At 37.0% G+C, this 72,089-nt stretch overlaps 1 protein-coding gene and 1 long non-coding RNA gene across 9 annotated transcripts; both read left to right on the plus strand.

Moving 5' to 3' along the window:
* The first annotated feature begins 1,097 nt into the window (after positions 1 to 1,097).
* Positions 1,098 to 28,282, plus strand: LOC148780042 (uncharacterized). Of its 2 annotated transcripts, XR_016041988.1 has the most exons (3): positions 1,098 to 1,289; positions 21,842 to 21,896; positions 28,074 to 28,282. It is a non-coding gene; the product is annotated as an uncharacterized LOC148780042 (long non-coding RNA). The 2 variants fall into 2 exon arrangements; XR_016041987.1 differs by lacking the exons at positions 21,842 to 21,896; positions 28,074 to 28,282 and adding an exon at positions 25,600 to 26,338.
* Positions 28,283 to 39,328: 11,046 nt separating this feature from the next.
* CRC (Plant-specific transcription factor YABBY family protein) lies at positions 39,329 to 46,204 on the plus strand. 7 transcript variants are annotated; one of them, XR_016041832.1, is made up of 9 exons: positions 39,329 to 39,452; positions 39,885 to 40,010; positions 40,862 to 40,961; positions 41,067 to 41,115; positions 41,212 to 41,287; positions 43,253 to 43,339; positions 43,923 to 43,972; positions 44,899 to 44,975; positions 45,925 to 46,204. XR_016041832.1 is itself a non-coding variant. In XM_088848569.1 (8 exons), coding segments are annotated over exons 1-8 (561 nt in total). In that variant the 5' UTR covers positions 39,329 to 39,380; the 3' UTR covers positions 45,910 to 46,204.
* Positions 46,205 to 72,089: the final 25,885 nt, after the last annotated feature.

Consider the following 72,089-nt stretch of genomic DNA (forward strand, 5'->3'; position numbering starts at 1 on the left):
TTGTTCATGTGTATGTCCGCCCTGCCGAATTCTCGAGGCTATGTCTGAAGACCCGAGACCTCTACATGGCATGCGACATGGCCGATGGCCAAATGCACGCACTAGCCTAGCCCGTCCTTTGCAACATTAATAATAGGCTTAACAAGGCGTTTGTGGCTGGGAAGACATTGGGGCACACAGGCTTCCCCATTCATTATGTTTATGGGTGGCTTGGCACATATTTCCCAGGGACTTACTATTATTCCAATACAATCCTAGCCAACATCTTTCGTTACATGCTCCAAATCATGGGCTGCAGAGCTATTTTCCACTCAGATACAGTAGTTAGGAATGTACTTCCTAGTGACAGCTTCTTCTTAGACAATGTAGACATCCCCTCGAAATTTTGGTTAAGGGAATTCTTAAAACCCTGTTTTTGAGTCTAAATGACCACACAAACCCTAGTAGACCATAAAACACCTAAACCAAGTTTAATTATCTCAAAGCCACCAACAATGTAACCCAAATCAGAGAAGATATTGATAGCTTTCCAACAGTCCAAGATTCACACAATCGGACCTACATAATCAAAATGAGAAGCCTCAGAAGAACCATAGGACAACTTACCAAATGCCCTTGCTCAAGCCAAGCACACCACATGGCATGTCGAGCCGCGCCAGGCAGCTCGCCTCACGCATGACACTCATGACACGGGCCGCATCATGTCTCTCAATACGCCATTCCTCTTGCAGCCCGATGGGCCCGATACGCTGGGTCCTTTTTCATATTCACTTTGAATTGGTCAAAAGTCGGCAAAAATCTATAAAATTGACTATTTTGACTCAATTTGGAACCTTGGATCAAACCGATCTAATTTCAAACCTAACCCTACTTCAAAAAGTCCTTAAAAAATAGACAAATCTCCCTAGAAAATTCGAAATTAGGAAAAATCCAAATAAATAGCGGAAAAATCCAAATAAATAACAGAAAATGGGATAATTCCTCTAAAATTGCAAAAAATAGGTAAAATCCTGAAAAATTCAAGAAAATCAAAAAAATTGGATTTGATAATAGGAGCAAAGGCCTTATAAAATCAAGGAAAACCTCCTCCTAACTTTATGAAAACCAACTTTATGAAAACCTTAGGTAGACCCTACCTCAAAATCACATGCACTTCTCACAGCCTTAAGAACCCTAGATCAAGGTGAAAGAACATCAAAGCAATGAATTCCAGCAAGCAAGACGCATCCAAAATGAGATGGTGACCCGAAGGGCGGTATGATCCAAGCCCAAAACTCCAGGTTTCAAAGGTAAATATATGTTTCCCTATTGATTTTAGTTTTTTTTATCATTAATTTAGTTTACATTCTTTGCAAATTTCTATTATTAATAGATTTCGCAAAATTAAGAAGCATTTTAATGCTTAAGGCTGTATACATAGATCGTGAAGATAATGTTGTTAGTGGACTTAGAAAAAAATCATATATGTTTGGATCTATGATGTTTTTGAGCCCATAGTTTAAGTGATCCCATTCTCTCTATTTTTTCATAAAATTCATTCTTTTTGCAAAGAATGGGGTTTGTATCTTTGAGATAGCGCAAATCTGTGCGTAAAACGTTTGGTTCCCACCGTGGGGAAAATTTGTGTATTTTTGCCTTCAAACACTTCCTTAAATTTTACAGTAGTTGTTTTCCAGAAAAACAAAAAATCCAAGGTTTGAAAAACACCGAAAGAACCCTGAAAGCCCCAAAATTTAGATTGACATAGGCCATGTAGTGTTGTAGGAACTGCTTGAAAAACCTTACGGCAACCCGTATTCCACTTGTTTTTTCCTCTCGGTGATTTCTTGTTTTTTCCTCTCGGTGATTTTTTGTACTTTCTATTTCCCGGTTTTTATTTCCTCTAAATTCCAAAAGAAATAGAAAAACATAAGAAAAATTGGGTTTTAGATCTATGTTTGCTTTATCCCATCAGATTTGACTTTTTATCCATCTTAGTCTTATTTGCATATTTTAAAACTTAGATCTTACCTTGTTTTAAAATTATCTTTATCATTACTGTGCTAAAAGAATAAAAAAAAAATACAAAAAACAAGGAATAAGGTAGATTTAAAATGTTTTCTCTTATCTTCTTTCTTTGGATTAGATTTTTTCTCCTCTCTAAGATCTTATCTTTTCTTTGAAAAAACCTCATCTGCAGAAGTTTAAGATTTCTCTGTTGATTTTATCTTCCTTCTAAAATCATCTTTATCGTTTTAAAATAATAAAGACAAAATAAGGAAAAGACAAAATCAAAAAATTTTCCCTTATCTTATGTTGGTAGATTCAACATTATGTTATACGTTAAGATCTTGTTTTGATTTTATTTAGTTATTCTCGAAAATGTTTGACCATATCTTGTTAGAGTAAATCTTTTTCCATGCTTATCTCTTGCATTAGTGATTAGGTTACTTTTTGCAAGTACTTCTTGATCACAAGTCCTACACACAACACCGAGTTTTCATTTTCCACACTTACCCACATGCACTTCAAACATACCCTAAAATATTCAAAATTTTGAAAAACCCTACACCAAGACTAGAGTCAGAGTCATGTGGGAACCCTGTTTCATGTGTGGGGAATTGGGATGTGTCAATAATGGAGCAACACATCCATTTGGGAAAACTCGATCATGAATACAAATCCACTATAGTAAGGACCGGCTTTTTGTAGTCACGGTAGTTGAACCTTGGGGGTATCTATCAAAGCCTAACTCTTTTCATCTTTTTAATTAGCAAGGAACACCACTTACGCCAGCCAACGTATAGTGACAAACGGTCAAAAATTTTATTTCAAACCTATTTTGATTGATTCATTTACTGTATCTTTAGGTTTGATAGCTATGTCTGTAGCCTATAGTGGCCCTGATACTAAGTCCACTACCTCATCTAGACCCCTTAGAATGGCTTGAGCTGTAGGACTTTATAGCTTAGTGCCCTAGGCTTACCCTACTTAAGGTTAGTCTAAGTTAGGTTCCAGTGGTTCCATAATCGCACACCCTAGGCTCCACCAAGCTAGTCCACCTTCTGGCATGCCGAGCCCTGTAGTTCAGCAGGTCTGCAGGGCTCGAGCCACCTTAAATAGTCAGAGCATTCGACTTGGGGCTATGGATCTAGCTTTGCACCCTCCTTCAATATCTAAGTCTAGGGGAGATGCTGCCCAACTAGGGTCACACCCCACACAAACGTCTGAATTTAAGGGAAATGTTACCCAGTCATCCTCCATAATGGTCTAGGTCTAGGGGATATGTTGTTCAACCAAGGTTACATCGCCCACAAGCGTTTAGGTTTGTGGTAAATGTTGTCGAATCGATTGTACACCCACCATCGTCTAGGTCTTGGGGAGATACTGCCAAACTAAGGGAACATCACCCAAAAATGTCCAGGTCCAAGGGAAATGCTGCCGAAATTTACACCATCGGCAATACCCTAGTCCCTCCTAACTCTTCTGAATTGCGGTCAACTAGACCCGGGTCAACCTACACAAGGCGAGAGTGAAGCCCAAGCAGGCCAAAGTCGTTCAAAGACCCACTCTATCAGCTCTAAAGTGTCGTAGGGACTGCCCAAAAAAACTTACGGCAGATCGTCTTCCAATTGCTTTTCCCTCCTGATGATTTTTTGTACTTTCTATTTGCCTGTTCTTCTTTCTTCTAAATTCCAAAAACAATAGATAAAGATAAGAAAAATAGGGTTTTAGATCTATTTTTGCTTTATCCCATCAGATTTGATTTTTATCCATCTTAGTCATATCTACATAATTTAAGATTATGATCCTATCTCATTTTGAAATTATCTTTATCTTTACTGTGCTAAAAGAATAAAAAAATAAAATAAAAATTTAAAGCAAGGAATAAGGTAGATTTAAAATAGTTTCTCTTATCTTATTTTTTTGGATTAGATTTTATCTCCTTTGTAAGATCTTATCTTATTTGCATAAGTTCAAGATTTCTCTCTTCATTTTATCTTCTTTCTAAAAGCATCTTTATCATTTTAAAATAATAAAGACAAAATAAGGAAAAGGACAAATTCAAGAATTTTTCTCTTATCATATGTTGGAAACTATGTTTTATGTTGAGATCTTGCTTTGACTTTAATTATTTATTTTAGAAAATATTTGACCTGTTAGACTAAATCTTTTTGCAAGCTTATCTCTTGCATTAGTGTTTAGGTTGCTTTTTGCAAGTGCTTCTTGATCACACATACTGCACACAACACTGAGTTTTAATTTTCCACACTTGCCCACACACACTTCAAACATACCCTAAAATATTTCAATTTTTGAAAAACCCTACACTGACACTTAGTCATGTGGGAACCCAGTTTCGTGCGTAGGGCATTGAGATGTGTCAGCAATGAAGCAAAGCATCCATTTGGGGAAACTCGATCACAAATACAACCCCATTATAGTAAGGACTGGCCTTTCGTAGTCACTGTAGCTGGACCTTATGGGCGTATCTATCAAAGCCTAACTCATTTCAGCTTTTTACTTAGCAAGGAACACCACTTACCTTGGCCTACGTATAGTGACAAATGGTCAAAACATTTATTCCAAACTTATTTTGGTTGCTTCCTTTATTGCATCATTAGGTTTAATAGTCATGTCCGTAATCTATAGTGACTCTGATACTTAGTCCCTTGCATCATCTACATCCCTTAGGATGGCTCTACCTGTAGGACCTCATAGCTTAGTGCCCTAGGCATACCCTACTTTAGGTTAGTCTAAGTTAGTTTCTAGTGGGTCCATAATCCCACACCCTAGGCTCAACATAGCTAGCCCACCTTTTGTCATGTCGAGCCTTGTAGTCCAGCAGGTCTCCATGACTCGAGCTACCTTAAATAGTCAGAGCATTCAACCTAGGGCTAAGTATCCATGTTTGCACCCTCCAACAACATATAGGTCTAGGGGAGATGCAGCCCAACAAGGGTCACGCCCCACACAAATGTCTGAATCTAAATGAAATGTTGCCCAACTAGTAGTTCATCCTCCATAATGATCTAGGTCTAGGGGATATGTTGTCCAACCAGGGTCACATCACCCACAAATGTCTAAGTCTATGAGAAAGGCTGTCGAATACACCAGTCCCTCATAACTCGCCTGACTCACACGGTCGACTAGACCCTGGTCAACCTACTCAAGGGGAGAGTCAAGGCCAACCAGGCCAAGGTCCTTCAAAGGCCCACTCTATGAGCTCTAGAAATCATAACCCGAGTCGTCATGGCTCATTCCATTGGGTCATCCACCTCGAATTTCCTAAGTTTGATGCAAAACTTCTTGAGTTCTATGACTCCTTCACAATCGAGTGATAAGAACCTATCGTCAGTCCAGACTTTCCTGAGGTGTGCTAGCCTCCTTGAGCCACACAACCCACCTATGTTCTCAAATAGTTGCTCAAGTCAAAGTCAGGGTGCCTCTTCTACCTCTGACTAGTAGAGTCATCTCTGTTCAACTCTGTCGGTGGGCCGACACTGCCAAACCTCTCATCCTGAACCTCCCATCCTGAACCTCCCATAGAACTGACTCAACCACGAGACAGTCCGTCTCATAACCAATCCACCTGACCACCCTCCTTAAGTCACGTATAACGAACCATCAAGCTGCCCCTGTTCATAGCAGCATTCGCAGGTGGCTTGTTTAGCACCTGCACCAACCCAATATTCTCCTAATCAGTCGTACTAGTCAGCTCGATATCCTCTGGCGGCACCACTAACCTTTAGTCATCCCTACTAGGGACATGCTGAACACCTACCCCCGATAGTCAACTTACGGCCCAAGCTTATCTGCCCTCGGCTCATCCAGTTCAAGTCGCTCCTAAGATCTACCAGTATTCCTCCCTAAATCACACACCTCTACATGCACCAATTCCATGTTAGGTACCAACCATCCCGACACAGACCTCTTCTCCTATATCGCTTCCTAAACTTGCTTCATCCACTTCATAGGTCAGCCTATTCCTAGTCTGGCACAGCCCACATCACCTGCATATCTTGTACCCTAAACTATGCTATCAGTTATGGGCAACTAGCAAACCACTAAGGTTAAGACCCCCAAGTCAAATGAGCTAGCCCAACTAAAAGGTAAATTATCAATAGTAAAAGAGACTTTAGCTATGATCGGATTTCCTAACATACTCCGTCAAAGATATTATGTTAAAGGCGTTCCTTGGTATGTCGAACTCTTTCCCTTGGGTTTCAACTTCCCCAAATTCGAAAATAAGTTCAACGGGAAAGATGACCCTGAAAATGATGTCATTACATACATGTTTACTATTCTAGCTCTTGAAGAGAAACCGCTCTGTCTCAAGGCCATGTTTCAATACACTCTCGTCGAACAACCTTAAATGTGATTCTGAGAAGTAGTATCAAAATATCCCAACCAAACTCCCACTGAATTGTTTTGATGCTTTGTCGAATAATATTGCTAGACGAAACAACAACCAATGATGCTCGGGGAGTTGGCTGCAACAAAACAAAACGTAGGCGACTTGTTCCCCGACATTGCCAACCAATTCTAAGAATCTACATCAAAGGTTATTGATTGCGTACTTCTTGAGACTTCCCAAATGAGTATGGGCCTAAAGAATTCTCTACTAGAGTATATAAACTCTTTTAGAAACGAGCTACGACTTTTCACATTTCAACAAATGATTGACCTAGTCGCTCTATACAAAAGGTCAAAGGTTGCTGCCATTAATGTGAAACCAAAAAATCTGACAGGGGCCGTACCAACTCAAGCAAAACTGAAGGGCTATAATAACAACTAGAAAGATAATACTACTGCTCAGGTAGGCCAAATTGTCATGGTACTGTCTTTGCCCCAAGCACAAGAATAATATTCACCTTAGGGGCACCTCTAAAACCAATAATTTCAATAACAATTTAAATAATGGAGGCAAGGCGCCCTTTCTAGAAGTTAAGCTTTCAACACTACAGGAACCGCTCTCCACCATATTGACTAAGATCCTGCAAGCAAGACTCATTGTTCAACCAGACCCAGTGCAACTAAATATGAGGTTAAGGACAAGTCCAAATGGTGTGGTTACAACTAGAACGATACCCATAGCACCGAAGAGTGTTATAACTTGAAGAGAATTATCAAGGACCTCTTAAATAAAGGCTCCCTCTAACCAAAAGATGGACATATTTGCCAATCTGCTTCTGGATAATGATAAGAAACCTGAAATTGAACCCCATAAAGAGGGCAGACCTAGCTAAGTCGACATAGTGATGATTGAAGATGAGCCACTTAAGGGGGACTCTAAATTCTAAACTAACATGATACTAAAGGGAACCTCTTCATTTCCCCTCAGGAGCACACTATTATTAAAGATGGTATTTGATCAAAATATGTGCTTAAACATGATTTCAATCAGCCGAGACTACACCCCATCACAAGATTAGGAAAGTGAGAATCCAGATGAATCCAGACTGGGTGTCATCATTGTGGCCAATAGAGACCCTCAAGAGGTTGACCACCTCACAAAGAAAGGGAGTCATTTTAAGCCACAAAAATTAACAGCTAATATTCTAGAAGAGAGGCTTGGAAATCCTCCCAAGCCGACCAAAGTCCCGTTGTGTCCACTGAAAAAATGAAAGAACAAGGAATGGACACAACGTAATCCATCACAAATTATAACCTTTCAGCTCAATTGAGAAAAATTCCAGCATCCCTCTCTATTATGGACGTTCAAAACAACCCACTCATTCACCAGGCATAGATCGAAGATGTGCTGGAAATGATTCATGTTCCTACCCACATTAGTATCGAATAGCTGAGGAGCATGATTAACCTCCTAACACATTGACCTTATCACATTTGTTGATGACCCTCGAGGTTTGACCGTTTCCACACTCATCCACTCTATATCACTTCTTTTATGAGCGGTTATGAGATAAGGATAGTGATAATGGATAACAGGGCATCTGTTAACATCTACCCCCTAAAAACCATTCTACTGGTTAGATTATCCCAAATTGCCTTGAGGCTTTAAATATCTTAATTGCAGCTTATGATGAGGCTCAAAGAGAAGCTTTAGGGATCATTCCTCTAACCCTTAAGATTAGACTGATTGTCCAAATAGTCAGGTTCTAGGTCCTCGACATTGAACCCTCCTTTAATTTTCTTATGGGAAGGCCATGGCTTTATGAAAACCGTGTCGCCACAATTATTCTACACGAATGCCTGAAGTTCCCAACTATTGGACGGGTGGCTAGGGTATGATTGGACATTGTCAATGTACCGAAAAAGGAATTATCTGAAAAACTAAAAATCCAAGAAGTCCCTCCTTTGACAGCAAGAAAAACTACGCCATGATCCATATATTTCAAAAGGAATCATCTCCCCAGACAATCAATGACTTCAAATTGTCCGAGAAACTCAAAGGAGTAATTATTGAATCCCTTTAGGAACCAGAAGTAATTATTGAATTTCCCTCAGAGGAAAAGCCTTTAAACAACAACTGTCAAGGCTCACGGTTTGAATCGTCACTGTGACTACCACCTCCTTGATCCCTAGACCAACTAGGGCAATCAAAACTGAAAATTGGAATGTCACTCCCCTATCCATGGAATCATCCAAAGGGATACAAAGACATTTCCAAATACCTCTGCCAAAAAATGGGTTGGCACATAGTGCCTATGTAAACACCCTGCGAAGGGCACCTCCAGTAGCCACACTTCTCCTACCGTAGAAAATATAGTTCAAGACCCCTGATAAGCATGGTAAAATCTTGTGCCACATCGAGGAGGAAACATAAAATCAAAAAAATGAGGACTTATCTACTGATGAAAATCAAGAAGAACAAAATTTCGAGGTAGATGAAGAACCTCGCTTTGCGGAACTCATGTTCCAAATTGAACATTTTATGATAAGATTCGATGGTACTCCTACATTATTGTTGAAGAAACCTGAGATGCCAACTTAGGAATTGAGGAAGATCTGAAGATTTCTAAAATTAGATACTCTCTTGCACCAGTAGAACAATGCAAGATGATATCCCTCTTAATTGAGTATATAGACATCTTTGCATAGTCCTATGATGACATGTCTGGCTAAATCATGCGTTGGTACAACACCATCTTGTATTCCAAGTTTCATCTAATTTGGGTGTGAATAGAAGAAACAAGTACAAAATCAGTTTTTGGCCCAGGTTCTTAGCATGCCTATAGTGCACTATAGCTAGATGCGTACTCAAGAGACTTCTAGTGATCATGACCACCACCAATGGATTCAGAAGGCCAAAAATAGTCACCCTATCAAATTTTAGCTTAGACAAACCTTTCTAGATCCTACTTTCCAAAAATGGCAAGATTTTTAGTATTCACTTGTGCCACTTTGAACCTGTTACTACTAATAGTAACTATGTTTTCCAAAAACAAGGCAACTTGTGAAGCCTGGTTCCCTCTCATCTTGAAGCAAATAGACCCCAAATTTGACTATGTTATTCTCTCACCGAGATCTACATTTTGGCGAGTGGCACACACCATGCGGACTCTGAATAAGGAGAAATCTTTGAGAGAAGTTTATTAAAATATCACAAATTGCAGGAAATTCCATCAGCATATGTCATCGCTCCGACGACCATATCTCTAGATTTCAGACTCCTACGACCTCAAGGCTGGGTCCGTTGCGATTGTGACTCGAAGAGCTTCAGTTTTGAGTACCTATTTGTAGAGGATGAAGGAAAGGAAGGCATCCTATTGAAGCTCAAAGAAAGTCACAATTTTTCGACTGCCGCAATCCCATTTTCCAATGACCTTCAAAAATATAAAAGTGATCAAATGGATTCCAAATCTAGAGGTTTTCACTGCAAAATGATTAAACGACCTCCCCTTCAATTTGATAATAAAAAAGATCGAAAACGTGATAATATGTTCAAGATCGAAGATCGAAATGTCAAGTTTATGTGTTTGGCCGGATTTTAGGTTCATCATTAAAAGTTTGATTCAAGCCTCAAAATGCATATCAAATTGATCACCTCGAGACGACCAACATTTCTATGACATTGGAATGCTCAAAATGTTATTGAAAAGCATTGAAAATAGGCCTAAACGATAGGGAAGGCAAGAGGCCCCTTTTGAGGGATGGTTGTCATTTTTACAGAAGTATGAAGGGGTAAATTGGTCATTATGGCCAAAAACAAAAATCAATTTTACTTTCTCACTCTTCCTCTTTCTCACTCTCTCACCTCTCTTCACCCACGTCTGCCTCTCACACACTCATTCTCTCATCTCTCTTTCCTCTCTCTTTTCACCCTCTCACTTTTCTCGCTTGATCATTCCCAAGGAGGCTCTTCGGGGGTGTATTCTCGACGGGCTTGTCCCGCAAACTCTTGTCCTTTGAATCCTTTGAGGTTCCTAGGCCTCTTGGCTAGGACTTTTTTTGTAGGCTCCAGTAATACCTCCTAGGGGAGGTAATGTTGGGAGGCTGTCGGATTGGTTATTCTTCCTTGTCTCTTTTCTCCCATCTCTCCTACTATCATTTGTCTTCTGCTTCTCTCTCCTTCATCTCACCTCTTTCGACTCTTATTCGGACTAATCCTTAGGAGGCTCTTTGGAGGCATATTATCAATGGGCTCGTCTTAAAGTCTCATGTTTTTTTAATCCTTCAGGGTACTCAAGCCTCGCACCTAGTACCTTCTCTGGTAGGCCCCGGGCCCCGGTAATACCTCCTAGTGAAGGTCAGGTTGAAAGACCGCCAGATTCAAGGGTGGTCCTCTTCGTTTCTCTTCCCTTTTCTCTTCTCTAATCTATCAACCCAAAAACCTACACTCAAACTAACAAATGAAAGGGGCTCAGAATCCCAAATTTACATAATAAGGTGTGTAGACCGATCAGTGCAGTGCTTAGTGGAAAGGAAGCAAAGTCCAAATTGTGTCGACAAGGCTACGAGGCTTTCTGTGGAAAGGGAGCTGAGTCAGACAATTCCCCGAACCCACTGAGCAAGGTAGGTACCTAACTCATGTGCCACCAAAATTTCTCTCCTACTATTGGTATCGATCCACATACACGTGGTCCCACGATTTTTCGAGAGTGCGTCCTCGAGCTGGACCCCGGCCGAGTCCTCCTAACGATGAGGACGAGGCCCAACCAATAGGTCCTGCGATATTACTGGTATTCCCTTGGGAAAATTCTTAAAGAAAAGGGTAAATTTTTGGGTTTTGAAAATCAGAAAAAAAGCTTATGCCTAGAGTCTTGAGTTGTCAACTCTTGATGAACGATCAATAGATAACTCCTTTGGCGTAGGAGTATATATCCAAAGATTATTAACCAACGGTACATAAAACTCAAAACGAACATATCAAAGGAATGTTGTGCAATTAATAAATAAATATATGTGCATTGAAAGAAAAAGAAGATGCAAAATAAGAAAAATAAGGGGCTTTATTGATACTATTGTTTTAAGACTAAAGCCCTTACAATTTAATTCAAAAATATATATAAAAAAAGAAAATAGCTACTACGGGGCTAGAGGCTAGGGCATCACTCCTTGAGACGTTTCAATTTAGTGATCCTACCCACCTTCCGCTTGACAGAGGCCAAGGTTTCATTCGCATGGTCAGTTTCCCCTCCATAAAAATCATACATATTTGATGATGTTCTATCTCGTAGTGAAGCTTCTTCACCAGCCCCTGCAGGCGGGTAACTTCATTTGAGTTGAGAGTTTTCTTAAGTCCACCCTCTAAGGTTGCCTCATGAGCCCCTTCTTCAAAATCTTCTAAAGAAGAGGAGGATATGCCAATGACCCGAAAGTTGGAAGATTGGTCGTGGCTGCCCTCTAATCCAATAGCAGCTGAGGGAAAGTCTATGGTCCTTACTGCTTGTGATAGCAGCAGAAAGATCAGAATTCAAAGAGATAGAGAGCCAGCGAGGAAAGTTAAGGTTTGGAGAACTCATGTATCATATGAGTAGGGATCTCACCGTTAATAGATATTTATAGGCTTTCATAGGGAAGCCAAAAGAGAGATCTCTTGGAAATAAGGGAAAATGATGATAATGTATTGAGATGTGGTGACTTGATGAGTATTTGTCCCACAATTAATCCAGGACTCCTAGAATAAAGGAATTCTTTAGGGAATTGAGGCATGCATGCATGACCATAATGCAGGGATAATCAATGTCGGTAAACCACCAAAATCACTGAACATCACATGCCTTTTGGGATTCTCTTACGCATGCAACACCCAAGGCAGTTTTGGTGGGTGTGTTTTTAGTCACCATAGGAGACTATGCTTGACAGATACTTAATGAATTGAAGACATAATCATGAGGCAAGTATCTAATCGACACTAGATAGACGTCTTTACAAACAATCAATAAAATATGCAAGCACAATGACCATGATCCTTGGAGATATTTGTTATGATATGCCCTTATTATGATATAAAGATATGATATGCCCAGGACTCATTGTATGAAGGCCCCAATATGCCTTTAAAGTTATGTTTGTCAGTTAGCTCGTACAAGTCTTGACTTACGAAAAAAGATAACGAGAGGAGTCAAAACATCTCAATGTGAGCAAATTATAAGATACATCTACTCCTACGGCTCATAAATGCTTCTTCATAAGATATTGAAGGAATTTGATGCAGTATGACACCCTTTCCAATCTGACATCGGTCAAGTGTTCATATTGGCTATGGATTGATGAAAGAAGATATCCATACCCTCTCAAATGTGAGACCCCTATATGCCTCTCCATATGAGAGGTGGATGAATTTGATACAGAATGATAAGCTTCCTAGTATATCATTGTTCACACATGTACATCGTGACTAATGATCGATGATAAGAGACCATGACATCATCTCAATTTGAGATGAACTCTGGGATGCATATACTCCCTTGCCCCATATGATAGTGTATAAGAAACCAAGACTACTAAAATAGAACACAAGGGTACACGACTGATCAATGAAATTCAAAAATTTCAAAAATAGAACTCAATTTCCAACCCATATTTACAAATTTGCAGCAATGAGACTGCCTTACAGAGACTTTAAGGTTTCAAATATACACTTAAAGAGATGAGACAGCTCTATTTGTGTCCCTTACGCATCCACATAATCATTTCCATGAATAAAACTCAATACTACACATGAATTACACATACTTTAAAAATTCAGCAACATATGAATTTACAATGCTAAATTATACATCAACTATGACGTGAACATATAACCAAATGAAAAAACAGGTACCTGGACATGTGATTGCACAAGTATAGTGTGCAACAAGGCGATGTGAAGCCATCTAGAGCTCTCGGGTGCCCAGTTTACTGCCAAGGGTCCTATCTATGTTCCAGTGGGAGACATGTGATGGAAACTCACAAATTCAAGGGCCGATGAATCACCAAATCAAAGGAAGCCAAGCATCCACTGATAATCTCATCAAAAGCATGGGAGGTATCATCAAAAGTATAGAACTCAAAAATGGATATCGTGGGAGTCATCTGGGAGCATTAAACTCAAGACTGGATCTAGTCTCTTCTCAATTACTCACAAAATCAAAGCATACACTCTCTCTTGAAAAATCGAAGTATCTAAAATAAAACTAGGATATGGACCTCTAGCTCACTGATGTGAGTTAGATCTATCTCAGAAAATCAGGTAATCATACTTGGAGGGAATTCGAAATCAATCCATGGAAAACTAAGCAATTCTCTCATCAATCGATGACATAAAAGTATAGAACTATATAGCACAAATTTTTCTATATAAAATCAACTTGCTAAGGTTCATACGGATGATTTAGCTCACTGTAACAAGCTAGAATCATCTCAGAAAAAATCAGATATGGCACTCAACAAATCAAGGAGTCAAATCAAAGGAAATTATGTCAACGTACTTAAGAATCAAGCACCATTTCCCAATGGAAAGTTCGGCAAAGTTACTCCTTATCAAAACGAATCTTCAAGGCTCAAAAGGGTACTTCTAGCTCACTGTCATGAGCTACAAAATCTCAGAAAAAAACAGATCAACAAACCTTATAAAAATGTGGAAGCAAAGCAATCAAAACTATCTCAATTTGCATAGTAATGATTCATAATTGAGAATAGTTTAATATGGATTCAAATGGATCAATTGATCGAAGTATGATAAAATTGATCATGAAACAAAGCTGAGATGAAGAAATAATAACAGAGTAAAAGATCAATTACAGGAAAGAAGAAGATGATCTTAACAAACTATGGAGGTTTCTTAAGATCACTTGAGCCATGGAGCCATTTCACACCATTAATGGGGCTTATGGTCTGATAAATCTTATGAAGGAGATGATCAAAAAAAACATGAGAGATAAAGGGGCAAGTAATCCCACTTAGAGAGAGAGAGAGAGACAGCATTTTGGGCATGGGTTTTAGAGTGAGAGAAAGAGACCTTATGAAATGAGCAAAAGCGATGGATATTTATAAGCAATTTGAGGCACATAGCATGTGATGCTTCTAGGTGTTGAATCTAAGCCCTCCATGTTTCAAACCAAAGGCTACAAAGAGAGGCTTGATCCTAGTCTACCATCCACCATCAGCCATCGTGATGTGTAATATGGATTTCACACCTTTATCATCCTTTAGATTCCCTTCAATATCCCATTGCAACAAAATTGCCTATGCTCATTAATTAATTAAAGTCATATGACCAATGTCAAGGGTATGCCCTTATTGTCATCTGTCCAAAGTTCTAGCCAAATGAATATTCCATATTTCCTTCCAAAATTTTTGACCATATGGGATCAATGATATTATGTCACGTAAGGCAAGTGATTAACTGCATAATGACCAATTACCTTTAGGGTTAGGATTAATATTTCAAACCCCATACGCCTTCTAGAAGGACACACACATGTGCACCAAATCACATACTTTAGGCAAGTAACATGTACCAAAATTAATTTCCAAATAAACTATTTAATTTAAATATTAAAATTCAAGCTTAAATAGGCATAACAACACAATGGTAAATGACATGGGGGTCCCCACTAGTGTTGACGTCACACCCACATCATCTTCATGTGGGGTGATATGGGGACCCCATGGATGCCACTTGGGCACCCGTTGGCAATTTGGGTGTCCACATGTGGCTCTGGGGGATTGTTCTCATGTGCCATTTTGCCCAACCAATACCGAAATAGGTTTTTTTGTTTCAAACAAATCCATAAAAATCTCAAAATCCCTAAAAATTGTATTAATGATTTTTCATCAAAATAAATTATTTTCATAATGAATAAAAATAGTTTCAATGGAAATTAGGATCCTAGAAACTGAATCATAACACGGAGCATTCCACTCGGCTAGTCTTGGAATCCAAAATCACCTTCTCGTAAATGATCCACGATGCTTAATTAGGGGTTCATGATGTTAATCATATCAAATTCAAATCGATGAGTGACCCTAAATCCAAGGGTTATGTGGATTTTAAGTGTACCCCTTAGAGGACATGCACACAATATATAAGGTGCGAGGGTTCCTCTCTTGGCACATGTCCATAGCTCAATTCCAGTGGATTTGAAAGAGTAGGCTTCACATGTATTACAACTGTATGCAAACTCCACGAGAAGGTTCTAAGAGTCAATGAATTAGACCAATGCCCTTGGTTGATCCAACCTTCTCATACACTTTCTATCATTGAGCTCATATATATATAGTATTATCCTAGGCATAATAGAACAACAGACCCTGACTAAGGAGTAACCTTTAACCCGCTTGATAGCTTCCATATATCAAAATTCTCTCACAACCATATCGGGGTTCCATGACTCTTGGTCCTAGTGTGTTGAGATCCCAAAGCCATGTCACACTCATACTCCCACTTACCTATAGAGCCATTGAAAATGTACAAATTTAAGGCCTTGAAATGACATAATTCCAACACCATATACACGTCTCTACATGACACTAGATGAGTTAGGTGAGATGCAATATGTCTCTTTGAACCTGTCGTCGGTCAAGGATAAAGTGTTTTACAAATGGAGTATAAGGAAAACCTCATCATATGATATCACAATGAGGTGCATCCTTACAAATATGATATATGAGGCCTTATATGCCTTTAAGTCTATGAATTGTACAAACTTGACAATATTCAGAGTTGGCTTAACCCCATCATCTGTATCCATAGGCGGTCAAGATATGCCTTGATCGACATTCCCAAACTTAACATTTGGGATTGAGCCGAGACTTCCATAGATTCTTATTTGAGGCATATATCCCTCATCCTAAAGTTTCACATTATTCAGAGACGGTTTAACCCCTAATCCATATCCATCGGCCATCAAGAGTTTTATGCGCTCTGTTAAAGGCAGGATGACCCTCGGTTACTAAAATTGAGGTTTCCCCTTATTCATGAGGAATTTTCTTATGGGACCAGGACCTTTGGATTTCTGACTTAATTCTCTATCACCTTAAAAGGTGTGGATATTGAATAAGGATGAGCCCACAAATTCCCTAATTCGACTTCGATGAACCATATCTCTCTCATATATCATTCATTGGAAGTGAGACTTGGACCATTGTGTCTGTCTATGAGTCCTTTATCATTTTCCGAAATTTTCATGATCAAAGGGTTTGTCATTAGGGATCAGTAGAAGAAATATGAAGATACAACCGAATTATGTTATGGCTTCTCGACCTATGACGGATAAGAATTATGTTGCGGGTTTGAATTAGAAAATTAGATGGATAGGCATTGACTAAATATGTCATTATCATAAGGATCACCTGTGAATGCATTCAAATTCACACGAAGCTACATGGTTATTGTCTCAAGCTAGATTGTGAAGGATAAGCGCGTGTGGTCAACAAATGGATAGAGGTCAACCCGTGGATACTTATATACACCTCGTTTCTTGGAAGGGCTCAATTGATCAGTAATTTTCTAAAGACTAAGACATGCACGTTACTCTGCCTGATATTTGAGTGAGAGAGAGAGAGAGAGAGAGAGACAGAGAGAGAGAGACTATATCCACTGTTGGTTAAGGAACAGCTTACGAATATTGTTGTTTTCTGAAGTACAGTGCAAGAATCTGATAAAGGGAGAAGTTATTAAACTTGGACTCACTTGATGCCCAATATCGAAGAAGGAGCAAACCATATGAAGGATACCCCTGCATTTAATTCAGATATATGGGCTCGTGATGCCCTTGGTATTGATTTATTTGATGTCTATATATTTTCTTTCCTAGAATCATATGTATAGGTTTCAAGGCCCAAATCAAAGGTATTCAGCGAAGCTTTTAGGTTGAACTAAATTGTAATAGAGATTTAAGCCGAACTCTTCCATTCCTAGCATGAAATGTAAACATTTGTGTTTCTAACATATGGAATACATGTGTGAATTTAGCCCCAAATGTATTTGCCCTCTAGTGATTTATTTGGAGTCACGATGTTTCGTTGAACATTTTAAATTAGTGGAATACTACTTTACATGTTTCGTGGAATACTCCTTTATATGGTCCAAGGCTTGTTGACATGCCTCATCTCAGTACTCTTTTATTTGGAGTCACAATGTTTCGGAGCAACCATTGAGATGAGGTATGTCAACAAGCGTTTGACCATATAAAGGAGTACCTTTCTAGCCCACCAATCTTGAGTCCACCTGATCCAACAAACCTCTGGTCCTTTACCTTGCTGTGACATATAAGACAATGGGGTCGATGTTAAGGCAGTATGATGACCAAGAAAATGAGAAGACCATCTATTACATCAATAAGAAATGTTTGACTATGAAATGCGGTATTTAGATGTGGAAAAATATTGTCTAACCTTGGTGTGGGTGACTCAAAAGCTAAGCCATAATGTAGTTTTTTATACCATCAAGCTCATATCCAAGATGGATCCCCTCATGTACCTATTGCAAAGACCTATTCTCAATGGGGGACTAGCCAAATGGAGGATTCTCCTAAGTGAATTTGACAACTCAAAAATTAGTCAAGGGGCAAGTAATTGTTGATCACTTAGTCGATCATGTGTTATCTGATAACGTACTCACCAAAACCGATCTCCCAGTTGAGGACTTCTGTGTCATCGAGGATCCCACATGGGAGCTACACTTTGATGGGCTTAGAAATGAATATGACCCTGGTGTTGGAGTCATCCTATGCTCTCCAGAGAGAAAACTCTTTCAAATAACTATAAGGCTCAACTTTCTCTGTACCAACAATATTGCAGAATATGAAGTCTTAATAGCTTGAGAACACTCATGAACTTTGAATTGATCAAATACGGGTCATCAACGTTTCTCTTCTTAAAAATAAATCAAACCAACTGGCATTTGAAGGTTAAAGACAAAAATATCTAGTCCTATAAGAAGATTTTCGAGCAACTTCCTTATCAAAGATGACATCCTCTACAAGAAACCTATCAAAAGAATCCTCTTAAGATATATTGACCAACCATAAGTCGATACGGTGCTCAAAGAACTACACGATGATGGAGAACACGCAGGGGCAGTACTCCCAGTTCAAAGAATTGAGCAAGCACATCGAAGAAAGGTGATACCCCAAGAATTTAGAGTCTAATTGAGAATGTTCATAAGTCGTAACCCAAAGTCATCCAAGCAATGTCTACAAACTCAGGAATCCTGAAAGACATGAACATAATGATCCTAGCAACGCTAAGTACCTCAAGAAATATGGAGACAAAGAAAAATAAAAAATGAGCTTAGCCAACCAAGCAAGAGATTGAAGGATTGGGAAGCTGAGAATGACTCTGAATCTGAAGATCAAGGTTCAAGTGAAGAAATTCAAGGAGGAAAAATTCACTGGCAGTTACGCAGCCACTGTCAAAGAAGTATTGGACAACAACTAGGAGAAAGGAAAATCCACAGATAACCAAGATTAGAACCTCCCTGCCATCTAGAAGAATGAAGAGTTATCGAGTTCTTATCTATTTCTAGGACAAAGTTCCCAAAAGGAAAAACATCATTGACTCTTCTTCTTCTCCTACTTTCTTCATCTTCAAAAAAAAAAAAAAAAGATGAAAAAAAAAGAAAAAACAAAGAAAATAAATAAATATGTAACGCTAAAAATACGAAAGGAACCCGAGCATTGGAAAAAAACGGCCACATGGTTGAATACCTAAAAAGAACCCATGGGCGATAGAAAAATGAATTTCTCGATCATATCGTCTCTTCTCCAAAATCTTTAGAATTCTTCTCTTCCCAAGTCAGAATGGTGTGAAAAATGAAAGAAATACAAAAGGCATCAATCAAAGTAAATATGAAGAACCTCGACTATATGTACTTCAAAGGGTAGGTAAGTGGTGGAACAAAATTGAAAGTCCAAGGAGATTCTGAGCACTCATGGACAGTATGTCACATTATCCAAGACAAAGGATAGCTCAGAAACTTCAAGAAAAACTCTCCCTTGAGTTGTATAACAAAGAGCCATGATTGAAATCCAGTTGAATTCATTTAGCGATGGCCTACCAATCTCAAATGGACTCCAATGTCACACGAGCCGAAATGGCTTACCAATCTCAAATCCAGTTGAAGATGTCTACCACGTGTGCCATAAAACAATCAGGAATTCAATCTCAAAATTAGCCAAAAGACATGTAGACCGTACGACGTGAAACAGTCGGGAAATCTCAATCAAAACATCAAATTCGTGTGATGTAAAAGAATTGAGATAAGAAGATGTCTAACCCGTATGATGCCAAAAATACCGGGTACCCAACATCAATTCAACATCAAACCTGTGCAACGAAAAACAGTCGGGGCAAGTACAAAAACATCCATCACTACATGACGTAAAAATGCTCAGAGGGCTCCCTAGTTTTACAATCTTAAAAGGCCATCAAAAGTCAAATATTTTCAAATTTATCACCCATTTTCGAAATTTCCCCTACCTTTTCCTGTGAAGATTTCAAAAACCATAATTTCTTTGGTTAAAAAAGTAGCCCAGACTCTATATCTATTTCAAAAATCCTATCTATCTTTAAAACCTTTTAAAATGTTTTAAAAAGAAAAAGAGTTTCAATGCGGCTAGGACATTAGTTTTAACGCCACTAGATCATGAATGCCATGCTTCCAAACCCTTAGAAAAGAAAAATCAAGCCGTAAGGTCCCAAAACAAAAGCGTAGACACCAAGAATGAGAATCAAAGGCGAACAAGAAGTTCAACTAGCCAGGAATTGATCATTTCTTCTAAATCAGAATCCCATTCAATTGGAATATCAAGACCCCAAGAAAAAGGTTTAAAGTCAAAGATGACTACACTGGTGTCTCAAGCAGGATTGGGGTAACTACAACAAAGAGTGTCACCGACTCAAAGGTAGCACAGTTCTTGTTGACTATCATTTCAGATCTTGATTGTCAGAGACCTGTCAACACTATTGTTTGATAGTGCAGTTTCAGCTCGATGTCTTACGGATCAAAATCATCCATCGACATAGCGTATCTCCAAAATGTATTGGTCATTCAAAAAGATAACACCTTAAAAAACTTTATTTCCATCATGTCCTAGATGTCTAGTTCTTTGCCATTTACTCAGTACCCCAAATGAATGCTAAAGATGGACAATTGTAGATACCCCCTTCAAAATTATGGCAAAGGGAATGCCTAAAAGCTTGATTATGTGTCCAACGAACCACACACACCCTAGTAGAGTATAGTACACATAAACCCAGTACAATTGTCTCAAAAGAACCTAAAACCTATCCTAGATCAAAGTAATCCTCAAGAGCTTTCCAACGGACCAAGAATCAAAGAAATCGGAACCCCGGAGCCCAGTTAGAAGCCTTGAGAAAACTAGTGAAAAATGACTAAAATAGCCATACCCTAGCCGTGCTCATCGCTCAGTGTGTCAGGTTGTGTGAGGCAGCTGACGTCTTACACGGGCCACATGACATGACCCGCGTCATGCCGCACCTCATGTAGCCTAATGGGCCTGACCCAACCAATCATTTCCTGATCAATTTGAATTACTCAAAGTAGAAAAAATCCTAAGAAAAAAAATTATTGAACTGATCTAATTTCAATACCCCATCTAAAATTGATTAAAAAGTACACTAAAAATATCTAGAAATCCTTACAAAATCATAGAAAATAGATTAGAATCCTTAGAGAATTTAAAATTAGGAAAATACCCAATACATCATAGAAGATAGGATAAATCCTTAGAATGTTTCAAAAAAAATTCAAAAAATAGGGAAAAATATCCAAAAATCTCATAACATCTAAAAATTAGGATTTACCATTAAAAAATCTCACAACATCTAACCCTAGAAAAGCCTAGATAGAACCCACCTAAAAATCCCTAGCGTTCTCTAAAGCATTAAGAACCTTAGATCTAGGTGAAAGAACCTTAGATCCACCGATTCCAGCAAACAAGAGACATGCAAAAGGAGATGGTGGCAACAGAGGGGCAGCCTGATCCAAGTTTGAAACTTTGGGTTTTGGATCCCTAAGGTGAGTGTTTCTTTCTCTATTTAATTTTGATTTATCTTTCTCCATTAATTAGCTTACTTTCCTACAAATATATGTTATATATTAGACTAGTAAAATTTAGAAGTACCTTTAAACAATATACATATATCATGAAGATGGCGCTGCCAATACACTTGGAAAAGAATCAAAATTCTGAACGCATTAGTTGAGCGACCCCATTTGCTCTACTTTTCATAAAATTAATTTAGTTTTGTAAAGATTTGAGTCAATCTCTCTCTCTAAGATCGACGCAAACCCAAGCATAAACAATATGTCACTTACATATTTGTATAAAACAAAAAGGGTACGTCAAGATTTTCATAATCATCTTTGCACAAGTGGCATATATTGCCCAATCAGAGTACCCATCTTTATACTATACTGATTGTGACCAGTCTCTTTTGGTAGGCTATGGAAACCATGAGGCATAAGGATGAATTGGTTTATTCATATGGCCATTGAGGTAATGTTCATCACCTATTTATCTCTTAGCTTTCCATGAGCACTTTGGGATTAATAATATATATATACAAAAATAACATGTATAATTTCAGTTGTCCTTTATTGTCATTGTAGAGATAATGTGGTCTACATTAAATATGTATTTATATATAAACCTTTTTAGGGTTTCATTCATGGTTAATGAGAATTGATCGAGATAGTTTCTCTATCTAGACTCTACGTCTTCTCTAAATCTAACATGGTATCAGAGCGACATAGATGTGATCATCTCTTCTCTATTGCTACTCACAGATTGTGAAGGTCAGTAATCCATTTTTCGTTCACTTTGCTTAATCATCCATCATTGGATCTCTCAATTTTCATATGCAAAATTTTCGTTGCAAATTTGCAACTCTTTCCGTGCATCTGCATATTTTCAACTCTTTGAAGCCCTTCGTCGCAATTATTTAACTGGGTTCATTGCAACTTGGTTCTTGGTCACATCTCTGATGAGCCTCTCTGTATCAGTGAAGGCAATGTAAGAAGGGGTTGTCCTGTTACCCGGGTTATTGGCCATGATCTCAACTCTATCATGTTGCCAGAAGCCAACACAAGAGTAGGTGGTACCAAGATCGATACCAATAGCTGGACCCTCTCTTTTACCTGCTATTGAAGAAACTCAATTTACCAACACAAATAGTTGTGTGTGCAATTTTTGAATGAAACCCAATTTACCTGATGGTCTCATAGAGAGAGAGTGCGAGATTGTTCTCTCGCCTTGTTTTTTATTTGCCCTCAAATATCTCTTTTGATATATATCGTCTACTTTTGGAGAGTCGTCAGCTCCTTAAAAATATTGGTTTCAATCCACTATTCAAAGCTCGGAGATACTAATTGTTGAAAGAAAAAAAAAAAAAAAAAGGCCGATATTTAGCCCATAGAGTTGGAGTTGTTTTGGTGTTTTAATATATAATATATTTTCTTTTGAGTTCTTCTATACTCTTGTATCACCGTGTACTTCGGGTAAGTCATACCTTATCATGGAATTAAAGACTAATACCGAGAGTGCTACAATTTGTATGCATCTTGATGGGAAGAACTACTGCTTGTGGTCTTTCTAAATGAGACGTTTTCTCATGGGACGGAAGCTATGGGGTTATATTGATGGTTCTTTTTCCCAGCTTAAGGTTGAGGATGAGCGTAGTGATTGGCTTGCCATAGATAGTTCTATTGTGACATGGATTATGAACTCAGTTGAGCCCAAAATTGTATGCAACCTCATGTATCAATCTAGTGCTAAAGCAATGTGGGATTATTTTCAGAAGATTTATTCTCAAGCCAATATTGCCAGTCTGTATACCTTAGAATAGGAGAGCATGAAGACAAAACAAGGGGACTCATCAATTCAAGATTATTTTAATACTCTTTCAGGTATATGGAATGAGATGGACTCAGTGGAGACAAAGCCACCCACTGAAGTTATTACTCAAGCACGAAATCGATCTCGTTTATTTCACTTTCTTATGGGGTTGCGATCGGAGTTTGAAAGCATGATAGCATCAATCCTTCATTGTACTCCTACTTCACCAGTAGATGATTGCCTCTCAGAACTCCTTGTGGAAGAAACTCGCTTAAGCTCTCTTGGGGTTTGCAAATCCACATCACAAGATGCCACTGATGTGGCCTTAGCCACATCCAAATTCCCTAACAAAGATACTAATTATGTTCAAGTGCAATGTTACATATGCAAACAAATAGGCCACACGACCGATCGGTGCAAGAAGTGCAGTTTATGTAATTATTGTAAGAAGTTCGGGCATGAAATAAGTGATTGTTGAAAATGCCCTCAAGCACGTGGGAAGCCTCATGTACCTAGTCAAACTAAATGGGCTGCAGTTGCCTCTATTCCCAGTCCCCCCAGCATGGAGGATGCCACTTCCAATCACTCTCATTCTGCCTCCACATCTGTTATCCATGTATCCATACTAGATCTTCGCTCTATTGACTCAACTACACTCCAACAACTTGCTCAGGTTTTGGCTGCCATGGGTTTTTCAGGTAACTCAAATCCTTTCTCAAACACTTGGATCATAGACTCAAAGGCATCAAATCATTTGACAGGACAACTTTCGCATTTATCCTCGGTAAAACCCCATTATAAAAATATGACTTATTTTATTGCTAATGAGTCTCCACTTCATGTTACCCACTCTGGTAGAACCAGTGTCCCTGGTCCATCTGGTAACTTCTTAGCATTGAAAGATGTTCATCATATTCCCAACCTTCCTTTGAATTTAATATTTATTGGCCAGTTAGTTGATAACAAGTGCCTCATTTATTTTTCTAATAAAGGTTGTATGGTGCATGATCTAGCAACAGGGAAATTGATTGGGAGAGGCACTAAGCAAGGTCGGCTTTTCACAATTAGTTTCAGTACAGCTCCTTGTCATCTTTCACAAGCTCTGCCAGTTTGTCAAATTTCCCCTTCTCCTCATGAAATAAGTCAATCAAATTCTCTTTGGTATGTTTGGCATTGTAGGCTAGGACACCCACATTCTCAAAACATGCTTTCTCTTTTAAACTCTAGACTTTTACCTGCCATTTTCTCTCACAGAAATTTAATAAGAATATTTTTTGTGAGAGTTACAAGTTGGCAAAACACTTGGCTCAACTTTTCCCTCATAGCAAGAATAAAAGTATCGATCATTTCTCTTTAGTACACTATGATGTTTCGAGGCCCTGCTCCTGTTCCTTCAATTAATGGATTTTTTTATTAAGTGATATTTATTGATGATTTTTCTAAATATATTTGGATTTATTTTTTCAAAAACAAGTCAAATGTGTTTAGTGTTTTTAAAAACTTCCATAATATAATAAAAAATCAATTTGAGAAAAACATTAAAGTTTTTAGGTCTGATTCTGGGGGGGTGTATCTATCTATTGAATTTCAAGCATATCTTCATACAAATGGCATTATTCATCAATGTTCATGTCCTCATACCCCGGAACATAATGGAGTTGCTCAAAGGAAACATCGTCATATTCTTGAAACCACTTGTTCTCTTCTTATTAGCTCTCATTCCCCAAAGAACATTTGGGATGAAACGATGTCTACTACTGTCTATCTTGTTAATCTTCTTCCTACTCCAATTTTGCAAAATGTGTCAACATTTCAAAAAGTTTTTAAAAAACCCCTTGATTACTCACATTTATGTGTGTTCGAGTGCACATGCTTTGTACTTTTACCATCTTCTACCCATGATAATCTCTCACCAAAGTTTGTCAAATGCATGTTTGTAGGTTATTCAACAACTCAAAAAGGATATCGTCATTTTGATCTTGCTATTAATCATATTATAATATCTCGGCATGTTACATTTTTTGAACACATACCTTTTCACCAACACTGCCCACACCATAATTCAACTACACATGGACCTAAGTTTTTTTTTTTTCCTTGTTTCGATATTCCTCGTCTTCATTATCACGCAAATCAAGGATTACCACATTCAGTAACTAACCCTGATTAGCCTCCCTTGTCAAGTGCTGATCATGTATCACCTCCAGTTGTTGATCCTTCTACTAGTCCTGTTCTCCTTCGATGGTCACTTTGAAAGCACATTCTACCTTATCGTCTTAACTTACCAATGGTTAGCCCATCACATACTTGTTCTCCTGCAACCATCACTAATCCATTGTTTGATAAGCCATCTTCTTATTCGCAGGCATCTTACTTCCAATGATGGCGTATAGCTATGAATGAGGAAATTGCAGCTTTGAAGGCCAATCACACTAGGGATTTGGTCCCATTGCCCCCAGAAAAGCATGTCATTGGTAGCAAATGGGTTTATAAAGTCAAGTTACGAACTGATGGCACTCTTGATTGGCAGAAAGCCCAATTAGTTGCTCAAGGTTATGCCCAGAAGCTTGGCATCGATTATGAAGAAACTTTTGCTCCAGTTGCTAAGATGAAAACTATTCGTACTTTTATTGCACTCGCTTCTATTTATGAGTGGCTCATACGACAGGTGGATGTCAAAACTGCATTCCTTAATGGCAAAGTTCAAGAAGAAGTTTATATGTGTCAACCACCTGGGTTTGTTTCTCAATATAAGTCATTGGTTTGTCGTCTTCGTAAAGCAATTTACGGTCTCAAACAAGCTCCCCGTGCATGGTTTGAGCATTTTTGGGTTGTCATTATTGCAACTGGCTTCACTCAAAGTGAACATGATCACTCCATGTTTATTCGTACCACATAGCATGAAATTTGTATTATTATATTATATGTTGATGATATTCTTATCTTTGGCAATGATTTCATTTCCATCAAGGATGTGAAGCTATGATTGCAAGAAGAAGTTCAAATGAAGGATCTTGGGGAAGTATCTTATTTTCTTGGCCTTGAGATCTCTCGCTATAAACGTGGTATTTACATCCATCAATAAAAGTACGCTCTTGATCTTGTTTCCAGTGCCCATTTGAATGATGTGAAGGTTATTGATATACCCATGGAACTCAATTTTAAATTTTCTCAAATGTTGGATATCCTCGTCTTGAGCCTACGTTTTATCGCAAACTCGTTGGCTCCCTCATCTATCTTACTATGACTCGCCCAGATATTACATATGTTGTCCATGGTGTGAGCCACTTTGTTTCAGATTCTCGACGACCACATCTATCAGCATTTCATCGAATTTTATGTTATATTCGAGGTACTTCCATTCGTGGATTATTCTTTGACTCCACATCTTCTTTAGATCTCAGTGCATATGCTGATGCAGATTGGGCAGGTGATCCAAATACTTGTCGTTCTACTATAGGATATTGTGTGTTTCTTGGGTCATCATTAATATCATGGAAGACTAAGAAACAGGATATTGTTTCCAAGTCAAGCTCAAAAGATGAGTATCGTGCTACGTCATCTGTTGATAGTGAGATTGTTTGGATTCATGCTCTTTTCAATGAGTTTGGTATCTCTATTTCAAATCCTACACCTTTATATGCAGATAACCAGAGTGCAATTAAGATTGCATGTAATCCAATTTTTCATAAACGCACAAAGCATATTAACTTAGATTGTCATTATGTTCACGATGGCTATCTTGATGGTACATTATCTCTTCCTTATATTTCTTCTACTGCGTAAACGATTGATATTTTCACCAAATCTATTATTCAGAGCCATCATGATTTTCTAGTGGACAAGCTAATGCTTTCCTCATGTCTGCATCAGCTTGAAGGGGGATAATAATATATAGAGTAACAATCCTATGAGTTCCTACCAAACCCATGTGTGTATGACCCTAAAAGATCACCATTAAATTTGGCACATATCTCTAAGAAAGTCAAGTCCCACACCCATGTGATAACTTTTCTAGAGATCTGTGCCAAATTTGATGGTGATCCTTTGGGGTCCTATACACATGGGTGTGGGAGGGTCTCATAGGACCATTACTCTAATATATATACAAAAATAATATATATAGTTTCAGTTGTCATTTATTGTCATTATATATCTGTATAGGGATAATCTGGTCTACATTAAATATGTATTTGTATATTAAATCCTTTTAGGGTTTCATTCATAGTTAATGAGAATTGATCAAGATAGTTTCTCTCTCTAGACTCTACATCTTCTCTAAATCTAATAGGGATGTGAAATCTCCATTATTATTTGGAACCTAAGTGAACCTTTCATCAGTCTGGTTCTGAAGACTATGTCTCATTATAAGTGGAAGGATTTCGTGACTTCCTTTCTAGGACAAATAGTCTTTTTTGGTGACATTAAGGACCTCTATATGAGGCCTCCAAAGATATTGTTTCCTCATCAAATCTTACCACATGGTGTGTTTAATTTTCAATTCCTGTCCAAGTTAAGCTAGTAGAGTGGTGTTAATGTCTTGAATAATTTTGATACCCAACCCACCTTCGATCTTAGGTTTATAAATAATACAGCATTTGACAGGGTTTCGGATCCCTTATGTTTTTTGGTTTCCCAAGATGAGGTTCCTACATGATCATATATGCATCTTAAAATCAAATTCCAAAAAAGAAATAGAAAAAGAACAGTAATTGAGCTCGAAATGCCTCATTTTCTATGTTTATCAAAATCGATTTTTCACTCTTGCAGTATAATTTGGTTTGAGGCACTTTTTAAATTCCTAATCACTTTTTTAACATTGATCGTGCTGTTTATAAGATGCTGGAGAGTTTCGGGGTCCAACCATACCCCTCAACAAGGCGTTGGTCGTGCAGGACCAAATCAACAATTTTCTCCCAAGAGACTTTGTAAACTATTTCCTTTTCTAAATAGTGGGTGGGGTGCGGTGTTCTGAATCGATTGAGAGCAGGGAGACCTAGTTCGTCTTTTTCTCTCATACTTGCAAACCGAGTTTCCTTTTTATGTTCTTTTTAATTATCATTTTGAAACTAAAGAAGGATCACAAAGCACAAATCCGGATTGTGTTTTTATGCACTTATTTTGTCAAACAAAATTGTACGATGCTCCTACATCCACTAGTTCGAGAATTGGATTCCCACTTGGTATGACCATAGTTAGCAAGTCGGAAAATAACAAAATTTGTCAAGTCAAAACATCGGTAATGAATCGATTTTGTTTAAAAAAGTCAGTGAAAGAAATCGAGTCAAAAATACGGATCGCCAAAAAATAAGATAAGTTAGAAAGTCGTGAATAATTTGGATTTGTCTAAAAAAGTGGAGTGAAAAAATTGGATATATAAAGATAACATAACATATGATTATGATTTGTAGTTATTGTATAGATACCTTAAATCTATTGAATAATAATTTTTCGACCTTACCTAGTGTCGTTAGAGTGATAATTGACAATTTATTGTCAAAACTTTCAATAAATCCAACAACAATGCTTATTTTGTTGTCACAACACCAAACATATTACAAATTTATTTGGAGCACAAAATTAAATATAAATAATACGTAACACAAGAACTACACTAGTATATAACAAGAACGGTAAACTAAGATATATATTATTGTTTAAGAAAAAAAAAAAAAACAAAAAAGACCTTCAGAATAGGATTGCACTTTGCTAAAACATACTACATACCCAAGTACGTAAAATAATCATCCATCCAAAATGCTAAGTTGTATACATCAATACATAAAAACTAAAAAAAATAAACTTAATCAAACTTCTCTCGATATAAAGAAAGCAACAAAAGGTTTAATCAAATTCGAATCTCACACTGAATTCCTAGCTGCTTAAATCTTTACAATAAAAAATATTTCAGCAATTTCGAATCTCATAAAAAAATGCTCATTATAAGTATCCATTGGGTTTAAAGAGAAAAAAAAAAAGAAAGGATTTTTCATTGGGTTAGTCTTCTAACTCTGCCTATTATTTTGAGATATATGATTGCCCTGATATCTTATTTTTTGGGGAACATATTCTTTGTAATTTTTTATAAACTTTTTTTAAGGGAAATTATTGGTGAAACATTCTATGGGATTTTACTTTAAATCAAGATTCTTAATTTGCTCCTACTATTAATTTGCTTATCTTTAAATAAAAAGTCAATAATATTAAATTAATGAAAAATAAAGTTATAGGGAAGAAGTTTTTTTTAAAAAAGATAAAATACGGTTTTACATCGGTCCTATAAAAAAACCACGATTTTTTGAAGGTCTTTTGAAAAACTCGGAGTTCTAAACGGATTTAAAAAAAAGTCGGAGATTTTTTGAAAAAATATTGTTTTAAACGGAGACTTGCTAATTATGGGTATGGCAGCTCTTTCTCCCTCATCTAGTGTTTGAAACCACTGCTCAGGCTGAATACTCAAGCCCATGCTCGAGCCGAATACTGAGTCCGAATAACTCGACCCATTTAGGGTCGAATACTTTAGTAGAAAAAATTATTTAATAAAAGGTGAAATATATATTTACAATAAAATTAAACAAAAAATCTAAATATGGATAAAAAATAGCAAAAAATTGGTATTTGAACAAATCAATTTGTGATAGGAAGTATTTTAGAAATAATCATAAAAAAAAGGAAAATATAAAAATAAGTATGGGAAAAATAAGAGAATTTAAGTACGGATAATATCGGTGTAAGTAACAAAATGGGAACATGCTTGTCCCAAATTACACCCTTTCCCTTGAGATTTTTAGATTCCCTTTATCCAGAATTAGGGTTTCATGATTGGGGTTCCACTATAGGATTTGAGGACTTGGGAATTTAGTTTTTCGGTCTCTCTGTAAAATGCCTCCTACAAGCTTCTCCTGACTCCTCAAAAGCCTCTGGGAAATCCACACCTAAAACCTCTGCAAAGAAAACCGACCCCAAAACCGCCCTTAAAACCGCCTCCAAAGCTTCTGAGACCACCAAGAATTCCTGTGAAACAGATATCGACAGTGCCTCTAAAACCGTTATCGAAGGTTCTGAAACCGCCGTTGAGGACAAACCTGGAACCGCAGCGAAATCATCCGAAACCACTAATAAAGCGGACTCTGAAACCACCATCAAATCATCCCATGAATCCTCTGAAACCGTTTCCAAGTCCCCTGAAACTGCTGTTAAATCCACCATTGAAAACACCCCAATAGCCTCTAAGACCACGTCCAAAGTGTCTGCAACCACTATCAGAACCCCTTAAACAACTTCCGAGGCCTCTGGAGCCAACACCGAAACTACCACCAAAACCACGAAGAGGAAGATCATCAAAACCATTGTTAAAGTTAGGCGCAAAAAGGTATATCCTTCTGTAAGCCCTTCATTGGGCTGTAAACTACCCCAAGCTCTACTCTCTAATGAGGGGATAAAGGCGGTGAGGTAGGAAATAAAGCTCGGTTTATGGGCATTGGGCTGCGGCACCACGCCCTTGTACTGGGACGAAGGTAGCTTGCGGGGCTCCGCCTCAACGCAGCCCAAGCCTGCTTCCCATTCGCTGTAACCCAGAGAGTCCATCTTTTAGTGGGGGCCTTTGGAGATATCATCACTGTCGATTACAATCCAGGCCAGTTTCTCTGTTGAACGGGCGGAGCTCTCAGCCATGTCATTGCAACTACTGCTTGTCTTTTATTCTTACAAAATAGAAAGAACAGAGAGAGAAAGAGCTATATAGGGAGGGGTGATGTGTATACAGAGATAGCGAGAGGAGTGGAGACGATGATAAAGAGGAGTGGAGGAGTTTTTTTTTTTTTTTTTTTTTTTTTTTTTTTTTTTTTTTTTTTTTTTTTTTTTGTAACTATTGAGAGCGGTTGTCCGGCGATGAGAATGCCGGACGGTATTGGAATTAATTTAGAAAAATAAATCTGTCCGGTATTGACATTGCAGGATATGGAACAACTTAGGAGAAAAAAAAAATGCCGCTTGAGGTGGGGGATACCACCCTTAATCGGTAATTTGAGACCAACGAGATCTTATTTTGTATTTGACGTTGATACGTAAAATTTTATAAAAATAATCAAAAAAGAAGGAAAAATATAAAAATAAGTATTCAATAATCATTAGCCAAAAAATTTTCCAATCCCTACCCAATTGAAAGAAAATTATATATATCTATTAAAAAAAAGTTCCCCATTTTTTATATTTTTTAATATTTTTAATATCACTCCGTAGAACCGAGGCAACACGTGCTCGGTTTGAGTAAAACTCAAGCCGAGTAGAGTTGTCGAACGTTACTCTCAACTACATTCCTTTCTTTTTAGCTCTTTCGACCAAGGTCTCTCTCCAAACCAAGGTCTCTCTCCCCCAGTCCTTGACGTCTAAATCAAGCTTTCCCTCTTGTCACTCTCTCACTAGATTTCTAGGTTCCTCTGATTCTCTCCATTCCTCCCTGATCACAAATGTCTTTTCCTTTCTCTATGTTTGTATATTCCGCAAACAAGAAACTCTCTCTCTCTACATGTGCCTATATTATGTCAGCAATTTCTCATGATATTCTGCATCCTGTCAAAGCTCTCATTGCAGCATCTCTCATGGTCTTATACCTTCTTATGGTTTCATCTCATGGACAAAGAGGTACCATTCGCAGCGCTCACAATCTGTGCCGTATTACCTCATCATCCAACCCAATCAATTCATTCATCCCCATCTGTCTCTCTCGATCGCGAGAGAGAGATTTAGAGACAGAATTGCTGTATAGGTTGATACAAAACTGAAACAAAACTATGTACATAATAGAAATACACTTCGAGAGTGCAATAAATATTTAAAACACTTTTTCTATAAAGAAATGGAAATAAATACGAAGATAACAATCACCATGAAAAGGAGAGATAAGACCTTACGATTTAAATGCTATAAGAAAGCCTGCAGACAGAGAGAATCCTATTAAAGATCATGAAATGAGATAAGAGCAATATCGAGGCAAAAAGCCATTAACACACCTACATAGAGAGGAAAGAGTGAGTGGTCAGAAGGCAAATAAGTACCAAGATATGTATAACTCATCCATGAGAGGGATGAAAGAGAGAGATTTCTCTTGCTTGAGCCCCTTTTTAAGGCTGGTTCGACCTTGGGAAGAGTTCTTGAAGCCTTCTTGAAGCCGAAACGGTTAAACCAGGTTTAAATTTAATTTTTTTGTATTTGACTACATAGCTAAATGCCCTAAAGCCTTATCTTAGGGGCTCAATGCAAAATAAAATAGTTGTGAATAAAAAAAGCGTGTTGTTTGTATAGAGAGAAAAGTAAAATCTCGCGAAAGAGGAGAGCAAGAAATACGAGATTACAACTTGTGTAGAGGGAGTACGAAGCAGTACCCACAAATCCAAAAGCACACAGGAGGTGAGAAAAAGTGAGAGAGAGAGAGGAAGAGTTCCGGCAGGTCAAGTTCGGGTCCAAACCTAGACCCGAACACTATTCAGGTCTGGGTTTGATTGGATCCGACTCGTACCCATAAATAGTTTGTGATAAAATACTTCAAGCCCTATTAAGAATCATATACAATAAAAACGCATAGTCATCTTTGGCTATTAAACGACAAAATCATAATTATCTAATGGCATGTAATTGTGATGTAGTATAAACTTACCAGCAAATACCATTGACAAAAATAACCACTTCTAAGATAGAGAAATAAAAATCCAGAAGAAAATCACAAGAAGAAACAATAAAAACGGGTGGATATAAATATTCCAGCGCAGGCCCGTAAACACAAGAGAAGAATACCCCAAAAGGCCATCTCTCTCTACAAGAAACACTTTCTTTATTCCATAAAATTCCATCTTCTTTAAATGTTGCGTGTATCCCTCTTTTATACATTCAAATTATTATCTCGACTATAAAAAGATAACCTTTAAAAACAAAATATGATAACTAACCAGAAAAAAAAATCTATCTCTAGATTCTTTTTATATTCTTCCATCCAATTTTCTAAAAGATAATTAGGATTCCCTATTTCAACTTTCAAACCTAGGTGACTAGTTTCTACTTTCAACCCATCCCAAAAAGATAACACCCCTTTTAAACTAAGAAACAAAATATATTTCTTAAAAACTTAAGATAAACACTTGTACTCCCAATTAATACAAGAGATAACCATTTTTAAACCTAAAATCGGTAGCCACCTATATTTCTTAAAAAACTTATGCATAAGAACGGATCTAGAAAAAGACTTGTACTTCTAAAAAAAAAAACACAAAAAAATGCACTTGCCTAAAATAAATAAACTTTATCAAATTGACCTACAAACCCTATTAAATCCTATTTCTAAAAATTAAATCCTCTAATAAATAAATAAAAGTCCACCCACATCTTTAAAAATAAAATTAACAAAAATAAAATTTAAAATTTATAACATCCAAATTTTGATATGCATCAAATTGTGACATTGTAGCCAAAAATATTGGCATATGATGGTAAAAAATAGGCCAAAAAAAAATGCAAAAAAAGGCCAAAAAAAAAAAAAAAAATTCATGTGGGGTTGGCAATGGACCCGACCTGATACTCAACAAGATAGGTTCGAGACCCGACAAATATAGATATGGATTCAACTTTTGGACCCAACAAATTAGGTTTGGATGTAAATTTGAACTCAAATACTACTCAAATCTGAATCTGAATTCAAATACTATTCGAGTATGGGTCTATGTCTAGCCGAATCCGACACATACTCGATCCATTGCCATCTCTGTTAGATAGCAATACTTACCCATCCAAAAGCACAGAGCAAGCAACCACGTAATGCTTGCCTGCAACCTCAACCTCAACCTCAACCTCAGGAGCCAACCAAAGTACCAAACCATACTTTTGGGCCGTTGTCTATTCAACCTTCCTCTTTCTGATAAAGACTTGGTTTCCTCTCATGTAATCATGACGCCCCATTTCGTTAATAATCTCAACTCAAGATTAAACAAAGAAAAAAAAGTACTGTTCCCAAATACGAGGATTACTTCTCTCCCGAAATTCTCGAACTCTCCACTTTCTCTCTCTACCACCATTAAAGATCATCTCAACTATCTCTCTCCACAACCCTGATCTAGGCTTTCTCTCTCCCCATCTTCAAAGATATTTATGAGACAATGAATGATTTATATACTGATACTAAAACTTTAGGTAAATTACCTAATGTACTACTTAATTGGTAAAAATTGTAAAGAAGATCCGTCAACCATTTTTTTATTTTTATTTTTTTTAAATTGTTTTTTGGTCAACTTAAATTTTGTTTTTTTTTTTTTAATGAAAAACTAAAAATAAAATAAAAAATTAAATTGATCAAAGGATAATTTTGAAAAAACAATTTAAAAAAAAAAAAGTTAACCGATCTTTTTTTATAATTTCCATCAGTAAACAGAGTATTTTGTACATATTCGCTCAACAAAAAGACAAAACTCTGAGATATAGGGTGGCAATCGACTAGGCTTTTAATTTAACCCAACCATTTTTTTTTGTTTTTTCTTTTGATTTTCTTCATTCGCGTTTTGATGGGCCGTAACAAGGTCGGGACCTCTTCTCACTTGGCCAACCGGGCCCAGTAGATCGGCACCCTACAAAGACAGTGAATGAGGAAATAGAGAGAGAAAGGGAGGAAATGAAGAGAGAGAGAAAGAAGACGAGCCAATGGGCCTCGGGAAATGCGGTATACGAAGCTGGAAGGATGCAAGGGACGATCCTTTCTCCTTTAGGAAACTGTCCGCATCGTCACATCAATTGCTCCTTATTTACTACTGACTGCGACTTGTGATGCAGCAAACGTCCCTCTCTCTCTCTCTATCTTTTTGAGTTTCAGTGTCCTTTTCTTCTCTCTCTCTACATTTCTTTCGAGTTCCAATCTACCCCTGTCCTTTTCAATCTGCCTCACCTTTCTCTGATTCTCTCTCTCTCTCTAAACGTTCAAATGAAAGTGCATAATTGCTAGTGTCCAATGACATTACTGCCCTTTGTTGTTGGATATAGTACGCTTGGGTTTCCTAATATTAAACATTTGGTTATTTCTCTTTGTTGCCTAGTGATGGGCAATCCTTCTCTAACGGAATGAAACAAAATTGTTCAACATATGAATATCTAGTTAACATGAATGAATGTTACATTCGCTCAAAATATATATATATACATAATGGAAGAAAATACTATAAAAAACTTTTAGGCGAAAATGAACAATGATTTCGCTTACCTTCATTATTGTCCAAAGTTCATCGCAAGGTCATGATTGTCGGATAGTATTTTATTTTTCATTTTTTTTTCTACAAATCGAAACATCCTGAAATTTAGAGTGTGTGTTCATCAAAAATAGGAGAATCTATAAAAAATATCAAAAAAATATTTTACATTATTAGGTGCGTCTCACTAAGATATACACAAGCTCCAAATTTCAGGTCATTCTGATTTGTAGAAAAAAAAATGAAAAATGAAACACTACCAAACAATCGTAACTATACGATGAACTTTGAATGGTTATGAGCGTAGGCAAAATCACTGTTTATTTTCGCTAATAGGTATTGGGAAAAAATTTTCATATATATATATAGGACCCTCCCCTACCCATGTGTGTAGGACCTCAAAGGATCACCATTAAATTTGGCATGGATCTCTAGAAAAGTTATCACATGGGTGTAGGACTTGACTTTTCTATAGATCCTAGTCAAATTTAATGGTGATCCTTTAGGGTCCTACACACATAAGTGGGGCAGGGTCCTATAGGATCATATATATATATATATATATATATATTGGGAAAGTTTATATAAGGTTGCAACCTTAAAAGGTAGAATCACATATGCACATAAAAAATCGATCAGAAATGTTGTTTTAATGTTGAAGAAACTCTAATCGATAATCTCGACATCGAGATGTATGAATATGAAAAAAAAAAAGTTTTTGAGTCCCGAAAATAGTGCATCCTACAATACATTATTTGGACCTTCCATTTTCAAGATTTTCATATATTTATAAGTCTACTTGATTTTAACCATTTTTTAAATTTAAAATTTTCTATTTAGGTATGAAAATTGATTTTAAGATAATACTAAGTGTTTTTAACCACAAAATTACACATGTTGTATTAAAACTTTAAGGTGCACCTTAATTGGATTGTTTAAGGTTGCAATATAAACCGCAACCATATATATTAATCAGAATGTTGATTTGCTAGAAAGTGGCCGGACTGGTTCTATCTTTTGTGGCACAACTTGATGTCATTTTAGACTCAATTGTCAATTTTGTCTCAGGAAATGTTTTGATAGGGCTGTAGTGCTATAAAAATAATGTGAAGTCTCACCTTGAAACCCACTGAAACGGGAAGGATTGGCATTTGAAAACTTTCAAATCGATCATATGGGCTTCCACATTATGCCCCAAAAATAAAATTCAAGCTCTAAAACTAGTCTATATTGTCTATTTCACTGTAAAAACAAAGGCTCCCAAATTTACAATATCCATACAACTTTTTAGCTTCAAATTTCATAACCATAGTTAGAAATTGATTTTAGAGTCATCATGGAGATTTCTAATGCCCAAACTGCTTTTCGGACAAATATTTGAGGTGAGGCTTTACGTTGTTTTAATAAAGCTTAATCCTTATAGAAAATACATCCTTTAGTCTCAAATTTAAGAGTTCTTAAACAAATAAAAATTATCGATTTAAATGGTAGACTTAGACACAGTTGGGACAAACTAGGCTCTTGATTCTGGCTGCCTTTTTTGACTCAGGTAGGGGAATTTTAATAAAAATGTAAATTAAAAAAAAAAAAAAGACACTAATGGGATATGAGTTATTCCATTGTTTATCAACCAATGATGGTCGGAGCTGTAAATTTAATCAGCGGGACTTGGGTGAGGAATGAGTCTGCTTAGTGATCTTTTAATCATTGTGTTGTGCCTATTCTTTTTAGGTGCGGTTTGTATAAGGTTGCAACTTTATTTGTAGAAATAAAGTTGTGATGCCCTACATGGTCAATTTTGTTTGGACGGTACAAATTTAACACATCTTTTAATGCAATACATGGTGTGGCTAATAGTGTGCAATCTACATAATCCAAATAAAATAAATAGTATAAATTAATGCAACCTTATTTTTACACTGTCTAATAGTGTCCAATCCACATAGTCCAAATAAAATGAATATTATAAATTAATGGAACCTTATTTTTACAAATAATGTTGCACCCCTTATATAAACGTTTTTCATTATTTTCATGGAAATCTTTACATGGTACATACATCTCAAAGAAACTTCCTTGTCCAAAACAAGACATTGCACATTATGATGATGCCATGAGTCAAATTGTAGGTATGGTATGTGGCATTTAATCTCTCCATTTTGGAACAGACAGCTAAGATGCTATTTACCTACTACAAAATATGCAACATGATATATCATAGTACATGGTCTTGGCAAAAAATTGCCAGAGATGGGAATTTTGGTTGGAAAGCTTTAAATTGGAATGGAAGAAAGAATCTCTCTCTTCTCTCTCTCTCTAACATATGAGTGGGAATCAAATAGTTAGTTCATATGCATATGTTGGCTCTAAATAGTAGTTGTATACAAGAAGGCATTTACCTGTCAAGAATGAAGGTTGCAAGCACACCAAGATGTTAAGATATGTAATTAGATGCTATAGTGAGTTTTTTTTAAAGAAAAAAGTTTATATAATGTATACTGTGAAGAGAAAGGTGCATCTAAAAACCCACTAGAAAAGGTTGTTCCATTGCTGGAAAACCTTCAAATTGATCATCTCTACTTCGAGATTTATAAACATGAAACAAGGGGATTTCTACTCCTAAAAATAATTTATTTTCTGACACATTATTTGGACCATCTATTTTCAAGATTTTCAAGTGTTTACAGATCAGCTTGATCATCACCATTTCTTAAAATATAAATTTCATTATTGAGGGAAATAATATATTTTCATATCATCACAAGGCAATAATATGGCACCGAAACTGTATTTCCAACATAGTTTTGAGGTCCACCTTACTTCAATAGTATAAGGTTGACACCTTATACAAACCTCACCCTTTTTTAAAAAGCATTTTATGGAGCTTCCTTACACCCCCCTTACTTGTCCATATCTTAGCTCACGAATGAGGGTGATATTGACTTTATTGTACTAAAGGTAAATAATCACTTATTGTTTTATACTCTTCTATTGAAAGGGAAGGGATAATATTCACTGAGGTGTCACTTTTTTATCACAAATACCTGAAGCTCCTGAATGTAAAACATGTCATTTTGCTACACAAAATCTGAAGAAATTTTCTTAAGCACATCCACAACTTCCCAATTTGACAACCAAATAACTGTGACTTTTTATTTGCAAAAGGCAACCGTTGTGCAGTTCTCATGATTGGGAAAATAAAATTCATGAAAAGGTAAACATTTTCTGAAATAAGCATATGATGTTCTCGATGATAACATGATGGGGTTTGTATTAAGCTGAAAATCCAAAACCTTCAACATCTTTGGCCGAAGTGAAGCAAATGTAATAATACTCATTTGTACCACAGGTCCTATCGAAAGAGCATGTGGTTGCCACAAAGGGGAACAAAAGGGGGTGGTATGATTAAGGGTATTTTAGTCATATGAAAATATAGGGCACCAGCCTCTCCTACAAAGAAGAACAAATGGGTGATTTCCAAATGACAACAGTACTTTGAATAAGGAAATTGACTATTCTCTAGGGCTGGCAGCCGGACAATTTTTTTCTTCATTTTTTTCGCATTTTTTGCTAGGTGCATTAGGACCAGCCCGGCTCAGCTAGGGACATGCCTTCTTGGCCCAGGCTAACAAAAGCGGGCTTGGGCAAGCCCCATAAGGATCAGGAATGGGCCAAGCCCAAGCCCGTCTAATTGCCCGCCCTAATATCCTAGTAGGTAAGGACTAAGGAGTTAAGGACCAAAGGGTGAGATTAGTGAGACTAGAGGGAGTGGGGCATATTCGTCATTCAGGAGCTGCAGGGCATTTTCGATAATATGGAAGATGTGAGGGGCCAAGAAGGAAATTTGAGGGGCCATATTTTATGGAGCATGTTAGTATAAAGAAGCGGGGGAGGTGGTCTCTTTGTTTTGAGGTAGGAAAAAAGCATGGATTTTCTTCCGGGATCCACCGACCATCTTTGCTACGTTCGCTGCAACTTCTGCGACACCCTTCTCGCTGTAAATTCCTTAACCCTCTAGAGAGAGAAAGAGGTAGAGATAGAGATTATTTTGTTTGAAAATGATAGGGATACTGGTCATATGATTTGGAAAAGAGAACCTCTTCATTTAGAAATCAGAGAGAGAGAGAGAGAGAGAGATACTGGTCATATGATTTGGCAAAAGAACCTATTGATTTGGATATGAGAGAGATATGTTAGGGAACTGGTCATATGATTTGGCAAAAGAACCTATTGATTTGGATATGAGAGAGAGAGAGAGAGACTGTTGAACTGGTAATCACACATTTACAATAGAGAGAGCTTATTATTTTGTAAGAGAGAGCGAGAGAGAGAGAGGGAGATGATTCTATTATTTCACCTATGAAACATTATTTCATCTATCATCTGGCTTCCTGGTTTTATCCAACACTAATCTTATTTCTTCTTGCAGGTTGGTGTTCCATGCAGAAGGTTAATGGACACAGTGACAGTGAAGTGTGGGCATTGCAGCCATCTCTCATTCCTCAGCGCCAGACCCCTTCTGCAAAATCAGTCACTTGAACTCTTAAGCACTCAGGTGAAACTATCTTAGTTTAAAACCAAATTCATTATTGCAAAAATATTCCTATTAGTTAGTAGCAAAATATTAATATTATACACTAGAAGTAACACTCCCTTTAACTGCGTGGTTTGTGTTTATTTCCTTGTTGATAGAATCATAATTGTCTTCAATTCCTGGTGCAATTTTCCTTTTGGTATATGTTTTGGTTCCATCTTTCAAACTTCTTGGCCACATTTTTCTTTTGCTATATTATAACCCCAATAGCATTTTTTGCTAGAGTTCTTCCCTTTTCCTTGTGTTGAACTTGAAAGAACATGGACAATAGAAAACCCTGTTCTTATTATGCTCATTTATTTACTCTTCTTTATTTTTAATGTATTTATGACCAAAACTAGCAGACCCAAATAGTTAGGATAAAGTTCTGATGATTAATAATCAAAACTACATGACCATTATGATGTTTTATTGTGACAGATGATATCGACCATGAAGGTCATTACATTGTTGGTGACCACGATTAAGAAGTCAATCGCTAGAATAAATTCAGATTAATATTAATGTCAATATAAAACTAATGACATTCATATTATTAGAGTAATCCGTTTTTATTGGTATTCACATTCAACTAAAAGGTGTAATTGCGGAATTTAATGTAGCATCTGTCTCTAAATTACTGTTGTCATGGTTATAGTTCATCGATACATTATCACTTATACCGAAACTTTCTATGCCAATAATGAATGTCCATGTTTATAATGAATGCAATTATGTGTTAGTTCTACTCATAGTTGTAACTGATTATTGGGTTTTTTTTTTATTATTGTTATTCCTTCTTTCTCTTCTTTTTCGTCAATGAAAAAATCCAGAACTTTTGCGGGGATAACAAAAAGAGCCAACAGTCTTCTTCCTCTTCTCCATTGACACCCAACCAGCAGGTTGTCCCAAAAGTACCCAATGTTGTAAAGCGTGAGTGCATTTACATTATCCTCTCTCTCTCTCTCTCTCTCTCTCTCTCTCTCTCTCTCTCATAAATTGCATTAATTTACCATTTGGCTTTGCTCTCTATGGCAGCTCCTGAGAAGAAACACAGGCTCCCTTCAGCTTACAATCGGTTCATGAAGTACAAATATTTGAAGATACTGCCGAAAACTTCTATTTATTAATTAATGTTACAGTTCTAATGATTTTATTGATTATTGAATGTGAATTTATGTAGGGAGGAGATAAAGAGAATCAAAGCTGGAAACCCGGAAATACCACATAGAGAAGCGTTCAGCATGGCTGCAAAGAATGTAAGCTAAATAGTTGTAATGATGATTATGATAATAAAACGACTTATTTATGCACGGATCTTAAAATTCTTTCTAAAATACGAAACGCTCCTAAGTGGAAATTACAAAGAAATTCGTTCAACCCGTTTTTTTTTTTTTAAATTCAAAATTGCCTCTCAATCCAAAGTTTTTTAAAACCGAAATTTAATTGTTTTTTGTAGGACACTACCCTTAAGCTAGGGGCACCGACTAATAAAAAAAACTAAATAAAAAAAAATAAAATTTCGATTGATGACGGAGAGGTAATTTTGAAACAATAAAAAACAATAGGTTGATCAAACTTCTTTTTAATTTCTGTCTATAAATGAAGTATTTTTTATTTTAAATAACACATTTGGATCCATACGATAAATCACTCTAATAAAATCACAATAATAACAAGGACAAGGTGAACAGGAAGGCCAGGAACGGCGGACACATAATGCTGAACTTTTTTAGAACATATCCATTGGTTCTTTTTTATACAATGCAACTACAAGGGACATTATGCAAACATTGGGGCCCATTGAACTCCTACTTCTTTCATAAAAATGGAATTTTGTAACACGTAATACTGGCCGTTCATTTTGGATCCTTCAATATGGGCCATATTTTTTATCCTTTAATGTGCGCCATTGGGACCACTACTTACCAAGAGTTATGATCATTTTTCTTCTTCTTCTTCCTCTCCTTCTACTACTAAGTAGTAGTAATAGTAGTAGTAAAATTTTAAATCATGGATAGTAATAATAAAATCATGGATCGGACGGTAATAATAGTAGTAATATTTTAAATCGTGGATTGGTAGTATTTTAAATCATGGATAATATAGTAGTATTAGTAATAGTAGTGGTAGTATTTTAAATCATGGATAGTAATAGTAAAATCATGGATCGAATAGTAGTAATATTTTAAATCATGGATCGGGTAGTAATAGGAGCAGTATTTTAAATCATGGATCGGGTGTATGGATCACCCACCAATTGGAACAAGTAGTAAAATTGTGAAGGATGAAGTTTCTACAAGGCCTAGGCTTTATGAAAACAAAATAAAGCCTCACCTCAAATTCTCATCCGCAAAGTACTTTCAGCATCAGAAATCGCCCTCTCTATTTATTAGGCTTATCTATATATATATATATATATATATATATATATATATATATATATATATATATTTTTTTTTCTTTGCTATGATGTTTCAAACAACGTACCAAATATTATTTTTTAAGAAGTTTAGGATAGTCCGATAGGCCAAAGGGTCATCTTGGGGTCAGTCCGATGTTTGAAACATCGGGCAACCGTAAAAGTTTGGTTAATGCAAATATTTTAGATAGGTCTGATGTTCAAAACACTAGACGCCTTAGACCTAGAAAAAAAGGAAGTTCAAAATGCAATGCGATGTAAGAAATATTGAACTGCATTTGTACCTCATTTTTTAGGGTTTAAGGCATTCTGCTTTGAACATCAGACTAGTCTTAAAAAGATTAATAATAACACAACTTTTAGGTTGGTCTGATGTTTGAAACATTAGAGAGATTACACGATGGGTCCCGAGCCTATGAGATAGTCCGAACTTCAAAAATAAAATGAAAAATAAAGTTAATATTTGGTCTGTTGTTTGAAATATCGATCAAAGGGCAAAGTTCAAAAAATAAAAATAAATAAAATAAATGCCAGGCAAGACCTCTGCATAGATGACACATTTATGGATTAGTCCATTATATCAGAAAAAAAAAAATTGTACCGACGTAGTTTTTCTTAATAAGATGATAATGAAAACAACAATAATAGTTGTAATAGTAGTATTGTAATGATAACAGTAACTATTGTTGGTGCTGATAGTAATGATACATTTTGCCATTGGATGAGAAGGATTTTGTTTAGGGGTTGGTTGGTGCAGCTATGAATGCTCTAGTTTCACTTTTAAATGGGTGTTTAATGACAGTGGGCCAGGTTCGATCCTCAACTGCTGCATGGCTCAACAACTTCTACACAAATTGAAAAGCAAGTGAAACCAAACCAAGAGATTCATGTATGTTTCGTAACCTGATTTTCATTTTTCTTTCAGTGAAATGTGAAGCGCACACTTTATTCAGGGCATAGTTTATTTATTTTTTTATACAAGAAGGTCCTAATTACTAACAACCATTTAATATGAAATTTGATAGCTTGGGCGTGTCATAAAGTTTAAGAAAGTTTTTTTTGAAATTTACGCTTAGTCAATAGAATATGTCCAACCATCTAATTTCACATCCAATGGTCAACTTTAATTGTAACCACTTTGTACCAAAGATAAATAGTCTCATAATATATATTTTCTATATATATATATATATATATATATATATATATATATATATATATGGATATAGTGTAGTTTGTATAAGGTTGAGACGCTAACCAATCAAATTATGAGACAAGTTCAAATAGTGCTGAAACATGTTGTTTCACTATTAGCTTTCATATCTAATTATAAATTTTAAAGATTAAAAAATAGTGTAGATCAGACAAATCAATGAACACTTTAAAAGCTTGAAAATTGCTGGTCTCAATAATATATGATAAGATGCATTGTTTCCAAGACTTGAAATTTATTTTTGCCCATGTCCATACAGGTCAAGATGATCAAATTGAGGGTTTCTCAGCATCGAAACAACCCTGTCTAGTGAATTTTTAAGCTGCACCTTAATTTGATTGATTAATATAAAAACGTTTCCATATATATATATATATATATATATATATATATATATATACCCGAAAAAGCAATTGAAAAAGGTTGTTTTAATTTTGAAAAAATAATTGATCATCGCGATATTGTGAACTATGAATATGAAAAATAAAAGATTTTGAATTTCAAAAATAGTGCATCTTGCAACCGATTATGTAGACCATCCATTTTCAATATTTTCATATGTTTATAGATCTACTTGATTTTAACCATTCTTGGAGTTTAAATTTTTATAATTATAGATTTTGAGATAATCCTAAGAATTTTTTCATCAAAATTACATGTTATGATAACATTTAGAGCTGCGTCTTAAATGGATTATTTAAGGTTGCCACCTTTATATATATATATATATATATATATATATATATATATATATATATATATATATATATATATATATATATATATATATATATATATATATATATATATATATATATATATATATATATATAGGGGAATGATTTCATGCAACGGTTGCATAGTAGTATAATGCAACCATCTTCAAAACCCATGTTAAAAAAAAATTTTGACTCAAATTTTTAGATGTATACTCTTTTCATTCCGAAGAACAATCACAAAAAATAAAATTTTGAAAAAATGCTCTAGAAAGTTTTCATTCTAGCCCAATTAATATAAGCCGTCCATTTTATTGGGATGGTTAGATATAGGCCTCAGAAGGATTTTTTTATTCCAAAAATTTTTATATAACGTTATCATCATTAGTTTAATAATGCTAAAAAAGAAAAAGGTGATTTTGAGTTTGTTAAGGCCTAATGGATGGTCGAGATTCATTGTTGGATGGGTACTAATTTTGACCATATCTACAGTACAAATTGAAATTTATTTTTTCGTAGGTTTGATTATAAGGATGAAGAGGATCTGTGTGCAAAACTTGGGGTCATACAAACACCAAAAATATGGTTTTCTAGAGGTGTGGTTGCACTATACTACTATACAACCATTACATTAGATCATTTCTCATATATATATATATATATATATATATATATAGTGACCCACTGCCCACTGTTCACAAAGTTGGTCAGGTAGTTTCTACTAGGCTCAGGCCCTTGCTGAGCCTGAGTTGGTGTCCAACTCGGGGATATTTAAAAAAAATCTATTTGAGATAGGTTTTTTTGTGTTTTATATCATTTTGGCAAAAATTGGAAAGTGATTTCATCATAAATACTTTTTTTTACATTTTTCGATTTTTTTGAGATTATTTCAAATATACCCCTAGTCACATGTTGATTTTTTAAAATCTATGTTTTAAGTACTTTCAAATATACCCCTAGTCACATGTTGATTTTTTAAAATCTATGTTTTAAGTACTTTCTTAACCTCATTTTGATGTGGTTTGCTTAATCTTACTTTAAACGTATCTTTCCTTTTTTTTTATGATTTTTTTATATATTTTGTGTAATTTTGAACAGTTCTTTTGTTGCTATACTACTCGACACTACTCGGGCAAAGTTACTCGGACTCGGCCCGAGTTCTCAGATCGGGCATGGGCCGAGTGCTCTACCAGAGTTGTGGTTTCCAACACTGGTCAAACCTCATGAGCCGATCAAAAAAATTTAGGACAAAAATCCTTACAATGACTTGAAAATCTATTTCGACCATTGACTAGGAAATTTGAACAAAAAAACGCTGCATATTTGGCTAATCTATGAACACTTGAAAATAGAAAGTCTAAAAAATATATTTTTAGACATACTGTTTTTAGGGCTTGAAAATCATTTTGTTTTAAGAAAAAAAAAAAATCCCTTTAGCTTTTGTAATAGGCCATGTGGGAATCCTTTGGAAATATTATTCTTTAGGAATGAGACGTTTTTATGGGGCTTTGGGGATGAATGGAAATTAGGGTTTGAATGGTGCAGGAGATGGTGACCGCTGGGGGAAGGGTCAAACAAGAGGACATGAGGCAATTGCAAGCTGCTGCTAGGTCGCAAATTACGTAGCCTGCTTTCGAGTTAAATAATTACGCATTTGTTCGTAAGGATTTATTGTGTTGATGAGTTATAGTTTTTAATGACGAGTTCTTGATGTTTTTAAAGTCTTTTATTGAAGAGTTCTTAAGGTAAGGGTATCCCATCTTATTTTTATTCAAGGGTTCTCCGTGTAAGGGTATCTCATCTTATAGTTTTCATAGTTTATGCCTTCCTCTCTCTCTTGTTTTTGTTTTTGTTTTTGTTTTTTTTTTTTTTTGGTTTAACACAAGCCCCTCTCTCTTTCCTTAAAAAAAAAAAAAAATGGTGTCGGGCGCTGCTGAACTGGCCAAGGCCCAGCCTCGGGCTTTAGTGCCCCGGCTCTGGCCCAACCCTTGAGCCACATTTTGTAGTCATGGCCATAATTTTTTTTTAGGGCTGGGCTTCCCCGCCCAATGCCACCCTTAGGTTCTATTCTCTATTAATGGTCTTTGTTGTTGACGCTGAAAATAGTCTTTTTGGGTATTATAGAACAAATTACGAACTTTCTTGTTCGAGGTCTATTTTCGAAATTCCTAATTGATCTTAGAGGTCCCTTCATATCATCTCACATAATTAGAAGTGACTTGGTGATTAAGAGGTTTTGGATGTCTAGTAAAGCATTTTGCTAGATTGGATAATTGTCATTTTCTTTTTCTTTTTTTTTTTTTAAGCAAAAAATTATGTTGCTGGTGTGTAGGTTTAGAAGGGCTTTATTCAATTTCAGTCTTGACATGTCTCCTAATTTAGAGATTGCATGGCTCGCCTGAAGTGATTTCCTAAACGCTCATCCACATAGATAAAAGAAGTTTAAAATTTTTAAATATGGTTCTAAACACAGTGAATAAAGGGAAAACATTATTGTAACCCCAAAAAGACTCAGTTATTCCACGATGAACCCCATCATTTTATCTGCATTAAGAAGTTTGCAAATAATTCATTTCACCCCATCTAGTTTTCCTTGTAGTTCTTTTTTTGTTTTAATCCTCACACAAATTTATTATTTCTCAAAACCCATAATCGTAGCCCTTTGCGTTCCTCTTGTCTCTCTTCACACTATGTAGCATGGAGTCCGTTGGTTGTGATTCATGTGTTTTTTGTGATTAACCAAAATACAAAATTGAGTTTGAGGATTTTGATGAATAAGAAATAAAGAGATAGTAGGGAGAAACGATATTATAGGGCTAATACTGATACTTTTACTCGAATAAATTTGACTTTATATCTAAGTCGTCTATAGTGTTAGGATTTAAGCCCTCTTAGATATGGAAACAAGAATCCCAAAAGTTGGATCCCACTAAGATATTGTACTTATCCGGCTAGAAACAAAATAAGAAAGAGCATGAGCCATAATATGAAAAATAAAGCATGAAGCACTCACGCTACAAAAACACAACGATTTACATGGTTCATCTCAAGAGGGGCTACATCCATGATAACGACAAACTGAAATTCCCTAAACCAATGAAAATTACCTCTTTAATTCTAAACAAAACTTAGTCGAGCAAACCCTTTTAAACTCGCTCTCCCAATCAATGCGACCCACCGATCTCTTATCTCTATTCCACAGCTAAACCACTATCCTAAAAGAGACTCATCTATATTCCACAGCGAAACTGCTATCCAAGAAGAGACTCTAGAGAACAACCAAGACTCTCTCTTAATAAACGAGAAGACCACCCAAAATCTTCATGAGAATCATTTCTCAACAAGAAACCAGCCTCTCAATCTACAGGTAGTATTTCTCTCCATAGGAAGCTCTCTTCTCTCTAAAGGGAGGTGTTGCCTATGATGTAGAGGAGGACTTGCCTCTCTATTTAGAGGAAGCCACCTTTCACATATGGTGATCCAAATAGGGCATACATATTCTTACTTTTTTCATCCCATATATATAAAGTTAGAAATCCACATCAAATATGAAACTTCCTATTGATGTCATATATATCTAAAAACCAAGAGATATATCCAAAAGTCCTAATCTTTTCAGATTTCTATTTCCTTTAAGAAACTTATCAATATCAATATCAATCCCCCATAATATGGGATTTTCTTATGTGAGTGAGTTTAGATATCACCGTATCCAACAATGTCTACCTTGATATCAAAAATCACATGCTCACCATACCAACATCAAATGGATAGATTTATGAATTCTTCATCTTTTTCCAAATAAATTCATTCATCATTCTTGTTGAAAAATAGTGCTTTCTATCGTATTTCTTCACCTCAAATGAAAGACTCGCATACTTTGTCATGTCCATTTCTTCAATGGAATACACAAACACAGCCTTATACTGAACCATGCACTCTGATATCACTTGTTAATATTTAAGAACTCTCTTAGATGCAGAAACATGAATATCAAAAATTGAATCGTACCATGATCATGTACTCATCTAGCTAGAAATAAAATAAGAGAGGGCACGCGCCATAATACGAGAAATAAAGCATGAAAGACACATGTCACAAGAACACAAAGATTTATATGGTTCACCCCAAGAGGGGCTACATCGATGGGCATGACAAACGGAAATGCACTGTACCAATGAAAATTACATCATAGATTTTAGGACATAGAGTTACCTCTTTAACTCTCGACAAAACCCAGTCTAGCAAACAAACCCTTTTATACCCGCTCGCACAATCGCCTCGACCCACGACCTCTCATCTCTGTTCCACAGCTAAACTACTGTCTAAGAAGAGACCAATCTCTATTCCATAGCTAAACTGTTGTCCAGGAAGAGACTTTTGAGAGCATCTAAGAGTTTCTCTTGCTAAAAGGAGAAACCACCCAAGATCTTCATGGGAATCGCTTCTCTACAAGAAACCGGCATTTCAATTTACAGCATGCACATCGTGGTATTTCTATCCATTAGAAGCTCTCTTTTCTTTAAGGGGAGGCCTTGCCTCTGATGCAGAGGAGGCTTTGCCTCTCTCTTTAGAGGAAGTCACATTTCCCTTATGTTGACCCAAATAGGGCACACATATTATTTCATCTTTCATCCCATATATCCCAAAACCAAGAGATTTACTCAAGAGTCCTAATCTTTTTGGATTTCTATTTCCTTTAAGAAATTTATCAATCTCAATCTTAACCCCACATAATATGGGATTTCCTTATGCGGGATCTAACAGATAGGTGATGTAAAACTTTCAAATAAGTCTTTTACAAAATTTCAAAACATTCATTTGAAGAAATAACATTCATAATCTTAAAATATTATAAAATATTTGAAAACATACAAAATTATAAGTAAATATAAATTGATACAAGGTTGGCAATGGGCCATACGCCACATCTTACCTTGCCGACTCAGCCCAAAATAGCCTAGGTTTTTGTTGCTCATTTTGGCCTGAGAACAAAGAGTAGTCCTAGAAGCTAGGCCTTGGGCGGGCCAAGCTTCGGCCGAGGGTCTTGCCCATCCCTTCTTGGCCCTGCCTAGCTTTTCTCTCTTTTTTTTATGAATTCAAAGGAAAATAATGGGAAATTTATTAAAGTATACCAACTTTTCAACAACTTAACAATTTATCCTTTTTCAACTAACTCTCATGTAGATTTTGATGAGTTTTTTAAAATTAAACCAAAAAATATAGATAAAATATTAAATAATTGAACTCCCAAAAAAATGAGTAAGACCTGTTAAGTAGCCCAAGAGTAAAGTCTGGTTTGGGCTAGGACCCTTTTATACCAATCCATGGCCGGCCTAATTAGTCTACGAGGGTAGGATCAAGCTAGCGCTTCTTTGCCCTGGTACAAGTCTATCTGGGCCTAGGCAAGTCCCATGGAACCTGGTTTGGATTCAAGCCGGCCCAACCACTCTGCTTTTTTATGTTTTATTTATTTTTAATGTTGCAGCTACCCTTGATTTTGTAATTAGAGCTCGATAAAACGCAGCACCATTGGCTTGTTCGTGTACTACTATGGGGCCATGTGTATTTTGTGGTGAATGCGTCCACGCTAGAGGGCCATGCATGAGCATGTTTGGGTGAGACCTAGGACCTAGAATCACGTGTATACATGCTTTGAAAAACCCTCCCACAAATGTATAATAGTATATTTAAGCTTGCATCGTTAGTTGATCAGCATCGGAAGGCCCAACATGTTTATATGACTGCGGATTCTTTAGCCAAAGCAACGGTTTCTATAAATGAAGCAATTATATTGAGTGTTCGCCCTCTTGATTTTGTATGCCTTACATTTCATCTGATGTTGCTAATGTTTCCTTGCCAAAGATTGTATTAGATTGTTTATGTAATACCTCTTTTTATTCTTTAATAAAATGGGTAGGGCCTGATATCCTCACCTATTCACCCAAGAAAACAAGTGTATAATAAATGTGGCCAAAAGAAGTTCTACTCCCGTGAGAGTGGAATGTCTATTAGTCAGTCGGTTAGAAGCCCACCTAGAATTAATTTTAGAAGCTCTAATTTTGGGGATGTGACCCCTTCATCCCATTAGATTAACCTCAATAAAAAGACCTATACTTTCTGTGCACCTGAAAAAACAATGTCTCGAAGATTGAATAGAGATCTAAGCGTTAAAACCTCAAGTTTCATGTTTTTTTTTTTTGCGATTAATCATGTAGTAAGTCGTAGTTTGCAAAATTTCAGATTGAAAAAATCATCCCAAGTAGGTCTTCTATCTGAGGGAGTATAAGTAAACTATGCTCCTGAGGAAGCATAGTGTTTGTCTCATAAATGTGATCATGGTATTGGTTCTGTACAATCACTCAGTGGGGTAAAACATATATTTTGGATATATACGTTTTTAGGGAAAAAGATTTAAAACCTTCCTCTAATATTATAATCGTAAATAATAAACATCCACGAAACCCCTCACGTTAAATAAAAAAATTTAATCATCTCTTTACCTTTTTTATTATCCAAATTAAAGAATCTATCTTTCTTTTCTTCTAAATTATCATGTTAGATCTCTTCCTCCTCTCTCTAACAACTTTCCCTAAATACTTATCTCTCTCTCATCTTGTGAACCTCCAAAGTAAGTTAAAAGAGGTGTCATAAATTCCATGTTTATGATGAGCTTATTAGAAAAAAGAATATACATTCTATAATTTAGGCAATGAAAAAGTAAGGAGGGGGTTAACTGAAAGAAAGACCTATGTGATCTTTTACATCGGAATACATTTTTTCCTTTTTTTTTTTTCATCCTTTTCTTTTGGCAAAAGATCACTTACAGGTAGTCATTAATATAATAAGATAAATTTTGAAATAAAATCAACATAACAATAAAACCAAGACCTTAACAACTTGATGCCATTGAAACAACTATGCATTATGTTTGAGAATAAAAGATAAGATTTCAAGAAATAAAAAGGATAAGTGTTCGAGATTACCTCAACCAAGCTTATAACACCCCAAACCGAGTCACCACCATCCGATGGTGGGGGATCAATCGTCTAGCTTCAATCTCAAACCGGAAAAGCAAATTTCAGCCAAGCCACACCAATGGAATATGAACCCTTTTGATCACAAACTCAAACCCCAGGTGAATTCTCTTAGTAACCTAGTTTGAGAGAGATGGATTCTCTCTTTGCTAAACCCTAAAACCCTTAGTCATAAATCCATATTTGAGAGATAGGAGAGAAGAACTCCATAACCTAAACCTTTAGGTTCTTTCACAATGAGAGAGCCATTATGTAAGATGCATGAACCATTATCCCCCTTTCCTAAACCATTTTCCCATCAATATATTTAAATAAAATAAATATCATGCATTCCATAAAATTCGATGATCCATGTCACATATTCCATAAGGATATGTCAAATAATATTAAGTAGATAAATACTACCAAATATAAATAAAATAAGATCTATATCAATTCAAATTGACCATATCTCTTTAAAACAAACTTGCTACAAAATAGATAAAGGCATGGTCAATAAATCCCTTCCAAGATTTGACCACATGCCACAAATAAAACTAACCTTGTCTTAAAAGCAAACAAGAGAATCCAAAGAGGGTAGGGCGTGCCACCCTTTTGTGGCACATGTGGACCCCCACCCACATGCCACATGGTGGGTCCTTTTGCACTATAGGCCCCCATGGAATGTTATAAAAAAATATTACTTTTAAAATTGAATAAAATAATTTAAAATACATATTTGAATTTTTATAACTTTGTAAGAACAATAACTGTATTTTTATGAGTCCAAAAATCACAAATAAAATATTGAGAGATTCATAAAATTCAAATAATAAAACTAAAATCATTTCAATAATAAAATGAATACAATTAAATTAATATGATGGAAAAAAGATCTATATGGTTTTAGGAATCCAATCTGTAATAACGGGGTACTCCACCTTCAACTGTGGACTACAGATCATACTAATTTTATCGAACCGGCCCAATGTTTCCCATGACCCACAGTCTAAGCAGGGCCTCACTAGTGGGTCACCAAAGTCAGGTCGATGAATCAAGGAGTCGCAATCCCAGTCTGTGGATTACAGGTCTTCCGCTAGAGATGAGTCAAGGTCACCACGACCTGATGTAACCACAGCTCTATGGCACATAGGGTATCTCTCGCACATGCATATGCTTCACCCAAAGGTGGATATCTTGTATCCCTAAATGATCTATCAATATATATGCCGTTTGACGGAACATGGATGAGGTTTTGACCCCGTCTCAGTAGGTATCACACACAAGGGTCACACAGTCCCTCGGCTTACTCATCCGGGCATGTTTTTCGACCTCATCGAGGGCTGACACATAAACCCTCATCGGTTTGTTCTTTATGCCCAGGTAACATAGGTTTGTTCTAACCGACTGGTCTAGATCGTTAAGCACAGATTGGTATCAGCAAACCATCGTTTACTTAATATGGTCCACGAGGGACCACACTCCCATTGAGTTCGTGTTCCACTATATCATTTCATTTTACAAGCACCGCATTTAAAGGCCACATAAACCCAACCTAAACACTTTTTTAAAAAAAAAAATGGGATTTCATGGGATATTTACAAGATTAGGGGGTTGTTTGAGATTATAATTTCTAAAGGGGTTTATGTCTGTTTGCCTTTTTGTTGTTATTTGGGCTTTTAGGATGAGATGATTATTTTCAAATAAAAAACGAAATAAATTCTGAGTTTATCAACAACGCATCTTGCCCACCAAAAATTGGACGTTACTTGTTCATTCTCTCGACGTTATTTTTATAAGCATAAAGAATATGCGATTTTTTCAGGCAGATCACTTTGCTCAAGAGGTTACCTCCCTGAAATTTGCAACAATAAAATATTGCTTGAGATTTATCCGAGAGAGAAAATTGACAATATGCACCCGTAGAAGCAGCATAATCTTTAATTTATTTTGGAGTATCGGCTTCCCCAATTGTAGTTGTGCTGCACCAATTTTATCTTTATCTACTTGCATAAAGCCACTAGACTTAATAAATTTTTTTATGGAAAATAATAGAACGCGATCATTTACTTTTGATACAAGGTGGTCATATTTATCTTGACTATTGCATGTGAAATTAGGTGGCTGCAATTAATCCATTAACCAAGTTCATACTTTAAAAGAATTATTTTCGTTGTGATGCGTCTAAGCTATCAAATTTCATATTAGATGGTTGCAAGTAATTATGACTACCTTGTATCAAAGTAAATAGTCACATTGTATACAAATTTTTTTTTTTTTTTTTATATCCCTGCTATAACCCGAGAGAGTGATGATTTGAATCTCCACCTTGCCTGAATTTCTAATAGAAAAATTAATCACCTCTAAAACCTAATGAAACATAGATGGTGAATGCTGAATTGAAAGCTCTGTATGCTCATTGCCTAGAAATAAAGTGTCCACATTCCCAAATGCGGTTATTAGTCATTTTCCTTGCAAATTAGTTCTTGTGTGTGTCTATGAAGGCAAACATGCATGCGTGCATATTAAAAACTCGGACAAGCCAACTCGGACTCATCCGAGACTTATACTCGTCACTCTAGTGTGTCCGAAATATCCCTTAGTTGGGTGGTCAACTCAGGAAAAAAATTCAAAATAAATTATAAAAAAATCCTAAAAAAAAAAATTTATTGATCATATTTTTTTCTAATATTTTCTATCACTTTGGAAAAGAATGGAATATATTTTGGCCATGAATACTCATTTTTTACTTTTTCAATTCTGTTTGGATTATTCTAAAATACCGCTCACAATAAATTTATTTTTTCAAAATCTATTTTTCACTACTCTTTTAACCTCATTTAGATGTATTTTGTAGTATTTTATTTTTAAAATATTTTTGCTATTTTTTGAAAATTGTTTTATATTTTTTATTATTTTTTTACACTTTTTGTTTAGACTTCAACCCGAATAACTCAGACGCGGCGCGAGTTTTTCAACTCGGGTATTAGCCAAGTACCGTTCCCGAGTCGATGTGTTCAACGCTGATTTGAACATTCCAACATGCATAAATGTATGGGTCGTTCACTCACACTTGATATGCAACTAGGAAAGAAGATCCATCGTCTAATATCATCCCATCACTTTCTTGTTTTAACACCACCAAAATTTACTTAAAGGATTAGACCAATTTCTGGCATTAAGAAATACTGATATGACTCCTTGGCCACTTTATCTAGACCATAGTTAGCAAGTCGGGATTATCAATAAATCGGCTGACCATAAAATAAGAAAACATTTATTTTTATTTTAAAAAGTCGGATGAAAAAATTGGGTAAAAAATACAGATCGGAAAAAATACTTCATATAAAGATATAACAAATATATCGGATTAGGTTCAAAAAATCGGAATAAAAAAAGTGGATAAATTAATAATATTAGAAAATTTGAAATTCTTAAAAATAAAAATTATGTCAAAGCCATCAATGACTAATTCATCTATAAAAACTTTACTAGACTAATATAATTAAGTCAATTAATTTAGATGCCTCGTGATTCTTATGCAATCATCCAATATTAAATACATAATTAACTAGCATATACCAAAAAATTGTACCATATAAATCTACCCATTACATACTTTAAGAAACATCACACCTATTTATTGCATACCAAAAACAAACATACTATATAAATTTATTTATTAAATACTTTAACTATCATATGGTGACAAATATACTATATAAATTTATTCATTAAATACTTAACATCACACCAACTTAGCAGGTAAAAAAAAAAAACACACGATTTTTGCTTTCTCATTACAAGGATTTAACTATAGTATGGTGACTATGTTCACTCCATAACTATGGTTAAAGTTTTATGAATTTCTTTAATTGAAAAGAGGCTCGTAGAAATTTGGGTCTCATATCTCTGTGTTTAGGGTTTAGAGAGAGGAGGAAGAAGGAAGAGATAGAGAGAAGGTTACGGTTTAGAGAGAGAAGGAGGAAGAAGGAAGACAAAAAAATAGGGCTGGGCTCATAGCCAGGGTTTATCGAGAAAGAAGAAGGAAGAAGGAAGAGGTCATGCACTTCACAAACCCTAATAGAAGAGGCCCTAACTGATTTTTAGAAAAAGAAAAGGAAGATGGGATGCTGATTTGGGATAGTTTGAAGATGGCTTTTTTTTTTTATTTGGGATGTTTTTTTAGAGAAATCCCTAACTATACTGATTTGTCAAGAGGCCTTAACTGATTTTTGGAAAGATAAAAGGAAGAGGGTTTTCCATTTTCTTGGAGAAACAGCAAGCAGAGTTGAAGGATTAGGTTTGGGAAACTAATGCTATATGTACAATTGCTTGCTCCTCTAAGTTTACAATTTATACTATATTGTTTATCTTTGTTATCATATAATCAAAAGCAAAATATTGATTACATGGTCCTGTACACACTCTCTGCTTCTCATTGATCAGTAAAAGACTATGTTTTGAGCTTTAATTTATGCCATAAATAATATTTTTATAAAAACAATTATCATAAATAATAAAAGAAATCTGCATGTATATGATTTTCTTTACACAATGATTTACTTTACAAAATAATTTGCTATAAACGGTATTTCATTTACACAATGATTTTCCATAATAACACTGAAATCTGCATCTATTTGTTTCATTTCACAATTGACTCAAGATTTTAAAAGATATTTTGGAGCACAAAAATTGTAGATTTTATTTCTTCTAACCCCCTGAACTAATTTAAATATGTTGTTTTTAGGCCAAACAAATTTAAAAAGACATGTCTTTTCCAAAAGCCATTCTCTCAAATTTCTAGCGAGAGAGAAAAGGGCTTCATGGAGGTGAGAGGTTACTGGGAGGAGAGAGAGAGGTGTTTGGAGAAACACTGAAGGAGAGAGAGCGTGAGAGATGCAGGAAGATAGAGAAAAAGAGAAGTTTGGGGTATATAAGTGAAGAGAGAGAAATGATTGGGTTTAAAAAGTGCATATTTTTCTCACATTTGTTTAGGCTTAAGGTGGCAATGGGGTTAGAAGATACCTTTTGAAACCTTGGGTTTATCAACAAATGAAATCTAAAAATAAAAAATATGAAGATATTTTCCTAAAAATAAAAAGATGAGCACTCACATATTTTGAAATTTCAAGGCACGAAAAAAACAAGTGGAATTTGTCTCTCTCATACTTAAAAGTTTCAAAGCACAAAAAATCGTGGAATTAGTATTAGGCTCTCTCTCTCTCTCAAAATTGTTTCTTGCGATGGGGACCGCATTTCGATCGAAAGAGGTAAAAAGCATTCATATTTGAGATGGATGCAAATAGATGGTCCATCTAAAAACAATTGAAACTAACTGTCCGAAATGTTTTTTTAATAGAACTATTATTTTCAAATTACATTTCTCAAAAACTTAAGTCCAAAAATTAATAAAAAAATAAATTTTTAAAAGGTGACTCATTTCTACGTAGGCTCATAGAAATCGTATCTGTCTCTCAACAAGTGGAATTAGGCTCTCTATCTCCCTCTCTCTCCCTCATACTTCAATGTTTCCAAGCACGAAAAAACTAGTGGAATTGGATTCTCTCTCTCAAGTGTAACTAGGCCCTCTCTCTCTCTCTCTCATTCATGTGCCCACACAAACCCTTTTGCTTTTCATGTCAATTAGGCATGGGCAACATTGAGGCATTGACAAGTACCTTTTAAATTGAATAATCATCTGGAGAATCATATTTATTTATTTTTATTTATTTTTTAACAAAATCATCTGGAGAATCATTTGTAAACCAAATTCCTAAAAGAATTGCGATTACCTCCAAATATGCAATGGAATCTTATGATTTTTTCCGTTTCTCTACGGATTTCTTGAACCTGGTACTCAACTTTGCTTCCCCGAAAACTCAAAGACGGCCTGTATCAGTACCATGTTCAAGAAAGCCTGTGGAAAGCATGAACAAATCAAACCTTCCATCTTCTAAACTTTCTATAGAGAAAAATTCTAGAGAGAGAGAGCAGTTTCCTTAAATCTCACGAAGAGAGAGGAGGACGAGAGAGAGAGAATGAGTTTGTGACGGGGGTGCATGGAGGAAGGCCCTTTTTATAGACAAGTTAGGGTTTCTCACGCATGAACCGGCCTACGTTCCCCTTCATGCGGCACTTCTACAACTGCCCTCCCTTTTTAGGAAAAGTGTCTTTATGGAAGTCACGGGTGGCAAGGGATTGGATTGGGTGCAGGTCGACCCAGATTCGGACCCGGCCTTACTAGATTTCATTTGGATCCGGACCTGTCTTTGGATCCGGACCTGTCTTAGACCCAGGTCTAGGAATTTTAAAAATTAAAAATTATTTATATTATTTAGAATACATTATATATGTTTTATGCCATCTCAGGTCGGGTCCGTTGGGTGGGGTGGGGTGGGGTGGGGTGGGGTGGGGTCATTCCCAACCCTGACTTGATAGGGTCCATGCTGGACTACAAACCAGACTCTATCCAGGTTGGGTCTAAGTCATTTGGACTAGGACCCAACTCGCAGGCCAATCCAGGTTCAACTGTCAACCAGGTCGACCAAACCCGATTGCCACCCATTAGAATTGAAAGAATTATACTTTAAGGACCCACTTTCTATGCGGCCAAGCCCGCATACGTAGAATGCAGGATTATTAATAAATCTAATTTTGAGATGGATTTTTTGACTTAATTTTTTAAGACATGTAATCTCTAACATGGAGATCATGAATATGAAAAAATAAGTAAATTTTAAAAACTAAAAATAATAATTCTAGTAAGAACGTATTTGGACCACTAGTTTCTATTGTCGTTAGATGGAACACTTATTTACATCCATCTTTAAGATGGATGCTTTACACTTTTTGGATTGTATATGTTAGCCCGTATGAAACAATTTTCAATATTTTAATACGCAATCATAAAAAATATAATTTTAAAATTAAAAAAAATGAAAACTCTAGTGTATAAATTCTCACCGCAATATCATAAAATTCCCGTCCTAAGAATAGAGGGAAGGGAAAACCTCATTTTTTACTGCCTTAGTTTGTGAAACCATAGAACAAAACACCATACCAACCTTTCATGCACTTCAAAACTAGGTAAATTTACATTCAGATCAAAAAAAATATCGTCGTTATTATGGAATGGTCCATAGATTTTTCGAATTTAAATGGAGGTCCTTTTTATCGCCATTTCTTTTATTGCAGTATTTCCACTAGTCTAATCCTTATTTATTTTTTATTTTTTTTGTGGTAGATCACTGCCAAGAGTATCAGACAAACCCAGTTTTAGGGCGATGTGATATTAGAACATCGGGCTGCCCTATCTCTCACATAGTGGGTATGAATGGGGCGATTTGATATTGGAAATATCATTCAACAATATCGTTCACATAGTAGATATGAATAGGGCGGTCTAATGTCCTAAAGATTTGATTGTCATATATATATATATATATATATATATATATATATATATATATATATATATATATATATATATATATATATAAAATAGAAAAAGTTTATATAAGGATGCAACCTTATAACGTAGAACTACGGATGCACCTCAAAAATCCATCAGCAAAAGGAAGTTTTAATGTTGAAATTGATAGATCATTTCGACATCGAGATGTAGGACCATGAAAAATAAAAAAGATTTTAAGTCTCAAAAATAATGCATTTTACAACATATTATTTACACCGTCTATTTTCAAGGTTTTTATATGTTTATAGATCTACTTGATTTTAACCATTTTTTAAATTTAAAATTTTATAATTAAATATAAAAATAAATTTAAAAATAATCCTAAAAACATTTTACATCAAAATTATATACCATAATAAAATTTGAAAGTGCAGCTTACCTCTACCGCTTCTGATTCTTCCGTATGCCAACAGCACCCATATATAATCGAACAACCCAAAAACCTCAATTTGATATGAAGAATGACATGCGACAATCTCTCTCCATCCGATGTTTCTCACTTATGATTTTGGTAATTTTATATTTACATCTTTTAACTTCGATAGATGCTGAATTCATACCAAGCCAATCTTGCGATAAAAAAGTTTTCCTTCATCATTTTGCTCATGTATTTTTTCTTAAAAGAAACCAAGGTGGTTAACAATTTAAAAGATTAACATCTTAAAAGTAGTGTGTAGCCTCGACACTATAATGTTCCAAGTATCATGTGTCAGTACGTGATGACACATCGACCCGCCCAGACCGTACCAACACCTGACCGTAGGTCCTAATGACATCAACAACCCTGAGTATGGTATCAATGCCGTTTATAAAAAAGTGCATTCTACATCAATCACATTTATTAAAGCGGGCAAGTGGTAGCATGAGCATTTCACAATAAGAAATAGGATATATTTTCCATTGATAATCAGCAAATGTGAAGTGTTCTTCTTCACCAAGCTCGCCTTATTTGAAGTGGCCCTTTCTTTCTATATTAAAGAAAATGCCAGAGACTTTGAGTTGTTGGGCTAGATTTTGACATTGTGGTTGAGGCATCTTCTTCTTTATCTCTCAAATTTTACTTAAAACCAAAGAGTTGCTCTAAACCACCAGAACACAAAGATTTATATGGTTTACCACAAAAATAGTGCATCCATGAGCACGGCAAACTGAAATTCAATATAGCAAAATAAGTTTACTTCTGGCAACCATTACCAACAATACTAGATAGAGAAGCGAGAGCAACGAGAAACTTATTTTCTCTCTAACTAAAATGGAAACCACCTAACATCTCAATGGGAACCGCTTCTCTACAAGAAACAAGCCTTTCAATCTTCGGGAGTCTAAAAGAAGCACTATCATAATGTTTCTCTGCAAGAAACAAGCCTCCCAATCTTTGGGAGTCTAAAAGAAGCACCACCAAATTGTTTTTGTCCAAAACAAGCTTTCTTCTCTAACAGGAAATAGCATCTTATGCACAGGAGGCTCTAATGCACTCTCTCTCCAGAGGAACCATCATATGGTGACCCAAATGGGGCACACGAAAATTCTCTACACTTTCATCCCATATATATAATTAGGAATCTACACAAAATACGAAACTTCCTGTTGATATAACATGTATCTCAAGAGACCAAGAGATAAATCCAAGAATCCTAAACTTTTTGGATTTCTATATTTTTTAGGAAACTTATCAATATTAATCTCAATCCTTAAGAGAATATCTCAATCCCACATGATATGGGAATATCTCAATTCCACATAATTTGGGAATATCTCAATGTTGGTGATTTTGGATAGCACCAAATCCAACAGTTTCTTAATCTCTAATTAGGAGTCCACTTAGGGTTTTCTTAAACAATAGTTTAGGGTTTGAATTCTTGGTTTATAGAGAATTAATGCCAACTAGCCTTCTTGGAATAAAGCCCTGACGTTTCTAGCATTTCTAATGCTAATGAGGTTAAGGACAAGAATTCTAAGGTTTCTAGGTTTCTCTGATGGGTTTTTTATCTCTCCAAATCTCTAAGGTTTCTCTCATCTTTAATCCCGTCCTGGACTCCCACTTCAAAGAGGGTATTTATACGTTAGGAAATGAGTCCAAAATATGTAGCCAACATTCCAAAAGCTTTTGGACTGTTGATGAGTGGCACTGCCAGCAATGTGGTCCACGTTGTTGATCTTCTCTCTGCTCTATTTGAAGTTGAGAGTGCCCGCAGTTTGATTCTGTGGCAATCTAGTTCATTTTGCATTCTTTCTCGAGTATCTAATAAGGGATTTTTCCTATTAGGATTGAAGCCTGTCTATTATAGGACTTGGTTTTCTACTTGATCTTGGATAAACTTGTATAATTCTAGATAGATTTGGGATATATCTGGATGGATTAAGATAATTTAAGATAGATTAGGATTCTTCGTAAGGATTTCCTAGGAATTATGAAATATGGTTCATGGTGTAGTAGGGTATAACACAGTAATGTAGTGCCTCATTGTAATACACTAATGTTGGGCTATGACAGATTGGGCATGTTGTTGCCTACGACTTGGGATTGTATGGGACCTTCCCTCTTGATGGAATGGCTACCTTGTTTGTATTCTCTGTTCAAGGGAATAGTGGGATACTTAACGGAAAGGGAGGACACAGTGGAGCACGTTCAAACGTTGCTCCAGAGTGCCCTCTTGGGGAGCAACTGAGAGGATCTATGCGTTGCTTTTCTAGTTTTGAGGCCAAAATTCAGGGGATTGTCTATATACTTATTGATGGATTCAAAGTCAGCATGATGCATGGAATTAAAATGATAGATTTAGGATTTTTGCATTATTTTTTTGGTCTTGAGGTAAAACAAAGAGAGCTTGATTTTTTTTTTTTTTTTGGGGTAATTCAATGGGGAAAGACAGGCTCCTACCCGCATTTTCAATAGATTAGGGAGTTACATTTTAAAAGTGTTTTCTTTCAATAGATTATGGAGTTACATTTTAAAGGTGTTAAATTTGTGGTGTCAGCTGTTGGAATAGATACCATGATGTGGTAACTAGATATGGGGACGCTACCACCACGATCCCAACATCTTCAATACACAAATAAATGCAAAAAAAAAGTTAATATTTAAAGATGGAAACCAAGGGGTAGATGAACGTATCTTAGAAGTCACATAACTCGACATAATATTTTTTTGGTAAGTCTTGTGTCAAGGTGGTTTCATAATATCACTAAGCGTGATATTGGGGGCAGCTTAATGGATATATCACTAAATTCCTGGAACATCAAGTTATGGATTTTTGTATAGATCTACTTGATTTTAACTATTGTTTAAATTTAAAATTTTATAATTAGATATAAAAATAGATTTTGAGATAATCTTAAAAACATTTTACATCAAAATTATATACCATGATAAAATTTGAAGGTGCGCCTTACCTCTACAGCTCACCCTTGAATTAATTGGCTATATTAAAAATGATTGGGTAGATTATTTAGCTGAAATGAAGAATACTTCTGGTAAATCCTAGCTTTAGAGCTATTTCATGGGTATCAAAAAAAAACAAGCAACTGCAACATTGCCTTCATTAGAGGTTGATTACTTAGCTGTCAACTATATGTAGACCTATATGGTTGAGGAGAAATTTAGGAGACCTCGTGATGATCAAGAAAAAGTGGCCGAAATATTTTTTGACAACAAATCAACAATTTCCATGACAAAAAAGAAAATCCAATATTCCTAAGGAAAATGAAGCATATTGAAATCAAATATCATTTCATCAGAGGCGTGGTGTGATTGAGATGCAGTATCTTCTCATAAAAAAGTTAAGATGCTTATGGTTTCAAAAAGGGATTCTCATTTGAAAAATTTGCTTTTCAGAAAATTACTTGATGTAAAGGATCATACAATAATGATGCAAAAATGTAGGAACCATTAAGCTTGTAGAGTCACATTCAAACTGGCGTAACTGCTCATCTCCCTTGGTGGCTATGTTTATTCTCCTTCTAAGTAGGTTAATAGCTATCTCCTACTATTTCCCTAAGTTAGCTTTGTAAGTGGAGTCATGCACAGTGAGTTGTGAGATGCTAGTTGTATAAAGTGGTTAATAGTTATCCTCTATTTCCTTTCTCTCACTAAATGTAAGCGGATGGTTGTTATTCAGTGGGATGTTTCTCAGGTTCCTCTGTAAAGATAAATGGTTGTCGAGAAAAGATAGAAAGCGAGTTTATTGGAGTGTTTTGTGAACTGTTTTTGTTATTGGATAGCACCTAGTGAAAGAGTTTTGAAGATAAATTTTGATGATAGTTCTCTAGGTAACTCTAGAAATGGAGGCATAGGTGAGACAATAAGAGATATTGCTGGAAATGTTCTTTTGAAATATTATGGTCCTGCTTGGAATGTGACTGCTAATGAAGTTGAGTTGAGGTCGATTTTGCAAGGGTTGAAGTTAATAAGGGAATTAGGAATAAGTTCATTATCAAAGGTGATTCTTTGAATGTGATAAGTTCGTGTAATAAGCAGAAAAGTGTTCCTTCGAAGCTATAAAGTTTGATAAGGGAAGTTAAGGATTTATGCAATGAGACAGAGGTTAAGTTTGAGCATGCGTTGAATTTTTCACGCTAAATTTTAGCCAGATAAATTTCAAAACAAAAAAAATCCTATATTTAGAACATCCCATTCCATAGTGGATGCTTTTGCAAAGGAGGGAGCTCCCCATATCATCGTATCCCTAACTTGGCTGTGATTTTGGTTTAGTAGTATGGACTCATTTCTTGTATTCCCAAACACATACATCTAAAATAATATTGATAGTATGGTGGAATTCCAGTCAGCAATTAACAGAAGAAGAAGAAAACACAGAAAGAAAATTGGTGGGACAAATCTATGGTTTTTGGACTGTAATCCCACGCATTTTGAGGAAGAAATAGTCCTAAGTTTTTTTTTTTGGGGCTTTTTGAGGTGAGAAATAAATGATCTTGTTGGTGCTTGTGAAGTAACTTTGTATCTTCTCCAAGTTATTGACTCTCATTTGATTGTAAGCCTCAAGTTTTGGGCAAAAAACCTATATTGTAACCCTCATTTGATTTTAGTGGATTCCTCTCTCGAATTTACCCCGTGGTTTTTCCCTTAACATTGAAGGGTTTTCCACGTTAAACCTTGTGTTATGATTGTGCTTGGTGGAACTTTCTTTTTTGTGATTTGTGATTTCTATTTTCTTGGCATTTAGCAAATTGCCGTTTTTTCGGTATTTGCACAAACATACATTGTGCGATGTTTTTACCTTTGATTCACACATAGAAGGGAAGAGCATTGCTTCCCAACACCTCTCTGCCTAAAATTTCTAGAAAAACTTCTCTTTTTTAACTAACTTTCTCTCTTTAGGTAATTTTAGAAAAGGTCGCTTTGCAAATCCATATTTGGTCTTCCCATGGCATGGAGATGCAATCGGAGAGCACACCAACTGTTCCGGTTTTCCAGCTGAGTGTTGAGCATGAGATATAGCAAAAATGACCTCTAGAATGGTCTAAAACAGTGATAGAAATCTTACTGCAAACCTGCATTTTTTTCTCTCCAAGAACCTTCAAAGAACCCTATCCTTGCTTGAAAAATGGTGTCTCCAAAAAAAAACCCCTTTTGTTTTGTCTTTTAAAACACCCGCTATGTTCTCTCTCTCTAAAAACCTCTCTGTCTCTCTCTCTCTAAACCTTTTTTTTGTGTTGGGTTTTTTTTTCTTTCACTTCTTATGGGGCTAGACCCCACAAGGGAATCACCCCAACAAACTCCCCCTCCAAACCCATGAGGAGAGCTCCCCCATATTGGATGCTCACATGGCACCCATGCCTGCAAAAGCTCTGCATAACTCATGCTTCTCCTTTGGCACTATCTTTGTCATCATGTCTGACGGATTCCGATCGGTATGGATTTTGCAAATCTTCATCAACCTATTTTTTAAGACATCTTGAATCCAATGGTACCGCACCTCAATGTGTTTAGTCCTAGAGTAAAATGTAGTATTCTTACTCAGATCAATGGCGCTTTGACTGTCACATCTAACTACACACTCTTTTTGCTTTAAACCCAACTCCATAAGAAAACACTTCAACCATAGCATCTCCTTACAGGCTTTTGTGGCAGCCATATACTCTACCTCTATAGTCGAAAGTGCGACACATTTTTGCAACTTTGATTGCCATGAAATGCTTCCTCTTGCAAAAGTAAACAAGTAACCCGAAGTAGACTTTCTTCTATCAAGATCTCCTACTATATCTGCATCTGTATAGCCTTCCACCAAGCGTGATGAGTTTCCAAAACATAGAAAAGCTTTAAATGTGCCTCTTAGATACCTTAGAATCCATTTTACAGCTTCCCAATGTTGTTTGCCTGAATTTGCCAAGTATTTGCTAACTACACTAGTGGCATGTGCTATGTCAAGCCTTGTGCACACCATAGCGTACATCAAACTCCATATAGCTGAAGTGTAGGGAATCTTCTCCATTTCCTTCTTCTCTTCACTGCTGGTTGGAGATTACTTGGCACTCAACTTGAAGTGACTAGCTAATGTTGTACTGACTGGCTTGACATTCTTCATGTTGAATCTCTCAAGTACCTTCTTAATGTACTTTTCTTGTGATAGCCACAACTTTTTGCTCTTCCTATCACACTTGATTGTCATGCCCAAAATTTGTTTTGCAGCCCCTAGGTCCTTCATGTCAAAAACCTTGTTCAATTCTTTCTTCAATATGTCAATCAAATTAGCATCTTAACCAACGATAAGCATATCATCAACACATAACATGAGAATAATAAAGGAAGACTCAGAATACTTTCTAACATAAGCATAATGGTTTGCAGTGGTTCTAGTAAAACCATGACTCATCATAAAAGAGTTGAACTTTTTGTACCATTCTCGTGGAGCTTTCTCAATCCATACATGTTCTTCTTCAACTTGCATATCATGTGCTCCTTGCCCTTCACTAGGAAACCTTCTGGTTGTTCCATATATATTTCTTCCGTTAGATCTCCATGCAAGATAGTTGTCTTGACATCTAACTGCTCAATCTCTATGTCTTAACTAGCAGCTAGACCTAGGATGATGCAAATAGAAGTCATCTTCACAATGGGATAAAAGATTTCATCAAAATCAACACCCTTGTTCTGCCCGAATCCCTTAACAACCAGCATTGCCTTGTACCTCATTTTCTTATTGTCATCTTCATTTTTCAACCAAAATACCCACTTGTTCTTCAAAGCTTTTCGTCCATTTGGTAGCTCAATAAGTTCATAGGTTTTATTCTTATGTAAGGATTCAAGTTCTTCTTGCATGACTTTCTTCCATTGTTTATTTTGCTCATATACCATAGCTTCTTTAAAACTTTATGGTTCATCACTTTCAGTGAGTGTGACATACTCTGATGATGAATATTTTGTTGAGGCTTCTCATTCCCTTTGTGACCTTCTCACCATAGGTGGTTCTTCTTGAGGATGATACTCCCCCTGCTCAACATTACCGTGTACATCATCATTTTGAGGAGTCTCTGTTGGAAGATATTTTTCATCATCATGGGGACCCCGCTTAATAAAAGCCTAGCAAACAGTGGAAATCCTGACAGTCTCAGAATAGCCCTAGAACTGGTCAAGATCTTTATAAGGACTCTCAAAAGACTCTTGCCAAGTTTCATTACATTCCGACATATCTAAGGTAGTGCAAACAAAAAAATAGTTCTGGCAAAATCAACCTCTAGCACCTTTAAATAGACCCTATAACTAGAGTTACATTTTGGGTGCCTTAATTTGCGGTGGGACCACCCCCATTGGATCTGGTACGGTTGAAAAACCCTAGGGGTCAAATTTCAGCTTGAACGAGCACTCCAGGAAGAAGTTATAGGCAAAAGAGTGAAACAGGAGAAGCCGCACGCTATTTCCGTGAGGCCACCTTGCAACTCCACACCATTGAAGGGACAGTCATGATCAGTGATTTTCAACACTCATATCTCACTCGTACAAGGTCAGATCACACCCAAATTTTTTGAGCATATTCGTTGTATCAAGACGAGCGTTTCGATATGTGGCACGCCCCATGACGACCCCCAAGCGTGAAGAAAAGCTCAAGAGAAGTTGTTGATCCGCGAAGAAAGTGTAAGAAAATCAGCAGCGTCGTGTTAGCTCAAGCGACCAAATCACACAGCTCGTAAGCCCAGTCGACATGAGACCAATTCCATCGCGTAAGTAACGCGTAAGTAAGGTCTCGAGCTATCTCTGACCCGAACCCCGTCCAGGATGAACGGTCGGATTTTGCACACGAAGCCGACAAAGTGACCGCAAATTTCGTCACCGAAATTCCAGATTCCGGCCAAAATTCCAAAGTTGCAAAATCTTCGTTTGGGCACGGAATCGAGCTGTGTTTGTTGCCACGTGATCGTAATGGCATGCTCAGTGTGATCCACTGAAGAAATCACCGAAAAAAATCAAGAAACGAGCACACTATCGATCCGAAGTTTCAAGATCCATTCAAATTTCAAGTTACATGATTGTGCGCTGAAAACACGATCCATGGCTCGAAGTTGGTATCAAAACGATCAACATGTCGAGCCCTACAAGAAAACAGTCATCTTTCGATCGACCGGGAATCAGAACAACCCCAGATCATCCATGAAAAATCATGCATGTTTTAGGGCAATACTGGGACTGTTCTAAAATTCCACAAATTATTAAAAAGGGGCAAATATGTCATTTTACACCCTATTTTCTAATTTCTTTTAATTCAATTTAGTCTTAATTTATAGCAATTAGGGTTACTTTTGATCATCCACCCATGTTTGGGGTAAATTCTATATATACCACGTACCATCATTGTACGGAGGGGGCAATACACACACACACACACAGAATACACAAAGAGAGAGTTTTTACTAAATAAAGTTTCTCTTTCTTCTCATTATTGGGTCACATTTGGAGAGAGAGAGTAAGACAAGAGAAACTTTTGGACTAATACCCCTAGTCTCAAGGTAATCCTTCTCTCTCTTTTTTTTCTTTTCTTCTTCTCTCTCTTCCTCTCTTCTTCTTCCTCGTCTCCGTTTGAGCTCCCCTCAAAGGTCATGCACGACAGTGGCAGTGTCGTGCATGCCACTCCTGTGGTCTCCTAGGTTGTGCATGGTGATGGTAGTGCCATGCGCGATCCTCCTTCTCCTTCTATTCGTCCATCTCCCCGCCCCCCCCCCCCCCAGCGAGGCTTACAAATGGCGCTGCTCATCGTCGTCCGCAGATGCGTCCTCGACTCCTCAATAAAGAGCATAGACGGCGAAACTCATTGTCGCCCGCAAGGGTCTTTCCCCGTCATGCGCCTATCACAGACGGCGATGCTTATCGCTGCCCGCGAGAGGTTTCAACAGTGTCCATTGCTGCTCGCGAGCTTTCTTCGCGTGCACGGTGCCTATCACCATCAGCGAGCCTCCTTCGTACATTTAGTGCTCATCACCGCTTCCCTTATGTCCCACGCCTGCCACCGTGTGCCTCATGAGAACTATCACCACTCGCTTCGCAAATGGCTATTTCCATGTGCTTCACGAGAGGCTATCATCGTCCGGGCTGGGGTGCACTGCCTTCTTGTGTTGTCAACGGCAATGCTTAGTGTTGTCCGTAGTTCCCTGCTTCCCCTCATGCCACGAGTAGTAGTGTCTAGTGTCGTCCAAGGGCCACGACACTGCTACTCCATGATCGCGGTTGGTGACGCTTAGCGCCGTCAGGACCCTATCTCTCCACCATCTCGTGCTTTCTATTCATTCTCTCCTCTTCTCACTTGATTGAGGGTTGACTTAGTCTAGCACCGTCATATCGGCCTCAGTTTTGAGTAGTCTTGTCGTCGTACTGGTCCTGAGAACCATGCTTGTCTTGCGACCACTTAGAGTCGGTCACTGTCCAACTATCAAGCTAGTCTCGTCCCTTCATCAACTTTTCTTCTCTTTCCAACCTATGCTTTAAACTTCCGCTCCATCATCCTAACCTCTCACATTCTTAGCCACACGAATGTGCATTGGCCAAAGACAATAGTGGGTTTTCTTCGACCTACTTGTCCTGTAAATTAACTATAGAAGTGTTGTGCAGAAAAACAACGAGATTACAGGTCAAGGGAGGCAATTCCGAACTAGCTAAAGCAGTTGGGGGACTTTCTGATGTGATCTAAGAGGGCGCCTATACGAGCCAGCTCAAGTAAGTCCCAAACCCACCTTAAATTCCTCTCTCATCGGTTGGTATACTTGCCCTTGCTCTTTAGCAAGGTTCCGAGAGAGCGATCTCAAATCCCAGGTTCACTAAAAACCCGAGATACGTGCCGCCAGATCATCTAGATCCGAAGGGTGAGATCGAGGCACCTAACAAGCTTGGCGAATCCATTGGGGACTTACTACCCCTTAGTCGGTCCGCTCTTATTTAACCAATATCCTCTTTTACTTTCTGCATTAATTTCTATGGCATCTGGGTTATTCAACCCATTCATCCGAGTCAGGGACTTCCTTATCCCTATACTTGCGACTTTCCCAGGGAAGCGAACTGCTCAAGCTTCATTCCCTACTCTCTTGCTAGGTCGCGACTCACAGTCCAGCTCCTAGGTTCTTTCCTGGGTTGGTGCGAGAGGGGACCTAAAGGTCCTTGACACCCTGTTTCTCCGTGGTGGACCCTCCACCAAGGCCCCTTGCATTGGTAGCACATCTACTGCACACAGCACACACCTTGCTACTGATAAATCTCTTGCCGGTTATATTGTTGAGGCATGCCAGAAGGCTGCCCCCACCACTTTAACGAAAGGCAAGCAGGTTGCCATCGCTTTGAGGTTTGCAGCAAAGCAACCCCCTTACTCCTTCACCACTTCAGACCCCTACACCTAGAGGCTCGATACACCGAGGCAGAGACCCTACGGCCTCTACCTCTCCCACATTCCTACCTTCTTGTGGTCCATCCACTAGAGCCGCACCTCGGGGCAACCTTCACATCACCTTGAGCTCGCGTCCAGGGCTAGGCCTTCACGGGCCGAACCCTGCATGCACCATGAATTTGCTTTCCACAGCTCGAGGCAGTGCTAGCTCTATTCCACCGCGAGCAAATGAGGGCTGATCGATCCATTCTCCCTCCCAGCACATAGAGTTCTACTCTATGAGATATGAGCTTCTGCCTCGTCCCTCACAGACACAAGCTCATGGGTCTCGACCTCCCAAGGTCGACCAATTGACAGAGCCCGAGTCGACCCCCAAGTCACCCGGATGGCTAACCCTAAAGGTGCACAGGCACCACCTCTGCAGGTTCCTCCCCGGTCCAGACTCAAGTGGAGTTATAAACCAGCTGCCTCCTCTGTCGCTCTCTCAACACCAGGCAAGCACCTCGTGCCCTGGTACTCAAAGGTCTTCCCTAAGAGCACCATCTTGAGCCAGACTCAAGTTAGCCACCACCTGGGCCTCACGTAAGGGCTTCGGGGCAGCGGCCTAATGTCCAACAAAAGCCTCCAGCCTCTAATGCAGAAACCCAAGCTGCTTTCTGTCCTTGGTCCCCACTCCCTGCTCCAACTCACAGATATGGCCCTTGCATGTTCAAAGAAGCCAGGGCAGTTCAGGTCTCAGGCTCGGTTATGGAATTAAGTCCACAACAGGCTCGGGATTACGCAGAAGAGAGGTCTTCAGATCTTGACCAAATAAGCCTCCAAGGCAGTTGAGGTCACCACCCTTGATGACCTCCTGCCTCGTAACCCTTTTTTCCCTCTTCAAACCTCAAAACCCGAGTGGGTCCAAGAGTATTGCTGGGTCGTTACTACCAAGAAATCATGGTCCCAAGACCGTCAAGAATCGGTCCTCACAAGATCGGCATACAAGGCTCGAGTCCAGTCGGGGCAAGCTGAGCCACTGCAGACTGACTTGCCACACCCATCTCACCAACCTCAACAGTCCACTGCGCGACCTGGCTCTGATCTTCCAGAAGAAATAGTCAGTGTCATGGTGATCAATGATCCGGATTATGCTTAGGAAGAGCGGATGAGCAGGTTCGAGGTAATGGTCCAATCCATCCTTGAAAAGATGGAACTCTTAAAAGCCTCCAGGTCCCCTTCTTCTCACTATGAGACTGATTCCGACCGGTGAGGACACAGATCTCAAGAAAACTCCCCCATCGACTTCCTAAGACATTTCTGCCTCTCGCAGGGTCTCCCAAACCGACATAGATGCCATGATAACTCATAGTCTCACGAACAAGGTCTCAGGCATGCAGGAGGTGTCGCTCTACCAGAAGCCATACCCCTCGTGTATTAACCAGGTGTCGTTTCCCCCAAACTATCAAAAGGGAAACGCCCCTTGTTCAACGGTACTACATCTTCTCACCAGCATACTGCTTACTTTCAAGTAGCATGTAGGGAGACGGCAACTAATGAGCAACTTCTCCTTTGTCAGTTTGTCAAGACTCTCAAAAGGCCCAGCCTTCCAGTGGTATGTTAGGCTGCCACCAAACTCGGTGCACACGTGGCAAGAAATGCAACAATTGTTTTACCAACGCTTCTACGAAGTCCAAAGGAACGTGAAAACCATCGCACCCTTACTCTGATGCAAGACCCTGGTGAGCTAGTTGACAAGTTCATCGCCTGATGGAGAGAGCTGGCAACCTTCTATGCAACTCCCATGGGTGAGAAGGAAGTGGTCCAAACCTGCATACAGAATATGCTTCCCGAGATCGCCCGGCAAGTTGAGGCATCCAATCCACCTTCCATGTCAGAGCTCATCTCTAAGGTAGTTTGTATTGAGGGATTGTTAAAACACTATGGCAGCACTCAACAATAACCCTCCGACTCAAATTCTCGCTCCAACAGTCGGAGCAACCAAAAGGTAGTGATCAGTTCGGACATCACCGTGACTGACACTAAGAGCGTGGCTCCTCAAACCTTGGACATGTCCAAGGCACAAAAGCCTCAGGCCCGGGGAAAGCAGTAGTCCTACAATGAGGTCCCCCTTCCTAAAAATTTTAAGCGAAATGACTTATGGATCCAGCACCAGAACAAAGTTTACGCCTTCGACAAGGAGTGGACTCCTGCACTGCTTCGACTGCTGTTAGAACAAAATATGATCCAGCTGCCGGAGGCCAACACCAACGAGCCGGTTGGTGAGGAGACAAATGAGAGGTACTGCTCCTATCACAGGAGAGTAGGCCACCCTACTCATGACTATTATAAGCTCAATGACAGTATTGAAGCCCTGATTAACAAGGGTCAGATAAAGCTTGAAGAGTTAAA

This window comes from Amborella trichopoda, chromosome 10, assembly GCF_054954075.1.
Source record: "Amborella trichopoda isolate Santa Cruz 75 chromosome 10, AtrichopodaSantaCruz75HAP2 v2.0, whole genome shotgun sequence".
Classification (NCBI taxonomy): domain Eukaryota; kingdom Viridiplantae; phylum Streptophyta; class Magnoliopsida; order Amborellales; family Amborellaceae; genus Amborella; species Amborella trichopoda.

Bases quoted from the DNA above. Each gene is read 5' to 3' on its own strand.
- CRC (XM_020674733.2), top strand. From the start codon at position 39,381: ATGGATTTTCTTCCGGGATCCACCGACCATCTTTGCTACGTTCGCTGC. The intron at 41,116-41,211 runs GTACAAATATTT...GAATTTATGTAG, and splicing joins GCTTACAATCGGTTCATGAA to GGAGGAGATAAAGAGAATCA. The intron at 41,288-43,252 runs GTAAGCTAAATA...GTTTAATGACAG, and splicing joins TCAGCATGGCTGCAAAGAAT to TGGGCCAGGTTCGATCCTCA.